The sequence below is a fragment of the Chaetodon trifascialis genome, chromosome 7, assembly GCF_039877785.1.
Source record: "Chaetodon trifascialis isolate fChaTrf1 chromosome 7, fChaTrf1.hap1, whole genome shotgun sequence".
Taxonomy (NCBI): Eukaryota; Metazoa; Chordata; class Actinopteri; order Chaetodontiformes; family Chaetodontidae; genus Chaetodon; species Chaetodon trifascialis.
The window spans coordinates 11,630,545-11,702,633 of NC_092062.1; the positions used below are offsets into that span (position 1 = coordinate 11,630,545).

At 41.4% G+C, this 72,089-nt stretch overlaps 1 protein-coding gene across 1 annotated transcript; it reads right to left on the reverse strand.

Annotated features, from left to right (window-relative positions):
- Positions 1–1,876: 1,876 nt before the first annotated feature.
- Positions 1,877–16,800, reverse strand: ctnnb1 (catenin (cadherin-associated protein), beta 1). Its single transcript, XM_070967201.1, has 17 exons — positions 16,640–16,800; positions 10,043–10,093; positions 8,966–9,190; positions 8,595–8,848; positions 8,241–8,479; positions 7,709–7,910; positions 7,469–7,613; positions 7,143–7,246; positions 6,774–6,908; positions 6,416–6,619; positions 5,655–5,813; positions 5,252–5,371; positions 4,583–4,733; positions 4,235–4,356; positions 4,043–4,103; positions 2,974–3,220; positions 1,877–2,668 (listed from the first exon to the last, which is right to left on the reverse strand). Exons 2-16 carry the CDS (start codon positions 10,053–10,055, stop codon positions 3,009–3,011), a joined length of 2,346 nt encoding a protein of 781 aa, XP_070823302.1. The 5' UTR covers positions 10,056–10,093; positions 16,640–16,800; the 3' UTR covers positions 1,877–2,668; positions 2,974–3,008.
- Positions 16,801–72,089: the final 55,289 nt, after the last annotated feature.

Consider the following 72,089-nt stretch of genomic DNA (forward strand, 5'->3'; position numbering starts at 1 on the left):
CAACACAAAATACCACCAAAATGCTGCAGGAAATGAAAACTGCATGGTCAGAAATATTGGCACCACTTCACAACAAGTATCTTTTGTACTGTTAAAAGAACATTTCTCATCGTTACAATCTTGTGTCAGCTCTGGGAGCATTCCTGACAAATATCAGTCCATTTCTACAGGACGAATAAGAACAAATTATTAAAAATACAACTCACCATTACCCTGAATGTAGCTGTTGAGAGCCCTGCGCTTGTTTCCCTTCAACGAGAAGGCTTCATGGGCTCATTTGCGAGCCTGTGGCCACATATTACACAGAGCGGGCTTAGTGCGTGAGAATCACCTGAAGCGATAAACCCGGATTTTAAGTAGGACTGCTGATATTGTCTCTTAAATGCAGCTTTCTTTTTCTTGGAAGTTGTCCGCTCTTCTTCTTCTGTCTCATCATTTGGCTTTTCTCCTTTCCGAAGAAGCTCTCCAAAGACTTTTTTTTTTTTTTTTTTTTTTTACATATTTTTGCTAGCTTGTGGGCTAACTTTTGACTACATGATCGAGACGAACGGTTAGACATAGCATACTATGGAAAGAGGCACAAGCGGATGCACCTATCCATCCATCCATCCATCCATTATCTATACCGCCTATCCCTTTCGGGGTTGCGGGGGGCTGGAGCCTATCCCAGCTACAATGGGCGAGACACCCTGAACCGGTCGCCAGCCGATTGCAGGGCCACATGCAAGGACAAACAAACATTCACACTCACACCTACGGACAATTTAGAGTCATCAATTATCCTAATGAGCATGTTTTTGGTCTGTGGGAGAAAGCCGGAGTACCCGGAGAGAACCCACGCATGCACGGGAAGAACATGCAAACTTCACATAGAAAGGCCCCGCCTGACCCGGGGATCGAACCGGCAACCTTCTCTCTGTGCGGCCCGGTACCAAATGGCCCACGGATGGTTGGGGACCGCTGTTATTTATTATACTACATATTATATAACTATATACTTAATTATGTTTTAAGAATTGCTGATATTCTACGTTCATATCCTTTTCTCTTAGTTTTATTCTCATCCTTAATCCTCTTTATTGTTTATATTTTGTGTTTATGTGTATGTTTAAGAATTTCCCAAATTGGGATCAATAAAGTGAAAATCTGAGTGGGAATTTATTAAAAGGTATTCAGTGTGTTTTTTGGTGCAGTGGAAGTCATTATATTGTCATGTATAATTCCAGTGAGAAGCATGCTGTCTTCACTTAGAGACTATTTTCACAGGGGAGCACAGAGGACTGATGGAGAGCTTCATCACCTGGAGCTCAATATGAGCAGAACAACGAGCTTGCGGTGAACTACAATGCTTCAAATATGGATGTTGCTGCATAGAAGCGACACACTGTAAAAGGTGGATGCTTTTCACACACGTTCAACTAGCAGCACAGAACATCTACACAATCAGCACAGCTTTGAGGTGGACCCCCAAGATTCACCAATTCAGTATCTGACCAATCATGAAATATGGTCAGTCTGCCTTCTGTTGTTAATGTGTTGAATAATGGACAGAAAAGTGTTTCTGCAGAACTTGATGTCACAGTGAAGTTCACCTTGTCATTATGTCATCATTTCATTTTGTCCTATTTGACATTTTTGTGAAATTTAGTCATAATTAGCGTATGAATTAATGGGTTTGGTCAAATGTGTTTGTGTGGTCACAGTGAGTTCATCCTTGAGTCAACGCTTCCTGAATTACCAAGTTGATGAGGACGGGACGGACAACCTGAAAACATATTGAATGGCATTCAAAGAAGAACCAGAAGTGTTGTCTCGCTGCGTAACTCGTCCTCCTGGACTGAAGGTGTTGGTGAAATGAGACGTGGAGGCGTCCAGGTGAAATGACAGTCCATTTTATTGTTTCAGAACACAGCAGGCTACAGCAACCAGCTCCTCCCACTACCCCACCCCTTTGCAACAGCAGACCAATAAGAGCCCTCCTCCACCTGTCCTTCCACAGCCACACCCATCCAGCTAGGTCAGCTACACCCCCTTTGGAACAGCAGAGACACATCAGTGTCCACCTTTAAAGCAAGAAAATAGCTTGATATTTGGACCATGATTTCCAATTCCTGTGTTTTTATACAAAAGCTACACAATGTTACACTTGATCATCAGAATACAATTCAACTGATTAACTTTAGTGTTTGGACACCATTTAAAATGTGATCAGATTCTTTACTTTGATGGAGCATTACCACTAAAAAAAAACCTCAACACTACCAGAGACTTAAAATACAAGGGACTGCAAAAACAAGAGATGAGTATCATAATCTGAATGAAAAAAGCAAGCTAGAATCAGTTTGTACCATTACAGACTTGAGGAAAACAGAATAAAAAAAGAAAACCAACCAAAAGAAGTAAAAATGAAAAACAAAATACATAAAAAGGGTTTTTTCAAAAATCAACTGTTGGGATCAAAATCCATGTGTCACGTCAGGATTTAGTCAGCCCTCCGTCAGGCCCAGAGAGCAGAACAGAACCGCACTTAAATCTAGTTTGTCCCAATGGAGTTCCCATAGACCGGAAACTCTGCTTGCTGTTGAGTCGTCTTCAGGCACTTTCTGAAACCCCGCCTCCTCCATATGGGCGAATCACGATGCAGGTTCATCCAGATCACATGATACAGCTGCAGAGGGAGGAGAGAGAGAGAATGAAAAAGAGAAGAAAGGAGGAATGAGGTGACGGGAAGGAGCCGGGGCACGGGCGTTTGTTAAGACCACACACACAGATCAAACCCCATCAAACACAAACCACATCACACAACTTTGCAATTAGGAGCAGTCTGAACATGCAGCAGCCACAGTGAGTAAACCCACTCCTCCCCCTCAGCCTCTTCATCCAGACAGAAAAACTCCCCACTGTGCTTCTACTTTTACAGCCCCCCTTTCATTTTGGCTAACAAAAGGCCACCAAGTGTGTTGACAGTCTTACCTAGTAGAAAGTGTAGTGTAATGTTGGTCTTGTATTTACAGGTCGGTATCAAACCAGGCCAGTTGGTTGGAGTCGCCGGGGGGCAGGCCCTCTATCAGTTCCTGGGCGTGTCCCAGGTCAGGCAGCCCCTCTACAGGGGGGTAGTCCTGGCCAGGGTGGTGGCCGCCCAGATCGTGGTCCATCATGGGCTCCATACCCATCGAGTCCCCTCCATAACCCCCCGAATGGAAGGAACGGTAGCTCGGGTCTGGGGGAGGGAGGAGTGGACGGAGGAGAGGCAGGGGAAGCAGAGCAGTTGTTAGAAGCATGTTAACAAACCAAGCGGTCACACAGTAGTACGATCATTCAAACGTGACACGACACAGCAACACAGCACACTGTCCATCCTCCAGCTTCAAACTACAGCTGCAGCTCTGAACCCCTGACTCAGTCCAGTCCGTTTAGTTTGGTTCCAGCAACAGAGATCCATCTGCAGTGCAGCAAGCAACCTTAAGTCTGTTTTCATTTTACATTTTACAAGAGCCAATTAAAGCTGTTAGTGCTGGAGGAATGGAGAGCAGTGTAAATGAAAATTAACAGCCAACCCTTGCCCCTATTGATCTGTACACAGTCTAAGGTCCTGGTACACCTGTAACACTTAGATGGCCAGCTGTGACAATAGCTGAAAGCAGCAGTGTTGTGTGTCGTCAGAGCCGGCTGTGTTCTCCTGACTGACAGAAGGGATAACATCAGTCTCCCTCCTCGTCTTGAAAGCACTATTGACCCTCAACTACTGTCTCAAGTTGCCTGTGTATCACAAACTTTTGACAGCCTATCCTGTCATTAGCATTAACAACAACAGACAGGTGGAGCTCAGTCATTGGACTGTGACAAAATTTGGCAGTGTATCAACTACAGGGAGGCAGAGGAGGCGCATGGAGACGACAGTGACTGAATGCCAAGTAAGTTTAAAAAAAAAAAAAAGGTTCAGCTAAAAATGTTTCAGCCTAACTGCTCTGGCACTTGTGACATCCTTGCTCCCCCCCTCGTGTTTCTCCTCCCAGCAGCCAGAGGTGAGGAGGTGACTTACCTTCCTGTCTGTAGCCCAGAGGCTCTCCCTGAGCTCCAATGTCCAAACCCAGGTCTCCAGTCTGCAAAGTAACACACAGACAGACAGCGATGAGCAGGGTGGCAGCACTTTCACTACGTCCACAATTCATTACACAAGCATCTGACTTTATACAAATACAATGATTAGCAATTTAATGTGAGTGCTTCATACCTCGTTCCAGGCCATTGGTTCTGTCCTGAACAGTGAGCTGGTGAGTTCTACAGAGAGGCGTTTCTTGTAGTCTTGGGGTTTGTCTTCTGACATACGGAACAAAACTGCTGCAGCGTAGGTGGCTGAGGGAAGACAGAGGGTTGACAGGTTCATCAACAAATTACTAACTACAAATAAAAGCAATGCTCAGCTAAGAGGCCAGGTACTGCCATGAGTAAGGTTACAACATGCATGTTGCTTCATTTGTCTACATCAATGAAGATCATGAATCAGAAGCACTCAGACAGGCTATTCTGACCACCTAAGTATCCACGTAGTGGTAAAATGAGTGTGACTTTGTGAACGTACCAACTCCTTCGTTGCGGCTGTGCAATAGCTCTGTGAGTGGCGCGGTGGCTCCCTCGGCCTCGATGGCCTCAGCAGCCTCTTTATCCTGGGCCAGCTCACACAGGACGCCTGCTGCTACGCGCTGGATGTTCTCAATGGGAGAGTACAGCAGCTGCACACACAAACACATACGGAAAGCTTAGAAACATTTTCTGGACCTTCACACTCGCACATGACCCGAAAGGATGTAACAAGCACAGATTCATGGAGTGCAAGTACACACACACACACACACACACACACACACACACACACACACACACACACACACACACACACACACACACACACACACACACACACACACACACACACACACACACACACACACACACACACACACACACTACAATAAATGTAACTTCTGAACATGCTGGGAAAACCAAGGCAGTTTTTTTTTTTTTTTTTTTTTCTCAAACTACTTCAATGTGACAAAATTGACAGACATTTTTAATATCCATGGTCCCTATTCAACCCTTAATGACACCTGAGACAATTCAATCACAACACTCACAGTCTAGACTTCCTGGAATCTTTAGCACACTTATTAAAGATCTATTTCAGTAACATGTTTTGGTGTGACTGCACCGTGACGACACAAACACGAGAAGACTGAAGAATATTTTGTACCTGTACAAAGAGTGGAATGGTGTTGAGTCCTCTGATGACTATTCTGTTGTGGACGTCTCTGGCCAGGATGTGAAGTGCTCCTGTGCAGCCCTCCACAATCTCCTCCATACGAACTCCCTCCTAATGACAAAAGAAAACATGATTAGATACATTTAAACTGCGCCGAGTGCTTTAGGGCTCTCTTATAAATGAGCAGGTCATTGTGGGAACTGTCTCTGATCTGAGGTTCTCATCTTTATGAAGTGACCAAGAGAAGTGCTGCACAACTGGTTAGTGCCAAATCTGAGATCAGTTTTAAGTCAGGTTTAAATTGTGCTGGGGAACTGGTGCATATCCCATTAATCCTGTCATGCTGTTGTTTATGTGTGTGTGTGTGTGTGTGCGTGTGTGTTTGTGCTCTCACCACAAACTGCTGCTGCGTGCCTCCCATGCTGGTGCGTCTCTGTGTGTCTTGGTGTGCTCTGACCAGCAGCTGAACCAGTCTGGGGATGGCCCCCTGCTCCCTCAGAGGAGCATGGTTTGCAGGGCACAGAGCCAGGTTACGGATCAGGCCGACTGTAGCCTGATGGACGAACAGATTTACATGTCAGTTATGCCAGTTTTCAACTTTAGGAAGCCATCAAGCAGAATTGCTGGTATACCTTTGGAAATGCATGGTTATATTGGCTTTTTTTTTTTTTTTTTTTTTTTTTTAGTTGAATAGCCCTTCATTCTAATAGACCCTGAGTGGATTATGTTTATAATTCGAGACAAGCTTTGTCTCCATCCTGACAAGAACACAGTTGAAAAAAAATGCTCATTTTCTGTGTCCATAAATACACTTCAGTATATTAGAGGCCTGGACTTATATTTTGCAGCATCTACACTGGACTGGACCCAAAACAAGTATAATATGCTCCGGGTTTAAGCAACTTCAGCAGTCAGGCATTCCAACCCACGACAAACATTCAGTCCTGACAGACCCAAAGCTGCCGATGGATGATTGGCCAACTACGCCTTCTCACTGAGGTAATACTGACCATTTAAAACCAGGTTTGGCCCATTATTTTCAAGTCAAGGTGCAGTCAAGGATAAACTGATTTTCACCACTAACATGACAGTATGAAGAGCTGCTTCTGTGGCTGTCTGCTGCTGGCAAGTCTGTGTGTGTCTGTGTGCCCGCACCTTAATAAGTGGCCAGTGTGATGGCGGATGCAGTAATTTGACAACCACAGGTAAGCCGTAGTGCAGTCGGACAGCATTCTGTGCCATCTCAGCATCCTGGTGTCGAGATGTGAGGTGACGCAGGGCACAAATGGCCGGCTCTGTGATGTCTTCTCTGTCACCAGCACGAAGCACTGTGCGGACCAACGCCTCAATACCTCCAACCTACAGAAAGACAGATGATGTAACAGATGCATCAGAGATTCCATTTTACCAAATGATACTGAAAAGTACGAGTGAGGAGGATAAACCCAAATGTTTACATACAGCATTTCAGCAACCTGTGTGCAGTGTACTTTCACTGTGTGCGTGCGCTCACCTGGCAGACCATCATCTTGTTCTTGTAGTTGTTGCAGGTCAGGTTAGACAGGATGCCGGCAGCGCAGGTCACCACATTGATGTCGTCACTGCCGAGCAGCTGGACCAGAGTTCCTAGCAGACCCTCCATTCCCTCCTGGAGAGAAACACAACAGTGAGGTCAGCATGAAAAGGAAGGCTCGTACACATTCTCAAGAGCAACGTGAATGCTTTGGTAAGAAGAATTTTTTAATGTGCTTCTCTCTTATCTTTCCACTGAGAAATGCTTTTTTTTATTGCTTTGCTATTTAGGCTCCTGAGTCTTATTCTCACATCTTTCACTGACAAATAAAAAGATTTCGATGTTGGTATAAAGGGCGGCCCTCATCACCTGTTTGGTGGCAGCATCTGATAAGTTCCTGAGAGTCCAGAGACAGTTCTGGACCAGTCTCTGGCTGGGGTCTGTCAGGTGGAGTCCCAGAGCCTGCATGCCTCCTGAAGAGAGGGACACAGAATTGTGTTGTTTACATACATATATAGTGTGAGACATCACAATACTTTTCAAATCACCACAGTTACTATTATTTGACTAATCTGTTAGCATGGTAAGGTTTCCATTATGAATGCATTCAAAATAAAGCTGAAAGCAACAACCTCAGCCATGAATACATGGTACAGATAGAATGACATTTAATGTTGGATGGAGATCAAACATACCAGCTTCTACGATGGCAGGCTTGTTACTGGAGCAGACTGACAGAACTTTGAGAACACGGCTCGTGGTCCACAGCAGCTTCTCATAGGTGTAAGTCCTCATGATGTTGACCAATGCCTGGGGGCCACCGCTGGCCAGGATTATCAACTACACAAGAACAGAACACAGAAGAAGGTTCAGGTTAGGTCAGCCTTACAGTAAGAAACACACCAATTTACTGCACACTCTCACACACCCCTCACCTTGCTTTCTTGGTTGCCATAGGCCAGTATCTGGAGACAGTCAGTGGTGATGGCCAGGAACTTGACATTGGTCTTATTGAGCAGAGCCACCATTTTCTGTAGTCCCCCAGCCAAACGGACAGCCATCTTGGCTCCTTCCTGGTGCAGGAGGAGGTTGTGGAGGGTGGTAATGGCATAGAACAGGACAGAGTCCACTGGTGAACTGTAGAGCAAACAAAGACTTATTAGATTTCTGTCCCACTGGGAAATAACCACAACTAGATCTGTATTAGATTAGGGTTCTCAATAGACCTTCCTCCCCATAATCCCTCTGACTTTGATGAGTTAACCGCCAGTTACAATTTTTTTCATGTTTTTCTGATCACAGTTGACAGGCCACTCTGCCAAAAAGCACTAAAACAAAATGATGCTCGTATTGAAAGGCTTTGAAACAAAAACTAGTTTTGGCCTGTAAGTTTTTGACCGTGGAAACATCCCACCACAAAAAAAAACCCCTTCCATATCAATTGTCCCTTTGTCTCCTTTCACATACCCAAGCATTTTAACTAGAGCTGGGATTCCTCCAGACTTGAAAATGGCCAGCAGACCCTCTCTGTGATGGGACAGGTTGTGGAGTGTTCCTGCGGTGCAGCGAGCCGTCTCCACATCGTTTGTGTTCTGCATGGTCCTGACGATAGCAGACACCATTTGAGGGGAGCGCATGATGGCGTGGCGAGAAGCCTCTTTCTTTGAAAGCTGGTGGACCATCACTGCTGCTTTGTTTACTACAACCTGGACAAGGCAGAAGACACAAATGTTAGAGAACGACAGGAAAACAAAACACACACAAAAAAGAAAAACAATTCAATCAAGTCAGTACTGAGGTTAAGGTTTCATGGGCAACTACCTGGTCCTCATCGTTGAGTAGTTTGGTGAGTTCTGGTATGGCTCTGGTTGCCAGCTCAGCGTCATCTTGATAGTTGATCAGATTGACCACAGCATGTTTGAGCATTTGTGAGGGCTCTGCCAGCCTCTGAACATTGGTGGGGTTTGCTGAATCATACTGTGTGGTGGGGATCTGCATGCCCTCCTCAAGAGTCTCTGGGAACATCGCTGCACGCACCCGCTGGGCGCGGGTCATGGCATACTGACCGTCTATGTCTAAGAGAGACAGAACAAGTCATTCAGTTGCAAGCAATTTTGTTATATTGGAATTCAAGCTGCTATATGGGCCATACATAAAAACATCCTCCTGAAAAGATCAACACACTGACTTACCTTGTACTTGTTCTTGGGAGAAGCTCTGGTTGAAGCCCTGCTCCCACTCATACATGACCTGGTTGTCGACATCGTCTTCCTCAGGGTTGCCCTTCCCACTGAGGGAGGGAGCAGTTGTGGTGGCCCCTGAATGGATGCCTGAATCCAGGTATGACTGTTGCTGCCAGTGACTGACTGCGGCCTTACGGTCTGGCTCCATGGCCATGTCTAACTCCATCAGATCAGCTGGAAAGAGACAAAGTTTCAGAAAATATGCATCAACCAAGGGAAAAAACATTGGTAATGCACAGAAAATTCTTGTTTACATTGTCATATGACAACATCACAATGCAGAGAAATGGGTATTGTCAGCTTTGTGATTTCTAAGGAAGAGTGTGGAGTTCATTTTAGGTGAGCTGACGAGGCCTGAAAAGAACATAATACACCAGATGTGATGACAATAACAACACCCACGCAATTATTGCCAAGAATGACAATCACAATTAATCCAGTTATAGGATCACAATTGTAGCATCAAATTTAATTGCAACTGTCCCATTTTATGTCAAAACTGCTGAGGTTTGTGTCTTTATACAGTTTAATTCTTTCCATACAGGAAAATGTCTAATGTTGTATGAGTTGCAGGGGGCAACAACTTCCTTCCTGTAGCTACTGAGATCAATGGATTTCTGACCTGCTTCTCGTGGTGTTTTCCCCCACGTTCTCATACTTCAATGATATGTGTGATTTAACAGTAAAAACAGAAAGTTTGATTTCACATGTGCTCCGAGTTCCAAATTGAAATCAATAACTAATTCACTTTGCTCTAATGAGAACATAAATCCACAACAGGAGCACTACTGCAAACTTGGACACACTGTGTACTACTGTGTGTGTGTGTGTGTGTGTGTGTGTGTGTGTGTGTGTGTGTGTGTGTGTGTGTGTGTGTGTGTGTGTGTGTGTGTGTGTGTGTGTGTGTTTGTGTGTGTGTGTGTGTGTGTGCGTGCGCGTGTGTGAGGAGAGACATGCAGGCAAATTAAATGGAAGCTGCAGAGAGAAAGGAGGTGAAAGAGTTTGAGCGTGTGTCTATTAACTCACCCTGGGAAGCCATGTTCCTTTCTCAAACCACGGCTGACACAGCTTCCTGATCTGAAAGAGAAAACCAAAAACCAAAAAAGAAGCAGTCAGTCAAAACTGCCTCAGTGGCATCTCACCTTCCATCTTCATCTATCCTCTACCCTGCTCACTGCCAGTCCTCTGTCTTTCCAGTCCAAACATCAGCCATTTTACATTTAACACAAAAAGATCACAGCAGAGGTAAAAGAAGGAAGAGACACCATTGGAAATGAATAGCAGCGTTGCTTCAAAACAAACGGCCCAGACAATTGCCTTTCCAGTGCCTTCTTTCCTTTCCTGCATCCTCCCTTTCTTGGATTTCCTCCTTCTCTGTTACAGCCAGACATGCAAACAGCAGCAGTTCACACACAAAGCCACCATTAAGTGTAGCAGCTCGCCCAGATTTAGGTGAGGAAGGACAGGGGAAGTGGAGCACTGGGTGGAGTGAAAGGGGGGAGGGGGGCATACACATTCCTGTGCTGGCTTTGAAGCTTAAACTACACTCTGCAGGAAAGTAAACACTGGCAATGGCAGGAGAGAGGTAGAGTGGGTGAGAGGGGATTAATTAAAAAAAAAAAACAACAACAAAAAACAGAGATATTCTCCATTCACTCTCAAAGATAAATGTTATGACAGTATGCACAGAAGCAGGAAATAGGAGAAATGCAGAAGAAAATCCTGGCTAAAATGAGACAGAAACAGGGGCTGTGTATCCATAGAATCAGAAATCCTTTTGTCAAACCATTTCAAAAGTATATCTGTGGTTATTCCTTGATGGATTCAACACAAAAAAAGAGACCAAATCCTGTTCAGTCATGGCGAACCAGTCTGGACACGTTTCAGTACCAAACAGGCACACTGGAGGAAAACACGGGTAAGGCAAACAAAGAGCCATGAACTGATTCATACCACAGTAGAGAAAGCGGGGCTGGCTAACAACAAGACTTTCCTACAGTGAACTAAGCAAGTTAAAACCAAAGCCCTGCTGACACAGTATGTCGGTCCCACATAATCTACAGTAAATATGAAAATATAAAAGACTACAGCCTCTTTAAAGCCTGCCAAAAGCTTTCATGTCCTGACCAACGTTTGACATGGATACTGTTGTGCCCATGTTTGTTTAGCACTAGTCGGAATGCAATTGAGCACTATACACTGAATTAATTACAACCAAGTGTACAGCCTGTGTGTATTTCTAGATTTCTATTCTAACATAACAGGAAGAAAAGGCTGCTTTAACATCCATATGATGTTCTTACCTGTTTGAGCAACTGCAGTACTAGAGGCCGAAAAGTTTCAAGACTGCAGGCTTTTGTTCACTCCAACCTTGTGTCAGCAAGATATGAACTAACATCGCAAATGAAAAATTATCTTTTCTCATAGGAAAAACTGCTTTTTGAAAGATTTTTTGCCCCCATGCATGGAAAGTAACTGTGTTAGATTCAAATTCAAGTAGCCATTGCTTGATCCAACAGTTTTGAGGCTAGTTACTGCTGTGAGGTCAGATGTAGTGACAGCAACAACTTAAATGTCAGAGTCTAAAAGAAATTCAAAGAGCAGGCCATAAGAAATGGCCTGTTTATTTGCTATTTCAGGTTTTTAGTCATCATTCACACGTTTTAGGTAATGGAATCTGAGTGGCATACCATAAAATGTGCTCTTCTCGTTTGAAGTGTGAGCTCATTTTTGTTTTACCTATAGAGGAAATACTAACTCACACTCCCCATTTCAGAGACATCAACCTTGGCTGCCAGCTGTCAACATGTTGTCTTCCTGTTATGCAATCATCTTGATTGCTTCTGTACAGACTCATTACTCTGATTGGTAAAAACAGTCCACTATACTTTCACATCTCAAACAATAGTGCCATTTCTTTTTAACCTCTTTGACCAAAGAATTTGTAAAAACTGATATTTAACATCACCATTGCAGTTGCTCACTTTGCTCTATGGTTAATAGTTTTTTCTGTGGGCCTTTTATTCTCCCCCCTGCAAAACAGTCTACACGTAACACTCTACTAATGATACCATCAAATCGGATAAAGCACAAAGAGAAGACTAAATGACCTAGAAGTGGACATACAGAAAGGCACAGCAGCAAGGCATATAGTGGTAAAAAGCAGTCTGGCGTGAGTGCTGGTGAATGTGTAGGAGTTTTGTAGAGTTAAATGGCTGCCAATATGCAAATACACTCAAGGATAGCTAAAAAACTGCTCTGGATTACTTCCCTCCTCTCACACCCACACCACCCCAGCTCAGCTGTGTCATTAAAACACAATTCTGAGTCAGGCTCCAAGACTGCCGTTTCTACCCACAAAGGCACCAACTCAAATTCACTGTTCACACACCATCCTGCCAAGCTTTGCAAGCCTGCCCTCACACAACCTAGCCCTGCCCTAATGGGAGCCATATGTCCCACACAGGGCTGCATACAAATCAAACATTCCATCAAAGAGCACAGTGGAACCATTTATCATTCACACTAGTGGAAAATGTGGGTCTTTACATCTGGCGTTCGAAACTGAGCCGATGATAGTTTTTTTTGATGGGCAAACAAGCAAAGTCTGGTCTCCAATTGAGAGACGCAAATGGCAGCCTTACCCTACAGTCTGACTCTGAATGTTAACACAAAAAAACTCATTCCAGTAAGAGTTCCTAAATATCAGGCTTGCAGCCTGGCCACAAAAAACCGAACGAGAGGTCTCTTTGAAGCCAGATGTGGAATACAATATGTAGAGTTGTGCCTGGTCCAGTTAAAAGCCATGTAACTGAGACCAGATGACTAATGAGTGACACACCAGTCACCAGAGTCAGATGGTTGTCTTGGCTGTCGTATGTGGGATAAATCAAGGTATCTGCACCCACAGGGAGTTGAGGAGAAGGAGGAAGTCACATTCTTCAATAGATCCATCAAACAGGTATTTTATACTCTTGGCACACAAATGTGAATGTAGATGGCGAGGCACTGTGCATGCGCACACAGGCACAAAAAGCCCTATGATGTGTAATCACAGCACTACTGTCCCAGGAAAGCACTCAAATGACAGGCTTACTGTTCCAGCACAGAATGGGATGGCCAGGAATAGTGTACTTCAGTCTCACTGCCCTGAATATAGTTAAGAAAAACACGATGTTCATATAGACATCCAGCCTTCATTAATGTGTCAATGACAAACATGAACCAACAAAGCATAAAGGTGACTTCTGTTGGGAGGAGGTTTGGTTTTAATGCTGCGTTGCAGGCCAGACAAGGCTGCGAATGTAGACTATCTGGCTGGCAGAGAATACAATTCCTGAGATACGCAGACAGAGATGGACGAAATACAGCTCAGACCTTGATGGTACACAAAGGAAGGAAATTCTAACAAACCAACAGCAATCTCAATCGTGATTAAGCGTCATGAAACCATGACTGACAACTATGATGAGATAACGTCATTCCACCTCCAACAAATAAATTCAAAATAGGTCATTACAGGTCCGCAGTGACACCCATGAGGTCTTAAATGCTCATGTTTAACCAATTATCTAAAAACATCAGCAACAACTAAGCGAGCATGAAAGAAATCTGTAAGCTATTTGGGAAATCAAGCATTTCAAAAACACCTCCAAGCAAAAGAAATTATTAATTACAAATGCAGGAACGCTAAAAAAATCCTCAGTTAAATCTCTGCACTGTGAATATCAGCTTGTTCCTTTTTAATTTGTAGAAACTTTAAAGAAACCAATCATAGGACGGTTGAAAAAAATCATATCCATGTATTCATAACTGGAATTCAAAAACAGCTAAACACATCTAAACTCTCCAATCCCATTTCCTCTCCATGAATGGAAAGAAACAGCCACTCTGTCAGCAAATCTGAACCAAACTGCCACGAATTGCATTCAGGTGAGCCTCAAGGTTTACTTTCAGTAAAGAAAACTGTATCATATTGACTTCAAAAAAAAAAAGTATATGAAAGACACTTCCTCTAAATTGCATTTCACTCTTTTGGCCTGCAGACATTTGTGGCCTAATTTTACAGTCTCTTCCTGGCATTCTGTGGCATTTCACTGACACAAAATTAATTTGTTAGAGGAAATATACAGTGCGTGGGTTAAAAATATATATATATATTTATAGAGAGCGGGCTTCAAAAGAGCTAAATCCATCTTAACTCCTGCACAGCCCATTTCCTCTCAAGTGGAAAAAAACACCTGAGTTCAATACATCCATATGAGTAAATGACCCAAACAAGCTGCATTATCGGCACAAGCAGAGAGACACGGGCTTTAGTGCTAGCCACCTAATGTGCAGGGTCAGCAGCACTCACTGCTGGCTGCCAACAACACAATGAGCTCAATGCCTGCAGCCGCTGCAGCGTTTGGTCTGTGTCTCAACTGCAAAATGATGGATGCCCACAGAGACACGGGAGCTCCAGGAAACATCCCTGCAACTTCCACATGATAATGACTTTTCCCTTTTTCTGCTCAATATTTATTATTCTATTCAAAATGAAAAATAAATAAATAAGATTGCAAAGGTTGAATGTAGCACAAAAAATCCTTTAAGATGTAGCCTGTATTTATCGTTAATATATGTAAAACTGAACCTTTATTTATACAAGGCTGCGAATTCTTTCTTTGTCACTTCACAGGTGATCTCATCAGAAATATATTTCAGGATAAATCGAAATGAACATCACTATTGTCATGTAAGGTCATACATTCAAAAATCTGGCTCAGACCTTAAAGTTGAATACAAATGACCATCGAAATGCGCACCCACACAGGATGTGGGTCATTAAAGCAGAAAATGTATAGTTTCAGGCGATGGCAATACCGCTGGAAAGGTCCGTGGCAACAATCGTCTTGCAAGTGGATAACCTCAAACCACTACCGGTCTCGGATGTAGGCTACACCCGCGCTTCCGTCTTCAAAATCTTAATGCAACGTTAGAAGAAAATGTTGCTGACGAAATGACAGGTTTTTCAGGGTTTTGTTCCGCCGTGCAACCTGATGGGGGATTTCACAGGAGGCAACGCAGAAAGACGAATACACTAAATATTTCCAACAACGTCAAATCACAATGCTGTGATTTCTGTGGCATGAAAACAGCAGAGACAGATGATATCAGATCAGTAATTGTTCAAAAACTCGACCCTGTCTTCGCGTCTTTGTCATCTAAAATAAACCAGGCAGTTTAGCTTCAGAGCATCCGTGTATTACAAGCACATCTGGAGCCGCTGGCTGACATGTCAACATCCTCCAGCCGCCGTTTAATCTCACCATCTCTCACCGACTCATTCTTTCTAATGAAACCCAAACATCAGCCATGACGTGGGAAACATATCTTAAAATCCCATCGCCCAGTCTTCCTGTGTCACCAAATCACATTGAATAACAGACGCCATCGCATCGTTTGCTTTCTGTATCGGCAGGAAGGCGAAAAACAGTCAGGTGTCCAACTTTTTCCCCCGTGGACAACCCGCCTGTCCCTTCCTCCAGCAACCAAACAAACGCAAACATGGCTGTGCAATGGGAGCATGTGAAAAGTACAAAGAAAAAGAAAACAACATACCAACTCAAACTTCGCTATGCAAACAATAGTGTGCTGCACCCCCTCTTCCCCACAGCTGCTGGCTGCCCCCGACTTTCTTGCTCACACCGCTGACTCAAATTTCACACAGTGGCTCCTCCTCGTCTTCCTCCCAGAGCTCAGCGGCTGGGAGGAATTTGTCGGTCTTTGTTTAAAAGGACGAGAGGAAAACACACTCTCACGGGCCTTTAACCTAAAATAAACATGAATATAAACCGTAAATGTGAGTTTAGAGGGTGGCTGCTCACACCGACACTAAACTTTCCATCTGTTTTCAGCTTTCTGAAGTTCCAGCTAAACTTTGGATGAAACGCTCGCGTCTACGTTACAGCACTTCGCCGCTTTTCGTGACTTGGCTAACGTTAATTAGCGTTTGCTAACTTAGTAAAGCTGTAAACATGGCCACGATACACCGAGCTCCACTCTCCTGTATCTCCCCCCATATTAACTGCACGTTAAGATAACCCAGCTGCAAACACAAGCGACCAAAAGGCGAAACTCAAGTCGGGCAAACATGAGTCAGAATAGTGGAATGTGGCCAGCTGCAAAGTGGGCTAATGGTAGTTAAGCTAACTAACCCGTGTTATCGTTAGCTGACGTTAATTATTCAAACAAGCGAGGGCACAACATCGGCGTTTACTTCCAATTCCTGTTTCGGGATTCCGTATAAATTGGCAAATAAAAAAGTATAAAAAGGCAAAAATCCATCTCTTACATCTGGCTATTTGTTAACTAGTGTATGTCTCACCCAACCCCAGCCCCGCGCTAAGATAAAAGTCAGAAAGTATCGTCTATGAAACATGTACGTTCCCATTAGGCGGTGGCTGACATATCCCAAATATCTGCCGGGAAAGCAGCTGGCTCGCTAGCTGCGGCAGCAGCAGCATCCCCGGCCGGCCCGCACACAACAACCGTCTCCATTCCTACTGGCATTCAGGGAGAGCCCGACAGGAAAAGAGGGAGAAACTGAGTAGAGCCGATAGTTTGAATGCTGAAGCCTACCCTTGTCAATACAGAAAGTCCGTCCACTCGGATCCTGGAGAGTAAAGACCACTCAGTAATGGAAAAAGTCGAGGAAAATGAGAGGACGAGCGTCAGCGGGGAGCCCTCGTTCACTCCCTCTGCAGTCAGTCAGCCGTAACTTCGCCGGAACAGTAGAGACTGAAAAATGTAAGATGGCGGCGCCTTTATATAGACCGGAGAACACCTCTAGTGGTCACATATCCTGCCGTGAGCTCGAGTAAAATAGAAACAAAAATCTGAAAAATCTTTGATTCATGTCACTATTATGCGTCTTCACATATATTTACCTGTCATAATAACAACACGCCTCGGTCGTGAGTTTTAGTTAGAATTATTAAAGTAAAGTTAGCCAAAATCAGTGTCCACAGCATGAGTATGAATACACAATTGAATGAAGTTCCGGCGCACTAGAAAAGGGAAATCCGATTCCTTTCCCGAAGTAAAGCCTCCAGGACTGTGAAAAAAGCGGATAATGTCCCTCACCTATGCAGAGTGACACAGGGAGCGTTTCAGCGCAAATAGTATCACTCTTATTACGAGCAGACCCCTGCCCCTATACAAGAAACAACCTCACAGAAAAATAAACACACAGATGGAAAGTCATCTACAAGGCACAAAATCTGCTTTTCATTTTAGCTACCATTCATTTATTTGCTACACTAAGAGCTAGGCGAAGCCAAGGGTCAAATTGTGATGAACAACAGAAGAGTAAACACTGTAACACACAAAAACTCAATGGCAAGACACTTTTTTTTATTTCATTGGCAGTCAATACATAGACTGAATATGCTGTCATTGTAGTCTACATGTATCTTTTTAGCCTCCTAAAAAAAACAAAAACAAAAAAAAAAACAAAAACAAAAACAAAAACAAAAAAAATAACCTGTGATTAAGCCCACAGGCAAAAAGAAAAAAAAAAAGCACAAGTCACTCAGCAGGTTAGGACACCTTGTATGTTCATAGTGATGAAGACAGCGATGCACATGTGAGTCAGTGGTGACTCCTGTAGAACTTCTGATTACTGAAATAGATTAAGTTATGTTTGTGAATTAAATCAAATCTCGCACCCTAATGAAATATTGCAAGGAAGTGATTCATTATTACTCTTTTCATAGTTTGGGTGGGAGGAAATCTGAGTGCAGGCAATTGTATTATAGACTTAATTGATCAAACAATGCATGCATCGCTAAAAGGATTATTTCTTCAAAATATTGTAACACTAGATTAATCATATTTCCCGACTCCATTAGAAAGCAGATTCAGTCATTAAAATTATTTGTGATCTATGGGCATAGCTGAAGTCCTTTAAGTGCATAGTGTGATCTCCCCTTTATTCTGAGATCACACGGTTTTGGCTATTAATTTTCAGATGACTTTCTATTTGGCTCAATAATAAGCAAGTTAGTGGATGGGCCACGTAGGACATTTAAATATGCATTACAAGTCCTCTGTGGTCCCTTAATCTCTGTGTTATAAAAGGTGGAGATCAGGTAATGTTCCACCTTCACACCGTCCCTTCATTCTACAGCTAACAATGTCATGAGCAAACAAAGGTAAAATCCTCTCTTGTCATCTGCCTACAGGCTATTTCATTCACCATTATTTACAGTATGTGGGTGGAACAGGTTACCGAAAGCCAAACTCTAACTCAAAACAGTCAGTGCAGCCGTCTTTGGTTAGCATATACGGGAATTATGTTAACACAGCCAGTATACACAATATGCGAGTCCACCCTGTGTCATTAGATTGCAACATGGAAAATTACCGTAACTGAGCATGATTGATTTTATTTTGAACGGCTTTCAAACCACAGTGAGAATTACTGCTGTCAGTCACTGCAATATATCGCCATGATTTGTGAAATCAAAGGGCGCGGTTCTTGTGATCACGTGATTTCACAGGGGCATGCTGATATAAGCAAACAGGTACGAAATCATGGCACAGTGAGGGACTTCAAGGACGCACTGAAACAAGGATTCAGCAGGGTGACGTAACATTCCCGGTTGCAGATATTTTCATTATATTCCAGTACGCATATCAGTGCAAAGGCAGGGTTGTGGCTAAGAAACAAACTGGTGAGCAGAAGTTTGCATTTCAAATAAAACTGAAGAGGTGTGAGTTGAATAAGACGTGTACTCTCCTCTCCATACTGACTATTGTCCTTGAGCAAGGCACTTAGTTTCCAACTTCTCCAATATATTTTCTCATCACCAAAAGGTAAAGACTGTGGTTGTTGGCTTTGATGTAACAGAAGAGAATCTAGGATGAAATACATTAAAACATATTATCGTGAAAAGTGAGTGTATCTGTGAACAGGGAGGATGGTGCACACAGTTTCTGACATAATCGCACTTGTATTAGATGGTAATCCTTAAAGCGCTTCACCTGTTCACAAGAACACCCTCTTGTAAAATACATGTACATGTGAGTTTCTTCAGAAAAGAAGGCTTACCTGCCTTTTGATTGGTAGAAAATAGCGTATCTAAACTAAACAGAGCATTTCCATGAACAACACTAACAGACCATTCTGAAAATGAAGCCATTTATATCTGTGCTTATTCTAATTAATGTCTCAAGTTCGTTGTCTCCCACCTTGAATTTATCGTGTATTTTTATTGCACATTTTCACCCGAAAGAACTATGTTAACCCATCATAAATCAAAATGCAGATGTCTTTTACTCCACTGTTTACAGACCTTTCAAAATGTAAATGTCTCTGTCATAGATTTATTATTAATGAAAACTCTGTTATTTCTGTTACACAATGACTGTACTTTTATCAAAAGCCCAATGAATAAATAATGAAAAAAGACACCAGAGGATTGACAGTGTTTCAAGAGATGGTGCAACACTGAAGTGGGAGTTGGGTTTTAGTTACAATAAAGTTTTAATCAGAACCAGATTGTCACCATATATCCATCTGTGGCCACTGAGGCTGGATTAAGAGCATAGGGTTAAAAATCAGATTTACAGTCTGTGAGAATCCTACTGAAGCGTAATCTCTGTCAAAGTCATTGTGCACCAAGCAAACCGTCTATGCATTCAGTGTATGTTTTGCCAAAGTTTGTGTTTGATAATGCATAAACAGATCACATGCATGTAGTTTCATATATAGTGCACATTTTATTGGTGCTTACAATGAATTGATCATATGCACAGGCCCATACCTGTGAAATGTTAAATTGAGCCATGCCTTTTAAATTTAGACCTGTCAATCATTGCTCCTGTCGGCCTGAACTTGATAATATTTCTTCGCTCAGCCCAATATCACAAACAGTTTTTAATAAGTTAGGGTTTCAGATGTGAATCTGTGTTTCTGTGTAATGGGAACAACGAAGTGGAGCCATAAATACAACAGAACATTTGAAAAGGTCACTTTTTTTTACCCGAACAGGAACACAATGAGGTGATTGCATTGCTCCTTCAACAGTTTTTCTGTTTGTGGAAGAGTAGTGAGACATCAAGTGAAACGAAAGAAGTGCAGAAACTACAACACTACTGTATATTCAAAAATATTTTATTTATAACAAAATAATGAAGCAGACTGGGGAAAAAGACTAGCCAGAGGCCTATTAATGTCTCCCCTCATTGCAATGCCTGACTTAGTGGAACATAATGCTGTGAATTTAATCATTTCTTCAGGGGTTAAACTGCACTCACCTAAGGACAGATGCGTATACTCACCATTTTAATCATTTCACTCAGGAGTCCATTTAAATATATTTAGAAGTATGTGATGTTTAACCCAATGTGGGTCAGATTCAATCCTCTCTATCCTGGTTTATCACAAGAGAACTCTCAGCTCTAGGACACGTGAGGTTAAACATGCAATTTTGTTTGATCCTGGAGAGATCCTGCCAAAGATTAATCCATAATGCCTGTGAAATGGTCCTTCATCCAACAGGCTGTGCTGAAATAACACAGACTGTTCTGTTCCCAAACACGCTGTGGCTCTCCAATGACCCAGTGTTGCACCACTTCAGGGAGTCCACACAGCACTTGTTCTTCCAGCTGGAGAGGCTGTTTCATTTTCCACCATGGCAACGCGAGGGGTTCGCTGGACGAGTATTTACACCTGCAATTTATTGATAAATGCAGATTGGTATGGACATCATGACAGCATATTTTAGAGAAAGCATCATGTGGCGGTATTGACACATTTGTTTGCGTATAAATAAATGTGGCTCAAATAAATCTTTTTTTAGTCAAAGCACATCATTGATGGTGTACATTTGTTTTAATTATAAATAGTCAGAAAAAAATGTCAAATGCTCATTTGCACTGCAGGAAATGTTGAGATTGATTTCTGCATGTATTGTCCATATTGATTGAGTATTGTGTATCTTTGCTGGAAATATTTGGCTGCTGTCCAACATCATACACCTCACAGCCTGAGGTAAATCCACTGTAAGTAATCACCTAATAGTCCAAATCTGTTCATAAGGTTCGAATGAAGCCTTCGTCTTTCATCATTTCTCAATGGAGCTGATATGACAATGTTCTCATACTGAAACTCAGAGTTTTAATGCTGAAAAAAATCCTGTATACCTTTGACTGAATAAACAGTCCAGCCCAGTGTTTTTAACACAGCAGATTAAAAAAACATAATACAGACCAGGACACATGAGCAAACCATAGAAGACTGCAAACGATGTTACTTACTTGCACCACACACACACACACACACACACACACACACACACACACACACACACACACACACACACACACACACCTTGGCAGAACCAACAATTATCCTGACTTGCGCGCTCATCCGGCTTAATGCACGATTCTGAATGAATGTGTACGTGCATTCAGCTCTCACTAAACAGAGGACGAGCCCGGGATAACAGAAGTAACACACATTAAAAACAGGTAGGTTTCGGCCTCCCTGGGGGATAATATTCACCAAGGAAGCACAGGTCACAGTCAAGCTCCGACTGTTTACATATGCACGTGTGCGTACGATCCAGTGTCTGTGTGCCGCGTTCTTTAATGTATGTGTGCACTCACAGGCGTCTATGTGGAAATGCGTTTCTTTTAAAACTTCCTGTCAGGATGTGTGTATGCTGTGCAGCAAAGGATAGAGCGGTGCGTGTGCTCTAATGTGGATATTCTTGTATACGCACATACAAATACAGTATATATGTATAAGCCTGTACTTTTACATGATGTTTATTATAGCTTTCATAGAATTAGCTGTTGATTTTTGCATTGTGTATTTGGTGTTGCGCAGCTACTGCTGAGGAACAGAGACTGCAGTAAGAATCCCAAGAGAGCGAAACGCCACACACACTCACACATACACTAGGCACAGGCCTGAGGGGTGTGGTTCCTTTCTCACTGTGAAAGAAAGGGGCAGGACACAGCTATAGACAGGGGCAGACAAAACAAACACCCCCACACACAGGGAGACACGCACACACAGCAACAGTGGCGCAGGTCAGGGAAGCGCCAAAAGACAGGTCCACATGGAAGGAATGTTTGTTTTGGACTGACAGTCTCGTGCTGAGGGTTGTGACTTATGGCCTTCTTGAAGTGGCTCTCACGCAGCGGGGCAAACCAAACGTATCATTTCTTCTCAAGGAACTGTAGATGTCTCAATCTGTGACCAGCGTCAAATTTACACTGCATTTATTTCTCATGGTAATATACCGACTGTGGTTATGCACAGGGTATTAGATTTCACTGATTTAGACATGGGAAATGAAAGAAATAAAGTAGACTGTGAACTGAATATTCCACAAAAATATGTCTGCATTAGCTTTAAGTGAAATATCAAGCTGCCCTACCTCTGTCTGCTATTTTGTTTAGTTTGCTGCACTGCACTGAGATTTTTTTTTACTTTTTTACACACGACATGCAAACATTGCATCATCTAAACATCACCTTATTCCCCTCAGAATATACAGTGGTGAAACTGTTTTTGACGGCAAACACGATAAGGTCATTAACCAGAAAGTTACTTCAATCAAAACTACAACTGGTGTTAGGTGTCACTGTTCAAAGCTGTAATCCTGTGTGTGAAGAGGAGGAAGAGGAGGGTACAGAAATCACATCCTACAAGAAGGTGAGAGGACACTGCAGGGACCAGATATTTGACTCCGGCTACAGTGGGATTATGAGGATTGGGCAGTATAAGCCGATATAAGAAACAATGTGAAGGAGGCACTTGACAATACTGGCAGAGTGTGCTATATAGTGGTGCTATAATGCAATATAGGAAGCCATGCTGAGGAGAGATAGTCTTTTGTCATCAACAAACTGCTGAAAGGAAGCTGAACAGAAAGGATGCTGTGGTGCTGAACTAATACAGGACCCTTATTTCCACAGCAGAGCCAAGTGGGATTTAGTGATGACCACAGTCGACATCAAAAGCACTCCTTGCTCATTTAAAACAACAGCCCAGATGACATTTCACCTGCCTTCCATGAATCCTGCATTATTACAACACTAGCCGAGGCTCAGTCCCCGCATCTATACTGCATTAGTGGTTGCCATGGTAAAAAGTCCTCCATCCCGCATCCATCCTGCGCAGACAGAGAGGCAACACTCATACCGATTTCTGCTAGAGGAAATTGATGCTCTGACAGTAAGAAACAGCTGAAATCCAATGACAGCTATTCACAGTTACACAGTACAGCTGTGTGATGTGCTGGCACTGAGATGTACTTATAAAATCATGCTGAGATTTCTTGCGCTGCATCCATCACACTTTCAGTGCAAAGCAACGACATGGCGACCAGCTCAGCAAGCCTACGGACAGAGAAGGCCACGGGTTGTGCTCACAGATATATCTGAGCAGCTTCAGCACTAATTTATTTTTAAGGTTATTTATATGGCATTTCTCTTTTTTAGTAAATACAAGACAGACAGAGGGGGAACAGAGGGAGGCCATACCCTGCATTGCAATCAACATGACACCGTGGGTATATGGCTGGTGCTCTAAGCTATACCACACTGCTCCCTGATACTTCATTACATCTCATGATGTCATGTTCAAATTAAACTCCACATGGAGAGATACTGGAGCTGAAGGGTTTAAAGCTTCTAAAAGTCATTTATCAGCTGGATTATCGTCAACAACTGCTCATTAGAGCCAGTCACATCTGGATTTATATGCCATTTGTGTCACATGCACAGCATGTCCTAATGACTGTCATTATTATTGTCATATCATTATGAACTAAGAAATAATTTTAACACGCCGCAAGAGAGTGTGAGTGTTAGTTTGATGGGAAATAGCAGGGGAAGAGCAGTTTCAAATGGCGCTCCACACTGATTTTCAGACATGACGTAGAAGATGTGGTTTACTTTTGGGAAGATAAACCAGAAAACATAAATTATGCAAAGCTAAAATGATGCCAGCCAGCACTGCACGTTAGAGCAAGGACAAAAAATGATCAAATGTGACAAATAAACAATAATCATTAACTGTCCTGTTTTTTTCTAAGTAATAATAATAATATAGTACAACATAAGTAATAATAATAATATAGTACAAAGTATAATAAGTACAAAATCAAGTGAAAACACATCTTTAAAAAGTTGAATGTGTTCATGAATAGAATAAGAACATGAACTGAGAATAAAAAAAAGTCCATTACAAAATATAACCACACACACTTTAGAATAAAAAAAGTCAAAGCAAAAATTAGTGAAAATACTGCACATACAAGTATAAATTGTAAAACTACACCGGAGCCAGACATCCTCCTTTGAGCAGAGGAGAGCTCTTCCTCAGAGCATTGATTATATTCAAATTCATTTAATAAATCAGCACTGAGCATATATTTCTACTTATTCAATAATTACAATTTGGTTAGCCCCAAGAATTTCAAGCAATAACACAGACATAAACAGCTGCATCACATTTATCTCAAATCATCTTTCCGCGGCGTAGAACAACATCCTGCACGGCTGGCTCCAGTTCACCTTCAGCTTAATCAATTTAGGAAGCCAATTTTCTTCCAAACATTCCAATACGGAGAAGGACAAGGCTGTTATAGCCATCTTATTAAGAGTGAATGCTCTATCATTAGCAAATCAATTGTGGCGTCTATTCACATCGGGTAAGGGCTGGACCGAGAATAAATTGACGCCCTCCCCCTTCCATACAAAGCCTGCTGCACCGACACCGAGCTATACGTGAAGTGAGAAAGCCTTTGCTTGAACAAACTCTACGGAATTGTCCTTTAGACTTCTCCTCTTGCTCCAAAGCAGCTTATAGACAACAATGTCATGTTTGCCCATAGAAGACCTCTAGCATGACTGATCCTCCGTAGGTCTGACTGACTGACTGACTGACTGACTGTGTGTGTGTGTGAGCTCATGATATGGAGAATGGACAGGAAAAAAATGGACGACAGAGAAGGAGTATTGTGGATGTTAAACCTCAGTTTAAAAGGCTGCAGCACACACACACACACACACGCATGCACGCACACTCACACTCACCATCACGACGATGCTTTTCTGTTTACATAGACGGCTGGACGGGAATAGCACCGCACAGCGCAGGCCTCAATCAAAGCTAACAGGACTGGATGCAGCTGATGATTCAATGGTGAGGAGAAGACACTCTTTTTAAACGTTAAAAGATCATTTGGCTTAACAGGCCGTCGTCTTAATGCTATCACAGACTTCATGCACCTTCACGCTAAGCTCTTAATCTACAACTCATTCAGTGCTATTGCAGGACAAACAAAAGCGGGTGCAGTTTATATTCCTGTTGATAACAGGAGAAAAAGAGAAGGCAAGAAAGCCACCAGACACCAGTGGAGAGGTGGATATTATTTATCTTCTGTCTTAATGTTTAAGCAGGGACCACAAATCTAAATTGATTCCAAAATCCAATGAGCCTCAACCCAAAATTAAATTTTTACTACGGAAAATCATCCCAAATTTAATTATGTTGTTAATGATAGAACAGAACAGCTATCTTTCCCGAACACCAACCACAAGATGTGTTTGGACAATGTAACGCGCACATTAATAGGCACTGAAGACTCCACCACACGTACTCACACACAACCTTGGGCAACTTGTGTCTATTGAAATCGTTTTTAAAAGAAAAAGCAGAAAGAGGAGAAATATGTGGGAAATCACAGGAACAGAACACGCCGTTTGAATTGAGGTGACTTCAAGGCCTTGAAGGTAAATCACAGCGTCATCTAATTCACAGTACTTAGGAAACTATAGAAATCTTATCATTTTAGTGGGCAAGGTTAAGTGAAGACATACAGAGGTATGTATTACCTGTAGAGATAAGAAAAATGCAGCATGATAATAAATCTGAAAGATGTGAGTATTTATTATCAGCAGAGATAAGGAGCACGTAGCAGGATAATGAATCCGAAAAGGTGTGTGTATTTATAAAAACTGTGATTAGAAACATGAAAGAAAAAATGTGATCACTGTGAATCGTCTGATCAAAAGATGAAGAATATACTGCATGCATTTTCCATCGGAAGTGCCGTCAATACATCTGCAGCACCGCACTGACATGACCCAGCACAAACACACAACAGATACAGACTTCAAGTCACATCACAACACAAAACCTGTGCTTTCAAGCTCGTACTGGTGCTGAATCACAAGTTGTCTGTTTTAGGTGATTGTACAGTGGTTGATTTTCTAGGAAATGATGTGCAATTATGTGAAGAGGAACAAATTGGACTTGAGGAAAGAACAAAAAGAGCAAGAGTTCAATATTTTCCTATCAAACACATTACTGCATGTTTTTCTTTAAACTCATCATACGCTCTGCAGCTGAGACGACGCTCCTTCGCTTTATAACATTTGAATAAAAGCCAGGATGACTCAGACTGAAAAACAGAATGAAGCAACATTCACAACATTCGTGTGACTTTGCCCACAAACTGGATCCATCAAATGAGGTGTGTCTAAGATGTTAGGCCACCTGAAAGCCAGAGGGGGAGCTATGCTAGTCTATTTATTAGAGATAATTTATTTACAGTTTTTATTCTCTCCAACAATTGTAAAATTGATTGAAAATTAATTACGTCAATCTACCCAACATGTCGGTGTATTATTAGTATTTGTGTTACTACTGTAACACTAATACTAATACCAATATAATGCTAATAATAATAATAATTATAGTAGTAAAAATAATAATAAGTCATTGAAGAGCTCGTATTTGCTTCATACTGAATGTGGTTCGTGGAAGCGTCACTGTGAGCTCTGACACATGCTTTGTCATATTTGAATCAGTCTTTTACTTTCTGAAGTTAAAACAGTACATTAATGTTGATCGTTGAACATTTTGATGTACAGACTAAATAAAGCTGATAATAATACTCATAAGCCACCTTATGTGTGTTTGCAACTTTTGACGTATTTACAACAGTTTCGCTGAAATTTGGTAAAATATTGATCATGTTCTGTAAATGATCCAATTTTTGTTGCTGTTGTTTATTTGTTGTAATAGCGAAGACTTTTCCCCAAAACATTCAGTTTGGCTTTACTTGGTATTAAACTATGCTGATATTAATAAACTGTTTTTATTTAATTTCTAAGAAATAACTATGTGTCTGTGAGGTTACTGAATGACTGCCTTGGGTTTCTTATAAGATGACTAATATCTCTATGTTTTTAAATATGTCCCTGTTATACCAAAGATAAAATGCTAAAATGTAAAATGACACATTTAGGAAAACTGTACATCACTGGAAATTTGTCCAATTTAATGGGATGTGAAAATAACAGAAAAAAAAATTGCAAAGACAGACTTGATTGTGACCTTTTTCATAATTTAACAATAACAATTTTATTTCAAAATATATGCAGTGCTCTGCAGATGCTGCATGGTATTCAGAAAACCTGAATTTAGTATTCAGTATTTGGTGATGCATCTCTTCTAAAAACTATGTTAAAATAATAGCAGGTTACAATAAATTCTGCCACCTGAGCACATGCAGCAATACAAAAGAATCTTTAAATATATAAAATGTTTGTAAATGTGCGAGATGTGCAAACTTTCATTCTTTTATCAAAAAGATTACACAGCAATTTTGGACAAACTCCACCCCACTATTGTGAAAAAGCCTAAGAAAACAAATCAGCATCGTATGAAAATTTGAAGCGACAGAGGCGACACAAGCTTGTAAACAACGGTTATGGTTGCCACTCGGGCTGTCTGTCTCACTGACCGCTCTGTTAATCCACTTAGGACACAATAGACAACAGACCCACGCTGCACGTTCCTACCAGTTTATCATTAAAAACATTTTATTTCACGTGTTTCCCTGCTATTACAGAATCACGACTTTTGAGGGAAAATGTCTGAAAGTGTACGATCCCGATGGACAGACTTTAAAGAAAAGAGCATCCCCGGGTCATCGGGACTTGGCTGTGGTCTGTGTAATTTTTCACGGTGTCTTCTCCCTCGCTCTTTCTCTCTCCCTTGCATTACCTTAACAAAAGCCTCTCACACACACATACATCCACTCCACCACTGTGACAGACAGGGAGACAAAATGGCTGAATAGTGATGGAGGAGCAGCGTGGTCCTTTATGTGTCGACTAATCAGCCAGCACTAACATGTGTCAACACTACACTCACACTTGCCTCAGAATGGGGACATTGTCCCACAGACAGAGGGAAAAACTAACACTCTTTCCATATCCTGACAACAATAGTGGAACAAATAAATAAAGCTTCACTCATTGTTGGAATATCTGTGGAGAAATATCACAATTACTCTTAAAAGCAAATATGTTTTAGAATAAAAACCCATCAACTGATTGAAATTCTACTTCAGTTACTTGAAATCCTCCCGTATTTTCACCGGCGCTGCTGGTGGAGGTTTTCTAACAACGGCTCCACTGTGACAGCGGAGGGCTGGCCGACGGCTACCTTTTGAAGCCTGCTGCAGCAGCACTGATATCCTCCATCACACCTATACGGACGGTGTCATTGGTAGTCTACAAAACCTGCCTGTCTCAAGTTCTGCTGCATTCTCATTAATATAATTGACACCTGACATCGTCCTCAAATGCATAAATAATATTCTGTGGAGCCACCGCAGACCACTGCGAATATGAATAAAAAACCTGTGTCTTATTGACATAGATAGATAGATAGATAGATAGATAGATAGATAGATAGATAGATAGATAGATAGATAGATAGATAGATAGATAGATAGATAGATAGATAGATATGTTTTTCTAAAGTAGGGTGAATAAATGTTTTAATTATCTTAACAATAAAATGATTCTCTTTATTCTCAATCAAATTCCCTAATTATCACATCAAAAGCCTGATTCAGCGTTTCAGCTAAATGGAAAACAAGGGAAGAGTGCAGGAAGAGGAACACATAGCAGTGATAGTGATAGAGATAATTGAAAATTGCACCGACCAGGAACACTGTGTTCGCTTGAAGTGTTATTTCATTTTTTTACCGTTAAAAAATGAAAAATGCAAAGATAATTTGACATGTACCATCTCAGCCACGCCGCCTTTCAGTGGGGCTTTTGTGAGCCTGTAAATTTTTGTGATTGCGTGAGTCAAGCCTTTCCTCTCAGCCGTCGTGCGTGAACATGCTGCAAGAAGGACAGAGAGCGAGAGGGAGGAAAAGAGGTGGGGAGATAATGAACCTGTGTCTGCTACTGCTATAGGCAATCAGGAACTAACCTTGTGAATAATCAAGGCTTGGCAGACTCGAGAGGGGGGTGAGAGAGGAAGAGAAAGAGAGAGAGAGTGACTATAGCACCAGTCTCTAATCCTATCAGTCCGGTCCATGGTGTGTGTGTGTGTGTGTGTGTGTGTGTGTGAGTGTGTGTGAGGTTTGCTTCTTTAGGACAGCTCCCACTGCGAGCAGTGAAAAGCAACCTGAAATCAAAGCCTAAATGCATCTGTGTTTGTGTTTATCACACAATGGCAAACCTTCTCTCACTCGGGCCTTCCATACATCTGAATCATTCTCTGCGGCTGTGTGTTTCTCTGCCTCGCCATGCATTTCCAGGGTTTTATTTTGCGCCTGTATGTGTTACATATCGATGCTTTCCCCTTGAAATGGCTTTCTTTTCAGGCAGTGCGTCGCTGTCAACTGCACAAAAAATGACTGTAGGCTTGTGCTGGGTAAAAACGCACGTATAACCCCTCACGCTGTCGAGCTGGGTTTAGAGCAGGATGAGAGGGAAAGCGCTTATTGTGTTTACATCTAACAGCTGTGACATTGCTGTATGTTTGTTGAGGGGGTCGAGCAGTTGAGGCTAGCTTTAAAATGAAAATAACGGAGCACAAGTGATGACACCAACAATTAGAAGTTGCCTTTTACAAGCTCATATGATCAAAAATTATCAAGGCCAATCAAACTAATTAATATTATACTGTAAGCTTCACTTAAATGTCACGCGTTGCAGCAGGACCACTCTACTGTAATCTCCTCCTGTTGTTTTGTCGACATCAAGTGTGTGTGTGTTCATGTCTGTGTGTGTGCTCCCTACATAACAACTGCCAGGCTGCTTACACTTCTCCTTTTTGACAAGGACGGGATTGGAACAAATTACCCCTGCTCTGTGAGTGTGTGCATGTATGTGTGTGTGTGTGTGTGTGTGTGTGTGTGTGTGTGTGTGTGTGTATGTGTGTATAGCAACACAAACAACAGCTGATGCTGTGGACAGGTGGACAGAAGGTCGCCCTCCCCCACTAATGTGCACACAAACATTTGAACACACACCAGGTATGTGTTAACATGTTTGTGTGGACGCATATGGATGCATACGCACACACATACACATACTAAGCATACATAACTGTTCAGTGCAGAAAAAGTAAATGCAATTAATGCATTGTTCGATGTGCACATGCACACAAACACACGTACATACGCCCTCCTAAGTCGCGTATAAACACTCAGACTTACACATGTTGACAGAAAAAAAAACAACTCCAAACGCCAAACTAGAACCGTGTGACAAAAATCAGTATCACAACAATGGCACATAGAGACAAAAGTGACAAAGCAGTGTCTTCTGTCTTACGAAGCCGTCCGCTAAAAGCATATTTCTCGCCCTCCATTTTACAGCTGGCTGGCCGACAGGCAGACAAAGAGACACTACCGCAGTGTGAAAATATACTGACGTAGCTGGCTTCTCTGTGGCTGAGATTTTGTGTGTGTGTGTGTGTGTGTGTGTGTGTGTGTGTGTGTGTGTGTGTGTTTTCATGAAGTAAACAGGCATGCTATGTTTTGGAGTGTGCATCTGCAAGCGTCATGTGATTTTGGAGTATGCAGCAAGTTTGTCCACATGAGTGTTCACTGCAGTGGTTGTATATGTGTATATGTCTTCTTCATGTGTTTTGTTGATGTGCTCCTGCGTGTTCGTGTGTGTTGCAGGAGTGGGGATGGGCACATTGTAGCTGTAGCAATCTGAATTCTCAGCATCTCAGTGTTCTCTTCTCTCCTTCACCCTTCCTTACTCGGTACCTCTCCTCTCCTCTCCTCTCCTCTCCTCTCCTCTCCTCTCCTCTCCTCTCCTCTCAGCCAGTTGTAAATAAAATTTTAGAGCTACAATTTGATGGTCTAATTACGGCCTTTTTTCTTTCCTACTGTCTGGTTACTGTCTGGATAGACAGATAGAGGCATCGACACACATTCACTCACATTTAAAATACATCTCCATCCTGTTAGTAATAATGATACTACTAATAAAACTATCCCATTACATATAAGACATAAGCTCGCTGGATTCAGCTGTTTATGTGAGACATCATTCATAGATTAGCTTGCTTTTTCTTCACGATTGATAATGTTAATGAGCTGTGTCACAATGGAGTGCTAATGGTGATACATGTTTTCCAACCAGAAGCAATGTGTTTGACACACCACAATACAAATGACTTTACCACAATGCACCATTTAATGCATTGCAAAAATGAAAGTCAAGAGGTGTACACTTAACACAAGTAACAGTGCAGTTTCAAATTTGTGTGGTGCAGATGCTCACCTGTTTGAGGCAGTTGCTAGCAGGTTAAACAGCTGTCTGTGTGAAGGAGGCCTGCAGAGGGCCAAGCTCTCATTTCTATTTTACACAAAAACCCAAACAAAGAATGGGCCATCAGCTAAACCTTACAATCCCATCAACTAAGGATTAAAAAAGAAACCTAAATGCAGAGAAAAATAGTAAAAATAGTCACCCATCTTTGGCGTGGGGTGAAATTTAAAAGTAAAACAAAGTAGACAGAGAGAGAAGAGGTGATGGGGAAAGAGGACAAAATCTAAAAAAGAGAGTGCAGAGGCATGCTAGCACTTCACTGATCAACTTCCAACTTTGAAAACAGGAGCAACAGATGCAATGGTGGTGTATTGTGGAGGGTATTAGGGTGAGGGACACCCCGAAATCTCCCCCACTGCGTGTACGCGTTTGTTTGTGTGTGAGAGTGTGACAGCAGGGAGCAGCTCAGTGCAGGACGCTGCACACAGCAAGGGGCCATTAGACATGGTGGGGTGACCCACATAAAAGACGCACGCACGCATGCACACACACACACACACACACACACACACACACACGCACACACACACACACACACACACACACACACACACACACACACACACACACACACACACACACACACACACACACACACACACACACACACACACAACCATGAAACTTTCCTTTTTTGCAGCCAATGTGCCATGATAACCATAAAGCTGGGATTCTTTAGCATTGGGTTTTGTCACATGGTTCTCTGGTTCTCACAGTGTAGGATTTGGTGAGCAAATGCTGCTCCAATAAGCCTCAATATATTCAGCACAAATCCAGCAAACTCTTCTTAGTGATGAAACACATTCTTCCTGCTCAATTTTCTGAGTGAAAAGTTTTCACAGTGTATGTGTTCTGCTGTGCTTCTGCGTATTAAGCCTCACACACTGCATGCGCTTTCGCCATGAAGGGTTAATTTCTGTAATTCTGTCAGCATTGACTGACTTGTGGTGATAGGATGGGGAGGAACAGCCTGTGGTGGGCTGGGAATATGGACCACGTTCCAACACATGCAACTGGCAACAACACAACAGCCTTCAGCCTTAAAAACACTAATTAAGGCCTCTCTGACACAGAAAACGTCGATAGAAAATGAGTCCATAAAATTAACAAGGTAAGTTTTGTGTTGCAAGATACACTGCATCACACTGGATTACATTACATTACTCACCCTTGTGCATATACTTTTCACTGTGCATGTTTAGTAAGTGCTTTGATTCTCTACAATGATTGATGGAGGCACTTTTTTCTGGAGCTGAGGGATAATCATATTCAATAACTTTTAAAATGAAGATTCCTTTTCTCCTGTAATCGTCCAGTTTTCCTCTAAATAATCACGGCTGTCACTCCAAACTGACTTCAAATGTCAAATGACAGTTCAACGTGTTCAGTAAAAAAGAGAGTGGAGAAAGCTGAACACTGTGGAAATCAGTACAGCCATTCTTCAAAACCCATGCTGGGTTACAGTGCCCTGAAAACAACACCCCAGTGAGAAGAAATCTGGAGCTGTTGAAACATGAATATCATCAAATTCAATCGATAAACAGTATTTTGCTCTTATTCAGAATCAATCTAAATTAGAGATGTTCTCAGTTGTAGTGCTTCACTCAAAGCTGGGACCAAAATGGGGACGGCTAATGATTAAATGATGTTATATGTCATTTAAATTTGTTGTTTTTAATCGGGAAGTTGACAAACTGGTATCTATCACTGTTGCACTTTAATATCACACCTGACTGCGCTAGCTAAGGAGAAGCCTGTTATAAATGGGTCTACGTCCATATGTCCCTCCTAGAGTATTAATCTCCCATGTTTATCCACAAATGATCAAACAAATCAGAATCTGTGTGCGTTGCGTAAGCGGCCATGAAGCTGATCGTTTTTGTTTGCGGGTGTTTGCCTTATTGTGTTTCATAAGCTAATAGAAGACAAAGTTATCATGTTTATGCTCATTGCGTCTAAATCGTCATTGAACATTTTCCTTGGTGCAAACTCATAGGAAACTCTGTCTGCCCTCCATAATCTATTTATTTGTTCATCTGTGTTAGTTTGCTGTCCTTACAGTGATCCATTAATGCAATATCTCTCCCTATATAAACAGTATGTGGCACACTTTCAGTGTGATGAAGCCAATCATTAATTTGACTAAGTTGAGGCAGCATCATGTTCTCCAGTAACTCCAACACAATGTTGTGTTCTGTAATAAATCTTGAGCCATGGCTTTTTTCTCTCAGATAATTACAATTTGGCTGCACAGCTCCACTTCCTCACAGAGCTTCACAGCAGACAGATTGGTGAGTTGGTGAGTTGGCCTGCAGTTCTGAAACTCTCCTTCTTTCATTATCCTTATCTCTCCATATCTCTCTCTCCTGCCCCCACAACACACACACACACACACACACACACACACACACACACACACACACACACACACACACACACACACACACACACACACACACACACACACACACACACACACACACACACACACATTGCCAGAGGGATTTGCAGCAGCTAGGCAGAGTGTGTGTGTGTGAGTGTGAGTGCGCACAGCGGGGAGTTGCCAATTACAGCAGTGATTAAAACCCAGCACTGTGGAAAGAGAGAGTTAGGGAGGTGGAAAGAGAGGGGGAGAGAAAGAGAGAGGGATGAAGAAAGAAAAAGAAAGGGGGTACAGGCAGGCAGACAGGCAGACAGGCAGACAGACAGACAGACAGACAGACAGACAGACAGACAGACAGACAGACAGACAGACAGACAGAGCTACAGGGACACAAACGTGTTCCTACACATGCAGCTTTTTCATAAATGCTGCAGAATTGGAGTTGTGATATTTGTGGACAGCCTGAGCCAGAAATTCAGGAAATAGGCTTTGGCAATTTTCTGTGTGAAGCCCGAGCAGAAACTCCGTAAAGACGAGTGCATTTGTGTCAAAATAGCCAGCATCATTAGAGTAAGTAAGATAACAGATAATCACAACCAAAATGCATTTCCTCAGGAGGCCACGTCGACCAAAGCAGCCACCAGCCAGTCCTGCTACATCTGCTGATGGAGTTCTGCTCCAGCATTATACAGTTTGCATGTGAAGCTTAGCAGAGACACACAGAAAGAAAGACATGACATGGGATTAATGTGAATTCACAGAGTGCACACTGAAACTCTCCTTTCCTCCCTTGCTGCGACAGTGTTAGAGTCAGAGACCAGGCATGTGTAAGACACACTGCAGCCTCTTATCTTCTGCATTTCCCACTTCTGACCTCCTCACCAGCCTTAACCCCATAATATGACAAATATGTCGCAAAGAGAAAGGCAGAAATCCCTCACAATGAATCAGGCAACAGAGTGAGAGAAAGACCAGAGAAAGGGGCAGAATAGAAAACAAGCGAATGGCACCAATGCTTCTGTGCCTTTGTCAGGAGATGAGATATTTCTCTGTTTGAGAAATAAGGAGCAGAGGCAGCCGCATCTCTCGGCTGATGAGCTGTATGCCTTCACCACACATACAAGCTAGTGCCTGAGGTTGGGAGGAGGAGAAAAGAGGAGAGGAGCGTTCTGTGAGAGCATATGAGGAGAGGGTGGCTGAGGAGAGAAGAAATGAGGAGGAAAACGTATGAAAAGAATATGTGGAAGAAAAGAACAAATGTGAGGAAGGGCATGAGAAAAGGCAGAAGCAGTACAATGCACACATGCATGCTGCAGTAATGCTTAGATGATCACATTCTATTTGTCTATTAGCATTACAGCTATCACAGCTGCTTTGTACTCTTTGTAAGCTTTGTCTCTGAACTGGTGTTAATATTAGTATTGTTTGCATTCACCAGTATCACTGGTGTGGATGACACAAACATGGTGCCTCGTTCATTATCAGTGTAAAGGTAAAGGTTTTTCTCCATGACATCATAGACTACAGGATATGGTCTCTTTCCTCCAGCTGTAAGAGGCCTGCTTCATGCTCACTCATTGCAAATTCATGTATCACTGAACTGAGTGCTGTAAGGCTGTGCGGTGGTGTCACACTTGATGCTGGCGGCTGAAACACTTAAATTGAACAAATCAATCAGCGGTTATGTCTGTGCAGGGCTGGACAGATAAAACCAGCACGTTTCCTCGATCCATGAGGCGAAGTCATGTGCTGCATTCATGTCATGTCAGATTTACCATAAATATAAGCTCCCTACTGAGAAGAACCATTTATGTCAGCCTCCTGGTGTACTTACAAACCACATGAGGTATTTCTGTTGGCTTAGAAATCTCTTTGCATTGAAAGTGTTTTGACTGTCTGCTGATTAAAACTAATTACCTTCACAGTAAATGTAAGTGTTTATGGTAGATTTTAAAGACAAAATTCGAAATAGAACAACTTAAACACGTTGTGTGTGATGTTTTCAGAGGCTAAATGTTACAAATCCTGCTTGGAAACACACATTTCAGAATGTGGTAAAACACATCGTCACATTTGTTTTTGAAATTCAAGCTAGGTGGCTAGCTAACTCATCTGTTAAGAGACAAGTGGGTCCTGACATATTCAAACGCTGCAGTTGCCCTTCTTCTCATCACTGCTGCTAAATGTGTGTGAGGTTACAGGTCAGTGCATTGTTGCTGTTGAGTAAAAGCCTTCATCATGTTCAGACAAACTACCTTCATTTGAACAATGTGTGTGTATTCATAAGCTTTGGAGGACGGACACATTGCAAATGGACCTTGTGAGTCAGGAAAATCTGAATAGTCAAACTGAAAGGAGCAAGCTTTTTCTGACTAACAGCTAAGTGAGGATTAATTCAGTGCCTTGCTTGTGGACCCTTCAACAGATCCCTGTTGGTTGTCTGGAAACTCGCTCTTTGTCAGTGTTTACCTGTCAAACATGGCGGTATTGCCCAACAGAGGGACGGGAAATGGTTCGTAAACACATTTTAAATACAAATTTGATATTTTGTACCTCAAAGCTGAATTAAAATTCCTTGATTTATTTTATTCATCATATCGAAAGCCAGGCAGCCTCTTTCTAATGAAGCCAGCGGACAGTTTGATGTATGTGTGCTTGTGTGTGTCTGGTGTGTGTGTGAGTGGCAGGTGAGTGAGCTATCTGCAGTGCTCACACACTCACCCCCTGCTGTGTTTAATCAATACCATTCTGAATTCCAGCCTTCACACATTTGCACGCACGCACGCACGCGCGCACACACACACACACACACACACACGCATGCCTTGCAATATCTTTCCATAAAACACCAAGGGAATACTAAGTATGAGCAACTTCACACTCATCCTTAGTGTATAAACAGTGTGCACACACACTCACACACACATGCACATAAAAGGTGAACGTGTGTATTTATTTGCGTGTGTTTTTTTTTCTTTTTGTGTGTGTGTGTGTGTGTGTGTGTGTGTGTGTGTGTGTGTGTCCTTAGCGTGTGGGGCTAATTAATTCTAGTCCATCTTGTTTACTGGGAGAGTGGGATATCAAGATGGAGCAAGAGATGTGTGTGTGATGTGTGTGTGTGTGTGTGTGTGTGTGTGTGTGTGTGTGTGTGTGTGTGTGTGTGTGTGTGTAGGGAGGGTCTCAAGAGGATTCAGAGCAGCAACTGGATCGATTCAAGTTCACCCAGGATGGGGGGCAATAGACAAAAAAGGAGTGAGAATGATGTGTTTCCTTCATAATGTTAATCATCAAATGCTGAACATTTGGTTTCAGTTCTTTATTATTTCTTTCATTTATCATTAACATTCATTAACATTCATTCATCGAGCAGAAGTTTAAAGATGACAGTCCGGCAAAGTTGTCTTGCGTTGCTCAAAAGCACTTGGCTGGTAGTTGTTGAGGAAGGATGACCCTCCCATACATGCCATCCGATCCTGGGACTGAAATCATCTCAACTCCAACCGAGAACATTTTGAACCTGAAGGGTGAAGAAACTTTTAAATTCCAAAACGTGACTGAACATTAATTACGTTGTTAAAGGTTAATATTTTAGAAATTAAGGGAAAGAAAGACACAGGATGCTATCTTTTGGTTTATTTAAACTGAAGGCTCATGGGACTCAGGAGGTCAACAAGAAGGTCACTGAACGCTTTCAGTTGCTTTCTGTGTCATTCAGACAGTACGTCTGCATTTTCCTACAGCGCCCGAATGCAAGAATCACGAGAAACTGAGGGCTGTGCTGTGCTACAAAGGTCATGAACTGGTTTTTGATGGGAAACACCACAAACCAAAAGGGAAGTCAAGCCTCACCACTATTTCTGCTTCCTCTTTCTATTCTGTCTATCTTGTGAGTATAATGGTTAATTCTTATCCAGAGCGTGGGTGAGGGTTTTTTTCCTTCTTAAACTTTTTATACTGCTTAATTTTGTTTAGTTTTTAATTGACATTTTTATACTGCAGAATCCACATTTTTCAGCATGTTTGTAGGAGTGTATTTACAGGCTCAACAGCCTGTGATGATATGACAAAATGTTTTTTTAGCATAGAGAATGACCAATAAAAATGAACTCTGAAGTTGAATAGAGGTGACTGTATAACAAGTGAATGCTGTTTATCATATCAACAATCAATTAAAAGTATGAGAATATAATGCATTCTAAATTTAAAAGTGCAGGTAGATCATATTCTTTGAAAGCAAGCCACCTTTTTATGACACCTATTGTGTAATTGGGAGGTAATAATGAATGTATGTAAGTGTGTGTGTGTGTGTGTGTGTGTGTGTGTGTGTGTGTGTGTGTTTATGAATATATGTTTATGTACTGAATGTCATTACAGTTATATTAAAAAAGGTTTTATGTTAGAATGATTTCATTGTCTCAAGCTTTATTGATTGGCCTTAAAACAGCTATTGCTGCACAAGCTAATATTTGCTTCAGATAGAGTTGCAATAAATACATGACTTTTTCTGATATGATTAGGAAGCAGCAGGTTGCAGTCAATTAGTTTATAATTATAATAAAAATCCTGGGGCATCACAGGGCAGAGGTGTGTAGCTTCGTGAGGATAAATCTGACTCACAGGCTATTTCCGAAGCCTCCTCATCCCATCCCTGCTGTCTGTCTTCACTATGTAAAAATAACTGGAGTTAAGAAAATGGGCTGTTTCGAGACGGAGGATAATTAAGAAGAATACGGAACCAGTGTTTTCACCAGTCACACTTTTCCTCTCTGCTCCCCTCTCCTCTCTTTCAAGGCATTTTCTGTCCCTCCTGACACCTTGCTCCCCCCTTTACACACCCCCTCGCTGCAGCTCACCTCACTCACACACACACACACACACACACACACACACACACACACACACACACACACACACACACACCACCACCACCACCACACACCACCAACCAGCTCCCCTGCTGTGAGAGCAAACACTCATCGCACATGATCACCATGACGATATGGAAATATGAATTATGCATAAAGGCAGCCTCGCCTCGGCTGTGGGTACAAAGCCATGTGGGTGATATTCTCCTTTCAAATGATATGGGAAATATCCCCTTAGTATTAATAATATAATAATCTATTCTATCATATTATTCTCTGCTGTATCTGTCTCATAGATTTGTGATTTGTTAGGTGTTCTACACATTTAATACCCCCATACACACTGAATACGGAGCCATTAACACATTTAATTCAGAAAACATTTGTGCATTGTGTGCTCAATATTAAAATTAGCATAAATGATGAAACATTGTATTCATATTCCGAGCCTAATCACAGCAACACAGAGCTAATTCCAGTATTACCCTTTAATAAACTGTTGCAGCAGTGGGGGTGAATGCAATTATATTTTGCTGACTTAGCTTTTCTTAATGTTCATTGTGTCACTCCAAGGTCACAGTGCAATTAAACATCCTCACAAAGAGAGCGCATAATAGGCATGCAAGGATGTAATACAATGTCAATATGTTGTCTATTGTTTGTTACATTGAGTCAAATTGTATTTTAGGAAGGCATTTCATCAGCTAGATATTCAAGGGATCCTGACAGTGTGACAGTGTGTAACAGCACTCTGCGTCTAAACCCTGGCAAGAGCCATCTATCTAACAGACTGGCTATTATTAGATATTTGCCTAAGACAAATTTGACATTGAGATTATTGAAGTAGCAACAGATCCAGTGTTGACAGGCAGACAAAAAAAGTGTCTGGCTATATTTGCCAAGAAAAAAGCAGTTCCTGGAAGTGAAAATAAAACAGAAAAGGCTCTGAAACATGGTGAATCTGTACTGTACGACAGGCTCAGTTACACAGGGTTGACTGGAGGATGACATTATGGCTCCATGCAGTTTCTATATAGTAGGTATTAGGCGAGCCAATGGGCAGAACAGCATGTGGGACATAATGGTAGAAATAAATGGCTCACAGTGACTGGGACAAAATGATTAAAAAAAAAGCTGCTCTCTTTTATTTGGCAGCGTCCAGCCATCTTATAATGATATAATATAAATCACATTAAATTTAGGCTGATGTAAACATTTTTTTATCACAGGCGCCCTGAAGGCTAAAAATGACCATAATACTTTTACAATTACAATGAATCCCCCTCATCACACATTATCAAACTGTCTTCAAAAATATCCTGCAAATGTTAAAACATATTTCGCAGCTTCAAAATGTTGTTGATATCTCATCGTCAAGTGCTGGTGACATTTGTTTCAGGCTGGATGAGCGTTGCTTTTAGGCTTGATAAGCTTTTTACATCTTAAATCAGGACGACATCAGGAAGAAAATGGGTTTCCTGAGCTCCAGAGCACAGCAAATTTAACTACTGTAAGCTGTACAGTTTATCGTATCTTGACATTTATACAGACTGGATCACTGCTCCACCTATGTTGTTTGAGAAACTTAAAGAAGGACGCACAGATATATATGGTGCAGGCGCATTGGTTTATAACGTTATGTGTTCCTACTGTCAAATTCCTATTCAATGAAAGCTGATATAAAAATTAAAACACAGAAACATTTATTATTATTTTCAGTGTGAACAATTCAGAGTTGATGAATAAACTTTAAAAATGATTCTGTAACTGTGCAAACAATTGTAGACAATCCTAATCCAATTAAGCTAAACAGATGCTGTTTAAACACGGCATTTAGTAGTATTCAAGATGTCATTCATTAATACATTGTTTTAGTTAATAAACCACAGCATCTTGTGTATTTTCCATGTCAAAATGTCTTTCACATCCTTGTTATATTATATTAATATCAGTTATCTTTGCCATCAATCATAATACATTCTTACAGTAAATATTTAAATTGTCAAATAATGCAAACATGTTATTGTAATGGCCTAGTTTTTATGCAATACATTTGAATTTATTTGGCATTTCCACTATGTTTTTCTGCATGTGTTTGAGTATAAATGTGTGGCATTACCACATATTTGATGTTCTTCGGCCTTAATGCTATACGTTAACGGCATAAACCCGTCTAATTACCTACTCAGTGTGGCAGAGTCTAGCTACACACTAAACAGAGATGACAGATGTGTGTGCATGTGTGGATGTGCTGGTGTGTGTGTCACTTGGGTAGGTGCAATGGCACTGGCGCTCCCATAACTGTCTGCTGACATCTCCTCAGTATGTAAGAACCATCTCTCGCACTGCATTATTTAAAGATAGAGAGGGAGACGCAGACAGGAGGGGAGGGAGACAGGGACAAGAAGAGAGGGGAAAAGAGATCCAGGTATCCTTCTACGACGAAGCTCTACGATGTGTCTGAGTTATAAACCGCCACAAAACTAATTACAGCACCTCTTCTCTCCCCTCTACCGTTTCTACTCTTCCATCCACCACATCCCCAACTCCTCTCTCCCGTCCCTCCCTGCCTCCCCCTCTCCTGCTAGAGCTAACAACTTGCCAGTAGAAATATGATTAGCACAGTGGAGAGCTAAGAGGCACAGACTGCTGGAAAAGTGACACGTACTGGCAATGTTCCCCAACTGCACAGCGCTGCGAAAGAAAGAAACGGGGGAGGGAGGAAAGGTGAGACAGAGGGACAGGGCGTGACTAAATTAATAACAGGGCAGCACAGAGCCTCAGTGGTTAGCTAATTTAGCAAGTTTTGTTAAGGAGTTTGCCCCCTTGTGCTCGCCTGAGGTTTCTCCCACAGCTCAAACACTAACAGGGGGATCGGAGACTCTAAATTGCCCCTGAGTGTGATTGTTTGCCTATCCAATAATCACCAAATGATACCACTGCTGACCTGCTTTGGGAGTTTCCCTGTCCTTTGCTCAATGCATGCTGGGAAAGGCTCTAGTCCCTGCCCCCCTCCACTGTGAACAGGCTAAACCAAACTCTGAAATATACATACATTGTGGAGATAATACAGATGACAAAAATACTATGAAAGTTTGTAGTTAATAATAAAACGTTTCTAATGTTTCCTCTACAGTAAATACTGAAGAGTAACATTAAATACTGCAATCGTATTTCATCATCCTTATGGCTTTTTCATGGCTCCACCTAAAATACTGTGAATCTAGTTCTGGGCGTCACTCATTGGTTAGCATTCGTGCAACGCGCACTCCCACAATTCTCCTCACATAACCCCTGTCCATATTTAAATTTGAACGGGGAACACATTGTGAGCACAGCTGTGATTTCCATCTCAGTTTAACAAAGCAACAAACTGCAGTGAAAAATAAAAGGAACAACGCAAACAGCCATCAAATACGCTAAGGGAAAGATTAACAAAGTTGGAAATCGACTCTTCGTCCAAGAGGAAAAAGCACCAAACTGTTATTGATAGAAAAAAGGCTTGAAATCTAATCAACAGTTCAGTGACCACCGAAAACGATGGTAAATTAAAGGCTAATTGGAGGACTGATCATGATTAATCTTTGACAAAGAAAAATTCTATGGGTTGTGAAAAAAACAAATAATGCAATTTATATTATCAGCTGAAGATGAAATCACAAGTCACAACTTCAAATAACGCCAACGTAGCTTGAGAGAAGTTAGTTCCTAGTTGCATCTTTAGAAGGCGATTGAGTGTTTCTTTATGAAAGAAAGAGTGGCAGGGAGTGATGGAGAGAAACTTTGAGAGATTGGGGGAATGCAGGAAAAGAGGAGATGGGAGGGAGGGCGAGCAGAGTGGTTTTAGGCTGATGTGAAAGCCAGCAGGTCACAGAGGTTCCCTTTGAATTTAGAACAAACCACAAACAGTGAATGTCTCCTCCAAAAGGCTGAATGACTGATTATAATGGCTGCCTGTTTCGATCTCGTCCCGTCAGCCTCTCAGCGCTGCTTTCTTAAGAGTGCTGTGACTAGTGGGCTAACGTGTGGGCAGGCCTACTATTTACAATCACAATTTAGGCATTTAGCTGACGCCATTATCCAAAGCGGCCAACAATAAGAGCAGCAGTAGAAAAGGCTATAGTGTCTGTGAATCCTGTGATCCTCAGCAGCCTGGTAAAGAGCGGGAGCGGTGGACAACGCCGCAATGTGCAGAACTCCACAACAGGTGCAGAGCCAAACAAGTGAAAGGAATACAGAGAAGGCAACAGCACAATACAAAAGTATGTATCAACATGGCTCATGAATAGAAGAACCAAAGTGATAAATACCCCAGCCAGGCCGGAGCAGCCGAACAGCTCAGACTGACGTTAGGGGCTGTCCTGTGTTTGTGTTTGCATACTGTAACCAGACTGTTGCAACTTCCATTCATATTTTCAAGTCAGTGAATCCTTCCTGACAAATTATTTGAATTTTTTACAGACACAGCGAACCCCAGTCCATAATTATGGTGTGTTTTATACCCTTTTTTCTCTATAGTAGTGGTTGTATATTCAATAATAGTAAAACATACTAGTCAGATTTCAGATGTTTATTTTATTCAAGAAATAAAGTGACATGAGAGGTAGCTGAGGACAGGCCAAAGGACACCCACCTTATTCTCGCAAGCTAGCAGTTAGAAATGAATGACACTTATGTTGTAGGTTATGTCAAGGTCAAGCTGCATTAACACTGAGCACTCACCGGAGTCTACATCATCATTTTAGTCTGAACTCCACCTTTAGACATCAAGAACACAGCCGGGAGGTTGACAATCCGTAAGATCCTTTCTCCTGTTGCTCTCGCTAATATTATTCTCTGCAGTCCCACAGATCTGAGCAGTAACTGTATCACTCATGAAACTTTCTGCCAGTCGCCGATATACTGTAATATTCCCACTTAATTGCTATTGCACAGCATATTGATACACATAGGATACAAGAAACACACTGCGATAACCCCAATAAAACTCCACGGAGTCTCTCTCTCTCTCTCTCTCTCTCTCTCTCTCTCTCTCTCTCACACACACACACACACACACACACACACACACACACACACACACACACACACACACACTTATCCCTTGTGTATTTGTTATTATTCCATATGAAGAACATGTTATTTCAAACAACAAATTCACAGAGACATAATTGTACAAATCCTGCAAAGCCACAGAAAAGTGAGTAAATGTCAGTGCACCAGAATAACACTTACATTATAACTGCAACGAATTTTCTAGGCAAAATTATTCCATATATATACACGAGTTGACCTCAGTAAATGGATTTTCTGTTTTCTGTGTAACGGTCAGTGTTTGGTCAAACTGTTTGCTGGCAGAAAAACATCTTGTTATAGATAATGTTGTTAACTAAACTTGAATCTGACAGTGATTGGCCACAGGAAGTTTGTGTCTCCTCCCTTTTTTCATGGTATAGCAGAGAAACTTGTTGTTTTGTTTCCATTTAGTGACACTTGAAGTATGAAAGGTGAATGTAAGCAAAGAGAGGACCACTCTGACTCAAATTAAAGTGTTGATGTAACAGTTATCTGATGTCAAAAATCTAATTTTACCTTCCTTCACAACACGTGTGAATTAATTCAGGAGTACAGAGGGTATAAAGTGAGGTGAAGATTTCTTGAGCATTATAATTACTTTTGGACTTATTTTGAAACCTCATGTCTAACAAACCATCAAGCCAAACGAGCAATGCTCTCAAAATTAAAATGTCAGCCCACACTAATGCACCTCACATTGCAGAAAAAGATATATATTCATGTTTTCAAACCGAGCTTCATCAAGATAATTATATCATCTATACCTCAAAAATAGTTTTGTCATTTAAAATGCACTAACAGCTAGTTTCACTGTCGTTTTTATTTTTAGTGCAGTCTTATTGATAACATGAAATAATAATGCAATAAAAAAAATGACATCTTGAAATTAGAAACTCATTTCTGATGTATTTCTTTAGCCTGAAGCTAACATCTTACACTTAGGGTAAACATTCACCACGAACTGGTCTCGAGCAGCAACATTTCAGCATAGAAAACACCAGAACAGAACAGAGCACAGCGAAACTAAACATGGATTGTACTCACTCAGATAGACGCAGGAAAAGCCCCCAAACACATCACTAAAATGCAGAAGTCTGTCTACTATCCTGTCAGGGTGCAAGCTAGTTGCCTTGGCCCTGGCTGGGCGTTATTTGTGAGCCAAATCCTTAAAGAACAAGAAGCTTTCTCTGTGCCTAAACCTGCCGACAGACAGGGGGCTTTGAAGGCCCCCAACCGAGCTCGGCACAGAGCTTTGAAGCCAACTGAAAACTCTGCTTTATGGGACTAAATGAAAGCGGGGAAGAGAGGAAAGTTATAAAAAGCAGAGAAACACCAAGCACTGTTGCTGTTCGTTCTCTGCTGCTTCACGGTTGGGAGTTTGTGTGTAGTTTGATGATTAATTGCAGGCTGTGTCATTTTCACAAATATATGTGAGGTCTTTTGGTAGCATGTCAGTGAGTGCTGTGACACTGCAGGTTGTTGGGCTGTGTTGTAGTATGTTTGCTTTAAATCTCAGATACGATTGTCATTACTTTCCAGTCGTTAATATTTGACTCAATCCATTTTTAAAGTCTGTTTAAAAAATATCAAAACACACTGAAGCGCATTTACAAATCAATGCCGCTCTACTGTCCAGATATTTAAGATTTTTCAGATTTTATGCAACATATCATCAGGAAGAAAAACATGGCTATTATTTTTCTTTAAATTGCTTTTATGATGATCCAAACTGGAAAACGTGTGACCCATAAATTGTATCTGTTCTGACTCACTGATGATCATGATCATTGTATAATTTCATGGTTATCTAAATGGCTGATATTAATGTGCATCAAAATCTGTACACAGGCTGAACAGTGGTACTACTGTTGTGCATAACATTAGTGTCATTAGTTTATTTCTATTATTTACAATATATTTCTATAAAATGTTATTTCGATGTGGAGACATCAGCTGTACTGAAACTCTTCCTGCTGCCCCAGGTTTAACCTGCAGGTTCATGCTATTGAATAAAGAAAATGTTGGACTCAGAGGGCCTTATTTCATTCTCTGTAAGGCCTCTGTCATTTGCTACAGAAAACATGTAAAAAGAATTATAAAAGTGTTCATTCAGAATGAAAACTTCATTTATTTTTTACCAGATATATCTCTAGTGTGGCGGCGTACATTACTCTTTACCGTTTTGTCTTATTTCCATCATTCTATAATTACTGTTTTTAGAAATAATACACATCTTAATCGGCCAAAGACTATGGCAGTAATAGGATGTCTGTTTTTCCAATTATACAATATAGCACAAATTTTATGGATTGGTTTTCTTTCTTTTTTCTTTTTTTTCTGCAGTTTTTGCATCAACTGTTTGCTCTCTGATCTTTCTTAGAATTTCAAAGAGGTATTTTGCAGCATTTTTACACAATTTTTTTTCAATATCAAACTTGAAACTGAAATTTATGGTTTAAAAGCGACTTCCTTGTTGAATAGTTTTGTGGTAACACAGGTGTGCATGTGCGGCAGACTGCGTAAACAGTGACTCTGTTAGGTGAAAAGCTCTGTTCTGTTTCTCTGTTCTGTCACCTTGATGTCTGAACTTCAGCTCTGAAAAACAACTCTGGTGCCAAGAACCGTCCATGAAACATCACTGCCACGGCGCTTTTTATGTTACTCCAGCCTAATTAATTATCAGAAAAACAGACAGCATCAGTCTCAGCTGAAGCCTGTGTATTTTCAGGATGTTGCAGCTGATGTTTTGGACACACATGTGCAATCGGATCAGTAACTCTGGACTCTCAGAAAACCATTAATCACTGTCTCCATCTCTCTTTCTCTCTCTCTCTCCTTTCAATAAGTCCTTTAGAGGCACACAAACCATCTCCAGCAGACAAAACAGTGGACAAGCGTCTGTGATGTCCTGACTCATTCTGCTCTTCTCCTCTCCAAAGCCTTGGGGCCGACGCAATGGGACCCAAAACCAACACGCACATAATGGGGCCTTGTTGGAGCCGCCTTAATGTTTCTAATGTTATGTAAATGAGGAGGGAAGAGGGCAGGAAAGGAGAAGAGAGGAGCAGAGCGGAGGTGGAGGCAGAGGGAGTGTTTGTGTGTCCGAGGAGGCTGCTAAGCTCCCATTACCAGGGGATTAGGCAAATGCTGCCGTTGTATCGATGCTGGTTCGACAGCGAACCGCCAACCCTAATCCCCTCCTCTCTTCTCCTTCCGACAACGCCTCGTCAACGCCTCCTCTACGCCTCCTCTCCTCCTCTCTATATAGTCCCCCCCCCCGGAGTCGTTTGTTAAAAATCTTCACAGAACTTTCTGGAATCAACTTTTAAACCCTCTCTTCTTGTTTTGCAGTCATGCATATACACTCGATCTCACATAAACTCAAAAAACACAGATACTACTAGAATTACTTGGTCCACAGCCAGTGTAAATTTGTCTGTTCATTGATTTCTCTGACATGTGAAGTGTGTGTGTGTGTGTGTGTGTGTGTGTGTGTGCGCTTGTGAGTGTGTGAGAAGTGATCAATATTGAAAGCCAGAGAGTGCCTTTCTGGTTTGTCTGTGATGTGTTTGCCTGGAGCCTCAGAGTACAGCTATGACCTACTGGCTTCTGAACGCATCAACTCCTCAGTTCAGTGCTCCTCAGACTCCGGGCAGGGGACGAGTGCTGGTCTCTGGATGCAGCTCACTGGTCCCTGGGCACACTGGTGGCTCCTTTAAAGGGATTCTTGAGACATCTTTCTGCTTTATCTTCCTGTGGTGAGATAGTCGATGAGGATGGGAGAAATAGAGGGAGCGAGCACATTATGTTCTATTTGTAGGCAAGCAGTCTCCTTTAAACTCTGTGTTTTACGTGTTGTCTCTCACATCATTTGTGTTTTTCTCCAGGTTATAATCACATTTAATAATGCAGAAATGTCATGTAAATAACAGACTGAAAGGTAATTTTCCACAAGTTTATTGACATAAATTCACAGGAAAGTGCTTCAAATTACTGTTAAATCATCTGTTAGCATGTTTGGTCCTTAAGGTTTTCAGATATGTTTTAAGAAACATCCATCCATCCATTATCTATACCGCCTATCCCTTTCGGGGTTGCGGGGGGCTGGAGCCTATCCCAGCTACAATGGGCGAGAGGCGGGGTACACCCTGAGCCGGTCGCCAGCCGATTGCAGGGCCACATACAAGGACAAACAAACATTCACACTCACACTCACACCTACGGACAATTTAGAGTCATCAATCAACCTAATGAGCATGTTTTTGGTCTGTGGGAGGAAGCCGGAGTACCCGGAGAGAACCCACGCATGCACGGGAAGAACATGCAAACTTCACACAGAAAGGCCCCGTCTGACCTGGGGATCGAACCGGCAACCTTCTTGCTGTGAGGCACGCGCACTACCTGCTGCGCCACCGTGCAGCCCGTTTTAAGAAACATTTAAGAGTTAAATCCACATGTCTAACATGATGCCACAGACACACATGTAAAGCACAAAAACAACAAATAAAGAACAGATTAATCTCTGCTTGTGTTATCACAGCTAAAGCTGAAGAATGCCATCAAGAAGTGAGGAAGCTATTCTGAGACAAACTAGCTGTGTGATGTTTGTGCATGTGTGTACGCGCACGCACGTGTGTGTGTGTATGTGTGTGTGCATGTGCATGGTGACACATTTGTACGAAGAACTTGGAATACTCAATTATCACATTAGCACATCCAGAGAGAAGCCAAAAGGCTACACACACACGCCTGTGCACAAACACACATATGCACACACACACACACACACACACACACACACACACACACACACACACACACACACACACACACACACACACACACCACCCCCACATATCTCTGGAACTGCAGGCCCCCTGCTGAGTAGCTCAAACACACCAACTGAGGGCGGGTGCTGGTGGTGGTGGTGTTGTGGGGTGGAGGAAGAGGGGAGGGCTGCTGGGTTGTGGAGAAGCGTGAGGATGGTGAGTGACATTGAGACCAAGGTTAAACACAAACCACCCGTTCTGTTCTGCTATAGGCCACGTTCAGACCGGCAGCAGCAGTGCGTCACAGATCGCAGCCTCCTCATTCATTTCTGCAAGACCGCTGCTTTAGTGCAGCAGGGGTGATGCTGCTCAGGGCTCCGACAAAATACAGTAGTTGATCTCAGTTCAACCTTTGCAACATCTTCCAGCTATGCATTGCCACACCAATTAAAATGCGATGATGTGAGAAATTCCATGTAGATTCCCCTGTAGAGTGCAGCTTGTAGCATAGCACTAATTCCACTGTTTACCCTGCAAACAGGCAACTATCCAGAGCCAGAAGCTTCAGATTGTAGTAAGCACAAATGCAGACGGCTCAGGCTGGCAGTACACTCAAAACAACATCAAATTTGGCACACGGGCAAAATGGCAGGGCTGTGGCTGTCGGTGTGCAAAGGCCAGTCGGCCGAACCCGGTGACACTTTTGCATGGTCTTGTTAAACACCCACCGATAGTTTATTTGCATTTGTTAACAATGTCTCATGGTAGGACTGCATAGTTAGACTGTTATTTATACAGCTGATTTATTCTTCTGTGATGTTAAGCTTGTGTGACGCATGTAGTGGCTCTGCAGGTTTGTAGAATGCTGCCATAGCTGATGTCCATGTCCATTGTTGCGATCTATTTCAAAGTAAATGGGCACATAATGAATGTACTGCCTCCATCTATTGCAGAGGAGGTGGGACAAAGAAAACTATGAATAACTATGAACTATGAATAAGTGTATTCGCTGTAAGAAACCTACTGACAAATATCATTTGACCATACACCCATTCAAGGAGAACTGCTGACATGATTGACAAATACAGTTCAACCAACCATATGTTTGAACCGCTGCACTGAGATGATCAAAATCTGCTTTTTCAGCTCTTAAAGAAATCATTGAAATGGACACTTCTTTTTACATACATGATACAATTAAACAGCTGTCCCCTCTACCTAGAGGTCATTACTTATTAGAAGACTCAGTCTGGAAAATGTTTTTATTTAGAAACGGTTTGGTTTCCTGTCATTTTCCCACAGGAGAGTAGGACTGAGAGACAAGCCACAATCCAGAAATATCTCCGGCAGTATGGCTATGTTGTGTGAGCACTGCACCCCACTTCTTTTGAAAAATTGCTTGGTATCTTGTAACAGACGGGTTTTGCATTCTCCACAAACTTAATATAGAGAAAAGCAGAAAAAACAAACAGGTGGCTACTGCTGTTAATTCCTTTGCATACCAGTTGTTCCCGATGAAACACTGAAGAAAAGGGAAGGGAAACAGCTGACACTGGCTGTTATTCTGGGGAGATAACAACACCTGGAACATGCAGCACTAGGTGTATCACTAACAGACAGTTCACAGTATGTATTAATTTGTGCATCTCATCCATTACACTTTCCCCCATAATTAGCATTTTGTGATCAAAAATGTATCTTAATTGAAAATCCCATACAGATTTCAGACTATACAGCAAGTAGCAGAGGTTTAAATTCATGCCTTACAAAATATCGACAGCTTCTCCTCACTGCTTTGACAGCCGTAAGAAGCCAAAGAAGCATATAGTCTTGGTTTAGTGATGGTGAATTACTGCTCAGCGTCAGCTTGGCTCGCTGTCAGCTGATATGTTGTAAGAGGTGTGTCTATTTAAAGTCTAGTGGTTAGCCATTCAGAGAGACCCGTTACTAACTTGAAAAAAAAAAAGTGTGTGACTTTAGTGTGTCTAAGCTGAGGTGTTGGTATGGCACTTTGACTTCACTGGTATGTTGTATGGAAAGAGGGGGAGCAGAGAACCGTAACTGTGATGGGTGAAAACAGACATAAACCTTATGAGCACACAGAGAGGCATGTTGAGAGGGTAAGGAGAGCTCTGCAGTGTGAGATATGTGTGAGTAATAAGAACATCATGATATCTCCGGGCCTTATCAGACATGTTATGTGACCATTATAAATTAGGAATGTAACACTGTCATTTTCTCATTGCTTCACTGATTGTAATCATGGTTTTATTTTCTATGTGCGTATTTTCACAAAGTATATCACTGTTGATATCAGACTGTGGGTAAATTCATCCTCTGCATTCCTTTTTTTTGGGGGGGGGGGGCATAATAACCATTTTGCTGGTGCCTAGGAGCTAAGGTTGCATAACTCCCAGGATATTCAAGGTGGAAGCTTTCCATGAGAATTAACATGAATATATGGGCATTAAAGTGAAATGATAGGAATAAAATGGAAATATAGGGGTTATTTGCTTTAGGCTATGACCTCTGGATAGCTGAAATATGATGAAAATATAAAATACAGTAATCAAGTTATGATCGAAAGCATGTAGTCCTTTGGCTCAGACAGTGCAGGGGTGTTGGCAGTGTGGGCAGTGCATGTGATGGGAAAATGCACTGCATACAGAGGGTTATAATATTACTGAATTCGTATTTAATGGGATTCTGAAAAATTATTTGAACATGTGGTGCAACAAGAATGTGCTGCAGAACAATGCATGGTTACAATTCAATTAAGACCTAATGTTGTTTTATGTGTATTAAACCCCAAATAAGTTCACTCGTAAAAGGTGTAATTTTGCAAACTGTGCAAAGTTTCTGAAATTCCAGAGCTTAACCATCCTTTGAAAATTTCTGGAAAACCAAAAAATTTACTGACCCTTTGCAACCATGCTGGGAGTCACCTCTGGTGATGAGGCTAATGGCAATGTTATTTCCGATTTTGTTGCTGTCTGATGTGGGATTTGGGCTAAAACAACTCGATCAACAGAAAATTTGATAAACTATCATATTAATCTGTTGAAGGTCCTAAATAACAAGCAGTTTTAAGATGCCAGTTTGGGCTTGTCATGACAAGAGTTGAACAGCTCTAGATGACTTAGACACGTGAATGAGAGATTTTTTTTGTTGAACTCGTGATTGGAACGATGGAATATGAAATTATTGTTGCAGTAGTAACCTCCTGGTACCTGAAAGAACATGCTTCAATTAACACCACTCGTGCTGTGTTTTTTGTTTTTGTTTTTTAAATCCAGGGCTATTTCTGGCAATGTCTGGCAAAACACACTAACACCAGACTGTTACCCTGTTACAGATCAAAATCAATCATGATGACAGTCAGTTAAAGTTTACACAATTCTAAACTTTTAACTCACAGGATAGTTATGAAATGTCAGAAAATACACAGGCTTATTCTTCTCATCAAAAATGGGAGAAATTAAGTAGAGAAATTGAAACAGGGGTAAGAAAGTAATGGTGGAGCAGTGGCACTGACTTCAGATATTTTCCTCAGTTACCTGGAAATACACTGACTTATTCCAGACACATATCTTTGTATTGTTTGTGTCCATGGAAGTCGGCTAGTGATTGACAACAAAACCTGCACTGATCTCAGCATTTTCATGATTCAGCACATGTTCCAAGTAGATGGGTACAGATTTCCTTGAAAAATGATACGACATAAACAAGTTCTACCTCAACACTTTCCTCGCTTTTATGCTTTTGGTCTTCAACCTACTCTTTTTTCCCTCTTCCCCTACACTATAAAAACTGTCCACCTGAACAAATAATTTAATCTCTAAAGACATGTTCACTGCACAAGAGGGAATGCTCGCTGTTGTGTGCAGTGTACAATTTTCTGTAGAGACGTCTATTCAGTAACTCGGTGGAGTAGACTTTTCTCATGGGAGACATTAGACTTTTCAAACACAGATTATTGGCTACACCTGTACACCTTCCCCCCCTCTGTTAACAAGCTAACACAACAAGTTTCTTTTGAGATAGCAATAAAAGTCAGCTGTTATTCAACTAGCCTTTGTGTCACCTGTCTCCATGAATTCATGTTTACAAAGAATTAATTAGCATCAGCCGACCAAATCATGTTTTGTATTAGTACATTGAATAAATGTTGTTAATTTATGTACCTGGCAAGTTGCAAAAATGTTGATTCTGAACGTATTTTTAATGAAGACAAATTTAAATTGTTTTATGCCAAAATATGCAATCTTTCAATGCACAATGCACTCATAGTGACTACAGCATTGTTCACTGTTTTTATGGTTATGTTCAGGCGCTGGCACCACTTGGTTAGGGAAAGATCAGTTTGGTTTTAACACAGAAAAATGTCAGCATTGACTTGTGATGTAAGGTTTTTTTTTTTCATCAACTCTTCAGCGAATTCTCTATGCTTCCCTATCCAAAGTGTTTTTGTTGTCTGAACCTTACCACAGACAGCAGTCTGGACGTGAACCCTGATCTGGCGTCACAGTCTAGCAGTTTGTATGGCCACCATCCACCAGGACCACCTCCCTGCGGCTCGAGCCTGGTACATAATATGGAGTGTTTCAGTCACTCAGAGAAATGTTGACTGTGATCATATTCCAGGTAGTGATTACATTGCATCACAGCATAATTCTGAACTCAAATTAGTTGCAAATAAACGTAATTTCTAGGAGACAGCAATGAGAATTAGCAGTGAAAAGTCTGTGTGTTGATGAAAAGACAATTACCAACCTCCTGTTTTCCTGGCGTGGGAGTGTTCATGCAGTACTCCAAAATGGTTACCCCATGTCCCCACTAAGTTATTTTTTTCTTTTGTTGTGTAACACACTCAGTGGGTCATCAACAAGTGAAAACAGGTGTTTTAGTTAACTCAAACTATTAACTATTATAGTTATTGTATGATAACAGCTAGCATACTTTTACCTATAGCTAGCTAACAAGCTTGTCACAGTTTCTAAAATGAGTGCCATAACTTTCTTTCTTAGAAAAGGAAGCTAGCTGAAGATTTCTATCCGGGATAAAGTATGGCCAAAGTAAAGACTCAAAAGGTATTTTTTCAGGAATGGACCAAACCAGAGCTAAAATGCAAGTGAATACTAGTCTTACATTCAGTGCTGTTCCTTAAGTACTTTATGCTTTTACTATACAGTTATTTCCAATTCTCATCTGTGCAAGTCAAATGAAGCACTTTGGCAAATCAGTCCAAGTCCATACTCTATACAGACTTCCACAGAATACAAGCAGGCACTTCAGAAAATATGTATATATTTTAGTGCTGTCAAAAATATTGTGTTATTAACGCGTTAACACAAATCAATTTTAACGGCGTCATTGTTTTTATCGTGAGATTAACGCTCTTTGTGACCTAGTGAACTTGTAGTTTTTTAATAAGCTGTGGCCAATGCTAGTGACGTAAGAAAAACTACAGGATCCTTTTGTAAACCGGAAATAAAACAATGGGCACGCCCCACGCATTTGTTTGGTCTCGTCTGCTTGCTAGCTGCAAAAGAGTAGGCTACCGGTTTGTGTGGATGTCAATCGTGAAACGGCGAAATGGATACGAACAAGATTCTCAGTGGAAAGTGTAGTTTCAAAAAGTTGCCAGATGGGTTGACTGACAAGACCAAAGTCATCTGTGTGTATTGTCGGTGTGAACTGAATTATCACCGCAGCACATCCAGTCTGAAATACCACTTGATGGCCAAACACACGGCGAATGCGAATTCTCCTCCTTGTCAAAACCAGGCGACAATGGATGGCTTTCGATGGCTTTTTAGAGTCATATGGATGCTATCATGTTCAAAGGAAACTTAAGAAAGGAAAGTTTAAACCATGGTTTAACTGCACTATAGGCTGAGTCCTAGTTTACAATGAGATTTGATTAATTCAAATGTGGATGACTGCTCAAAGTGAGAATGTTAGTGTGAAATATAACACTACACGTTGTTGTTTTCAATTAAAAAACATTTGCACAAAGCAAGCCTATCCACTTTTCCATGTTGTTAACAGTATTAAAATGTTAATTCAAGGGACATTTAGAATGTATGAGAATGAAAATGTGTGATTCATTTGGGATTAATCGCAAGTTAACTATGACATTCATGAGATTAATCGCGATTAAATATTTTAATTGATTGACAGCACTAATATATTTAGTAGAATTAGAGGATGTCCTTGTTTGAGGTGTTAGTTTCTCATTAAGATTTGAGTTACCATTTTTTTGTTATGCTATTTTCTTATCAATGCTGTTTGTTCTGTTTTGTGATTCATGTGTAACTTGGCTGCTGTAATGCTCCAGTTTCCCATTGCGATTAATAGTACTCTTTTCCTTTTTATCTTATTGGGTGCTGTTTGTTTAACATGTTAAAGACTTAATTGGTGATACATCAAGACTGTTGCTGGAGTATTTTTGTTCCCAGTGGTTAAAAAAATGTATCAGTGCTGCCATAAATACAGATATTTCCTCTCTCCTTGTGCCTCCTCTGCCAAGAGCAGGCTACACACTTCTGTTGCCTAATCTATAAACTTTATTGCCACTTGTAAACTTTAGTATTTTATTTTTTTATATTGATCAATTTTAATAGACTTTCAGTTTCTTATTTATGAGTGTAATGCTTTTCTTGTCCAATTGTCTAATTGGCTGATAAATCACAGCTGCAGAAAGGGGTTGATTTAATCGGATGGTGACTCACAGGGGCTGAATGGTGCCTTTAAGGCAGTGTTTCTCAATTCCGGTCCTCAGGCCCCCCTGCCCTGCATGTTTTAGATGTTTCCCTCCTCCACCACACCTGATTCAAATGATCGGCTCGTCATCAAGCTCTGCAGTGGCCTGATAACGAGCCATTCATTTGAATCAGGTGTGTTGAAGCAGGAAACATCTAAAACATGCAGGGCAGGGGGGCCCGAGGACCGGAATTGAGAAACACTGCTTTAAGGTGTGATGCCTCTATGCGCGTGTCTAACTTTGTTTATGTGTTTAAACTTCTGTGTTGGAGGATTTTATGCTCTATAGTATGTTAGAGACCGCAAAGAAATGAGAATCACAGAGAGGAAGAGAGTCAACGGCAGCATAACGTAGTCAGACTGAAAAATCGAATGAGTGACAACACAGCAGGACTAGAGGAGAGAAGTTGTTCTATTACACAGTAGGCGCACAGATGTTTTGACATGTCACACTAAGAAAAGCACAGGTGTGAATAACAAAAGGAATGATGCTGAATTCCATTTAGCTGCTTGTGCATTTCATGCGTATCGAAAATCAGACATGGTCATGCATTACATATACTGCATGTGCATGTTCACACACACATGCTTGGTTTTCATGACTTTTGGGGACATTACATAGACTCACATTCATTTCCTGGAGACTTACCGTAATCCTTACCATAACCATAACCACTACTTGCCTAACTGTAACCCTAACCCTTAAATTAAACCTTAGCCCAAGTCTTCTCCCTAAAATGTAATGATTTACATTATGGGGAGCTGCATTTTGTCCCCACAAGTAAGGCAAGTCCCCCCCCCCCCCCCCACACACACACACATCGTATACACCGGAGTTAAAGCCAGTAATTCCCTTCTCTCAATTACATAAACTGTAAAAAGAAATGCGCTGTGGTCTGAGGGCAGAAGAAATATGAACAAGCAACTGTGAAATTAAGCATCAGTAGAAAAAAATGGAGCTCCTCTAAACAGGGTAATTGCAGGTAACTCAACAAAGAATGAGTGAGCCATATGTTGACAACATAACGTCTGAATGATGAATAATTTCTCACCCACACTGAGATGGATTATAGCTTTCTGGTAAAAACAACAACAACAACAACAACAACAACAACAACAACAACAACAACAACAACAACAACAGTGTTAGCTGGTTGAATACAATGCTGAACGGAACTTCAGCAGCTCTAATGGCACATCACAGTTAAATTTATGGAACAACTGACCCTCAAAATGATAAAATGATACAATTTACAAAAATCTGTGTGATTTATGTGCAACTAATCTTTACCCAAATTTTCATCAGGATATCGAAGATTGTTTCGCCTGGTTCATGTGTCACAACAATCTCCTGGCCTCGGCATCTGGTGGCTGTAGCCCCAAAGATCTTTTCTTCAGCCCAAATCATTATCCACTTTGAGTGGTTTGTCAGGTTGTCAATAAAGAAGACGGCAGTGCAATCATTTTGTATTGTCAGTGAAAAGAATGGAGGCAACAACAATCAGAGAGGATTCACAGGAAAATATGTGGGAATACTCATGTCTTATGGCTGACAGGTCTCTGTCAGTTCTTCAGTGGATGAGGTTACTCTACTCAGTTGACAATCAGTCAATCATGGATATAAGAAGATTTTTTACAATAAAAGGGAAACAGTGGCACAAACTCCCTCTCATTCTGAGCAGGAAAACAAGATGTGTAAATGTCTGTATGAGTTCCAAGATACATAAACATGATATTAACAGAGCATCAGTTATATGATGTACTGTACTGTGCCATTAGCAACGATAGCATAGTTGTGCCTCCCCTTGGCAAGCAACACACAACTAGTCTGTTGTTAGATTAGATCACCAAAAACTTTTATATTTATCACTTTGGTAGTCCAACTTCTAGACATAGATTAACATAAGCCTACAAACCAGTACTGGGATGCCATTTTTTAATATACAAAGGAACTATTTTACATACTACATCTGGTGAATTTACAAGAGGGACAAATAATTAAGAATTCGTCATAGACAGAGTTTCACAAAATTTATAAAGCTTCCCCTAACTCAACAACTCATAACTGCATTTTTAAGGGATTCTGGAGACTTTCTCCCCAGGCAACAAAGGATCAAATTATAGTTAGTGTTTTTGTAAAATGTTAGCAATTCTACTTTGAAATGTTTCTTTCAGAAAAAGTGGAAATGGTAAAAAGAGCTGAAGCTGTCTGTGCAAATATGAGCTGCTTGGCAGGTAAAGCACACTTTAGACACAGAGGAGGAACAGTAATGTATTACTTTTCTCCTAACTCAACAGCTTACAAAACTTAGCAATCTGTTTTTTAAGGAATGCTGATTCTTTCTCCCAAGGAATACTGTAAATTGGGGTTACTGTATAGATTGTGCCCCAAACACATCGAATTATCTGCACCAGACCATTGAGTTCACCCAGCACTCTCTGTCAGAGCATTGAGCGTTTTGTTTGCTAACATTTCAGCTTTTTCACTACCGAGCTACAACTCACAAGCTCACTTTAACTGTTTTTCCAGTGGAGGTGATGGAGAGAGAGAAGAGAGACGGCAGCAGATGATGGAGAGGTGAATAGTGCTTGCACTACACTGCATGAGCTGTATCTAAAAATTGTGTGTGTGTGTGTGTGTGTGTGTGTGTGTGTGTGTGTGTGTGTATGAGAGAGAGTGAGAGAAGAATTAATATTCCAATAAACTACATTTGACTGTTTTTCACAACAATACATTCAATGCATTCTTTTTCTACTCAACACAAATACTAATTACCAGCAGCTGCTTATATTTTTAACATCCTAATTCTTAATTAATATGGAAAAAGAAACAACAGTTTATGAGGGACACATTTCAATTCAATCAATGATTAAGATGTACTTTGAATGTTCATAATGTGCCAGAGTGCAGAGAGGATTTGATACGATACGATACGGTACGGTACAGTATGATACGACGCAATATGATCAATATTGATTAAAAAAAAAGTATAAAAATAGAATTTGCTTGTTAAAAAAATCTTCTTCAGGAGGATCCCCTTGTCCCCCCTGCAAAGAATGTCCTTTAATCACAGAAACAGCCCTGTCTGTTGCATAAGTAGTCCTGTGTTATCATGCTGAGTGCATTTCTACATCTTAGATATCAAGTACCAGAAGGGTTAACACACTAAACCATCCTACACCTTCATCTCTACAAAAATGATTCACTTGAGGGTTTTTCTTTATGTTTTGGAACTAAACCACAACCTTCTGTAAACCCTCTCTGTTGTTGCCTCCATTCTTTTCACTGAAGATACAAAATTATTGCACTGCCGTCTTCTTTACTGCCAACCTGACAAACCACTCAAAGTGGAGAATTGTCTGGGACGAAAGAAAAGATCTTTGTAATCCAAAATCAAAACTGGCTGCCAGAAATTTGGAGCCTCTTTAATTTTGGTCTGCATTCTGGGACTCAAATATAAAAGGTTATTCAGATATTTCTCCCTCTTAAAGAATTTATCTCCACCCTCTTATGATTTTTGAATTCATTTAATTTATTGACTGTATTGTAATACATATAGTGATTTTGTAACATCAGTGGAGTGACCATATTGAGAAAATAGAGTATTTGATGATGATGGAATGTTTTTTCACTGTTAGTAAGCTTTATATAAACATTCATGTTTCAGGTATTCCTCTCAAAAATGAATAATTTGGTCCCTATTTTGCAGTATTTACTCAAGAGAGGCTGTTTTGTGTATAGTTGAAGAAATAAGTAAAACTTTCTCAACAAGTCTATTCCCAAAACATATTGTATTGCAGTATTATGGTAGTATTGTACTGTAATTAATTAATTCTTTTCTCTTATGAAAGCTCTTTGAATTGAGTAGTGTTATTTGGCATCAGTCAGACCAATGGTTGGCAAAAATCATATTCCCAATAGTCAGAAAATGGCCCTTGACGCTTTTTGAACCAATCTAGCAACATATTGGTCAAGTTAGGAACAGTGCCTGCACAATTAGTGTTATATGTGTGGCCACTGCAAAGGTTTTGTATCTCTTATTAGCTTATGTGTTTCTCAACAACCTAATTTTTCATTCTGCCCTCACTCAGTCTATCCTGGCTCATGTCCATCTTACATTCAGTCTCCTCACTTAACAGCTGATGCAATTATCCCTCTACAGATTCCTCTGGCCAACTGAGACTATCGCAGGGACACCTGAGTGTGTTTGAGAGTGTCAGGTGTGGCTGTGCCAGCCTAGCTGAGCCGGTTTGATAGATTCTGACTTAATCCGAAGGGGCGAGAGTGTGTGTGTGTGTGTGTGTGTGTGTGTGTGTGTGTGTGTGTGTGTGTGTGGTCAAGCGCATGTAAAGAGGTAACCTTTAGTCTTGGCATGGCATGGCCTGGGAAACAGCGGAGTGGGGTCAGGTGTGCTACTTCCCGCGTAGCTAGCTAACCTGGCTGGGAATGTGTGTGCATATGTGCGTGGGTCAGCTGTGGTATCTGACCTGAGAATTTGGGGATTAGCTTGGATTTATCTGGAACACTTACTGTTTACAGCATGGGGTTGACAGATGATGACAAAATGGCAGGTCAGACCATCTCAGATGATGATAACCATATTCTGCATGTCTCTTAAAGTGTGTGGCTGCTCGAGGCTCACCAGATGAATCATGTTTCAAGTGAAGACCGAATACATGACTGCTGCCTGACGCTGTATGTGGGCCCACCAGAGTTTGTTCCACAACGCAGTGATTGAACAAAGGTGTAGCCTGCAGTTATTCTGTGTACGTGCATGTGTGTGTCTGACAGACTGCAGTGCCTGTAAGATAACAGTCTTTTTGTTCCTCCCTCTGTTAAGCTGCCCAGTTTGCAACCTGCAGCTCTGTTGCTTTATCTCTTTATCTCCCCCTTTATATCTCTTTCTCTCTCTCTGACAAACTCACACACATACACATACATGCTCAATCATTTTAGAAATCGCACTCATGTTGTCCTCTTTCCAAAACAAACTGTATTTCTGAGCTGAAAAGCATTACAAAAAAGGAGAACCAGAAAAACTGTATCGGCTTTAGTCAACATAATATGAGTAGAGAATCATGACCTGGTAAGAAATAGTATCATATTTTAGCACCCCAATGTGTGTGTGTGTGTGTGTGTGTGTGTGTGTGTGTGTGTGTGTGTGTGTGTGTGTGTGTGTGTGTGTGTGTATTTGTCAGTGTGTGTGTTGATGTGTGTCTGTACCAAATCCTCAATAATCTGACTTTACTCTCTCTCTGTACTGTTGGCAGCACATCTGGACTGACACAGAAACCTGAGGGACAATCCACCCTGAAACTCTGAGTCAAATATGCTGGTATTTCATTATCAGTGGCAACAAGGCATGCAGTTAATGCAGTTACACATTTGTACATGCACACACAACAACACTGACCACACACATACATTGACAAACCTTTTTCAGGCAAAAGGCCTGTAGAGCTGCGAAATACACTGCCAGAAATACTTGCCATTTGTAAATTGTGCAAAACTTCTAGTTCCTGGACAGCATGATCATATTGAATATCATTAGATGGTATAATGTCCAGCATGAACTGGATTCAGAATTTTATAGATTTCCCAGCCACCCCGCCACCTTGTGATAAGTGACAACAAGCTGAGCTGCAGCACAAAGGGATGTAAAACAGAAACAAATCGGGTCACAACACAGCATGCAGTATGGTGATGTAGTCATCCACAACACAGTACACAGGCACTACTTTTTTGAATGCAGTGTGCTGCTTAGCACTACAGCCTTGTCTCATTAGCTGTTGGATGGAGCATGCATGGCTGAATTACAACACCAGTGTTCAGTGAACGTACACAGTATGCTGTGCTTATATGAATTGCTGGATATCATGATCTCATTTTCACCTACATATTTAGTGCTCACTCAGTACTCACTTGCTTCTACTAATAGAAAGAGAAAAGAAGAATGTGGAAAAAAAAATGAAAATAACATTGAAAATAATGTTATTAAAATTCAGTATTAACTACCATTTCTTTAACCATTTTAATATTGAAGATAAACGTGGATAGACTTCGTTAACTCTTTGAAATAAAACCTAAAACAAGAGCCTAAGAGCCGGGACTGTACTGTATGGTCTTCGACAATGTGCTTTTCTAGCTTTATTTTATTAGGAAAAAAAAATACCAAGTCTTTGTCACCTTCATACCAAATATAAAAACCTGAAAGTGTTCAACAGTGAACCTGATCCGTTTGAGATCTTTCAAGGCTTTGTGTCAAGAAAACCATCAGATAGGCCGCTGAACTCACCAAGAGGACAATATGATGTCTGTGTTTCTCCTGTCTGAAAATCTCTCCCACAGACACAGGTGCAAACTGAGAGCTAGTGTTTGGGTGTGTGTGTTTGTGTGTGTGTGTGTGTGTGTGAGTGTGTGTGGGGAGTAGGGGGGCTGCTGTGGGAGAGATGGCACAGGTGGCACGGAGCCCTGGCAGTGCCGAGGGCATCGGATCGGCATGTGGCGCACAGCCAACCACACACAACATATGCCAAAGGGAGGAGAGAGAGAGAGGCAGAGGGAGAGAGGGAGAGAGAGAGAGAGAGAGAGAGAGAGAGAGAGAGAGAGAGAGAGGAATAGGAGTTTTTCTAACTACCACATGGGTCCACAGGTCTCCTGTCTTGCACCATATGCTGTCAGCATGTCTGTCTACCTGGCTGTCTGTCTCCCTGTCTGTCTGCCAACAGAACAAAGTGCTGTCAATGGTCAACCTGTCAGTGCCAAGATGATGTGAGTGTGATGCGACTGGGGCATCCTCTGCCTTTGCCCTGAACATCCAGCGCACACACAAATGTGTACACGCAAACACACACACACACACACACACACACACACACACACACACACACACACACACACACACACACACACAGACCAACACCCTAGCGTACACACAAATGCCCACATGAGCACAGTGCCAGCTTGTGTCATTATCATATTCATCAATTATGTAAACAGTTATGTGAACAGAGTAGTAGCACACACACACAAGTACACACACACACACACACACACACACACATACATTCACACACATTCTCCAAAACACATGCATTTTAATGAACTGCCGTGGGGCTAGACATGACCTCCGCATTGCCTCTACACACACAAATACACACATGCACACACACATATACACACAGGTGTTTGACAGTGCATAGCTGAGGGCAGAAAGTGTGTGTTTGGATACAGACGAAGGTTTGCATTGTGAGCACGAGTGTGAGTAGTGCATCTGTAAGTGTTTTTTGTGGAATATTTATGACAGAAAATATCAGATTTTTTGCAAAAGTTAAATGTTCTTTCATAATAGAACACTTGATGCATCTGTTAAATACTGTATAGGCGATGAAATCTATAATGCAGTCTCAGGAAAACGTAAGTACTTAAGAACATTATGTACATTATGTGCTTCAAGTATTGTATGTGATGAACATCTGTACAAAACCAGGAGAGGAAAAATCAGCTGAAAGCCTACAAACTTGACAGGGATGCACCTTGGGTAAAAAAAACAACAGCGGAGATGAACTATGGAGGAGTTGGTTTTGTTTGGCATGTGTCTGGTAGAGGTAGAAAAGTGCAATGGCAGGGAAACCTTGCTGTCAGTTTTGAACTGGACATGTGTAAATGCTCGAGTACAGCTAGTGACATCTGATCTTGGATCTGTCAGCTGTAGGTCCTGACAAAGGTTCAAGCTTTGACCAATACAATATCAACATTAATATAATTATGATATATTGTACTGTATGTGGAAATCATTTGAGCTCCACAGAAAACTCCACTGTAATGACAGTTCACTTGATCTCCCAAAATTAAAACAACTTTTATTAAATTAACCAACCATGAGCACCTTAAAGTACAAATACTGTTTCATGACCCTGGAATTAAGACAAACCACTAATTATACACTGTATAATGGAACAACATCCAGCAGCACACTGTGAGCTATTTGTTAGTCTTAAAGTATACTTTTCTGGATTAGCCTCTGCAGAAGGCCACTGCCAGGAGGATATGAAACAAATTGCTGAGCATGCATATTTCATTTGTTTGTCAGGTCTGGTTTGGAGTGGGTGGAGTAGCTAGCAAGAGTGGATTTGTCAGTTTCATTAACACACACACACACACACACACACACACACACACACACACACACACACACACACACACACACACACACACACACACACACACTTATGCACAGACACACTTATGCACAGACACACTAAAATACACCTGTCTGACAGCTCTGTTGTGAAGGGTGTGCAGGTGAATGCACAGGAGAGAGAGAGAGAGAGAGAGAGAGAGAGAGAGAGAGAGAGAGAGAGAATGCTGGACGGAGAGACACAAAACCAAAAGACAAAGACAGTGAGACTTCTCAGAAAGAGCTGAGATGGATTCATGCAGGTGAACGAAGATGAATAATAAAAATAATGAATACATTTAGGACAACAGTTCATTCATTCAGACAACATTTGTCACAAGATGGCAGCCATATCCACCTAAGAGAAAGAACAACAAAAAAAAATCACACTGTACTGCGAACACACCTTCTATAAACCCTTTAAAGATGAATGTCTTATCAGAGTATCGACTCTAGAAATGCAAAGATAAATGATGCATCTCAATTGCGAGAAAAACAAAATCTGCCTTCTTTTTGAATACACGTCACTGACTGAAAAAAATGTAGTCAGTTCATGAATGGCTTTAAAAAACAACACAGTCAGATATACGTGGTGTTTTTGTCGAAGTAAAACTAACCAGAGTATGAACGCTGGTATTTTAATTCATCTCACAACTACATCTATCACTTTTCATGCACACCACCCATCAACATCTTAAGGGAGCCTTGCTGCCAATGTACCGCAGTGGTCAGTTGTAGTACTGCAGCTACAAATTCAATTTCAATTCAATATTCCTTTATTAGTCCCGCAAGGGGAAATTCCAGTTTACAGCAGCACCAATAAAGCAGAGTAAAAACAATAAGTATATACAAAAGAGTAGAATAAAAAATAAACATCATTTTAAGAAATTATAAAGAGTATTTGCAGACTGTCACATACAGGTTGGATTGCACAGATTATTGCACAGATTACTTGGAGCAGTTTCTGTTGTAAAGTCTGACAGCTGCAGGAAGGAATGACCTGCGACACCGCTCCTTCACACACTTTGGATGTAGCATCCTATCACTGTTGGAGCTCCTCAGTGCAGTGAGTGTGTGTTGGAGGGGGAGGGAGTCATTGACTGTCATGGAGGACAGCTTGGCTGTCATCCTCCTCTCTCCCACCTCCTCCACCAGTTCCAGAGGACAGAGCCGGCCTTCCTGATGAGTTTGTCCAGCCTCTTCCTGTCAGCTGCTGTGATGCTGCTCCCCCAGCAGACTACACCGTAGAAAATGGCAGAGGCCACAACAGAGTCATAGAAGGTCTTCAGGAGTGCCCCCCGCACCCCAAAAGACCTCAGCCTCCTGAGCAGATAGAGTCTGCTCTGTCTTTTTTTGTCAAGTGCAGTGGTGTTATGAGTCCAGTCCAGTTTGTTGTTCAGATGAACACCCAGGTACTTATAAGATGTCACCATCTCAATGTCCCTTCCCTGGATGTTCACTGGTGATGGGGGAGAGTGTGGGTGCCAACGGAAGTCCACAACCAGTTCCATCCCCCCACAGCCCAAAAGGCATACTAACCACTGACCACCAGTATAAAACAGACATCTATGGACATGTTTACAGGACACTTCCAGCTGCAAATAAGGTCCATTATTGCTCTTTTCATTGGCAACTTTTCAGAGGAAAAGCTCTGTTGATGTGTGACATCATCCTAATGTCAAACCTATGGTCTGAGCAGAGTCGAGTGGGTGGGTCTGGTTGGATAACACGTCTTAAGACAAAGTAAGTTGAAAGCATAGGGCGACCTTTAACGGGTTACATCAATCCAACTCATCCTAGATGATAATGTAATTATCAATTTTGTTTGCCCATCAAAAGAGAAGGGTTTCTTTTAGTGCTCTGGTATTTTGTAATTCAAGTTTTTTATTTAGAACCACATGGTACATAGCTCATATAAAACAGCTTACATTCAAGGAAAGGTCAGACTACAAAGTAACAAACTGGTCAGGTGTTTCCGGGTTAAGTGAAAAAGAGAAGAAAACAGAGGTGCAGACAAATCAGACATAGCCATCATATTAACAAAACTGACCAGAATATGTGTACAGAGGCGCCTCTAGCCTACTCGTTAGAGGTCAGGTAGTCCATAAAGTAATCGCAGCTTCCTAGAACCACAGGTCCCTTGCCCTTTATTCTTGTCAACATAGTCTCAGATGACGCAGTTTCACTCATCAAAGCTTTCCACTCATTAAATGTTGGGAGAGTGGTTGCTTTCCAATGTCTCAGAATAATTCTGGCAGCTGAGGTTGTCCCAACCATCAAAACTGAATGAGCGCTTTTGGTCAGTTTTGGAATTTCTGTTTTATCTCCCAAAAGGCATAAACGTGGGGATAATGGCAAGGATATCCCTACCCATGTCTCTAAGAATTTCAGTACACTTTGCCAAGAAGTGCTCTGGTATTTTAACATGGATGAGGATGCTTACAGTAAAAATCACCACCACCACTAAATATATGGAACTTAGTGTTAACATGTTCTCAACTTGTGCAGGGAAAACCCATTGGAAAACAAAGCCATCTGTGGCCTTTTGTTTTGTTCTCTGTGTGTCTACCTCTCTGGGTTATATCTTGTTTTTAGCAGTTAATAAATAAAACAAATAAATAAATAATAGAATTGGGGCGCTGACATATTTTTCCATGCCCAGAGTTCAAGAGGCCATGCTTGAGAGGGTCCAGCACACATCCTCTTCTGTCCATCTATCTGCCGAATTCTGTGGGGTTCAGTAAACCATGCCAGCCAAATGAGTGGCAGACTCAAAAGGGGTGCCAACTTCATAGCAACAATTTCCACAGGCAGTGAGTCAAGGCTATGACACCCAGACAACATTTGGAGCCAAAGCAGACAGGCAATTTAGCCAACGATTATGACCAACAGTATTTTTCCATGTTACTTTGCTCCCTTACAGCCCACTGTGTTGTAGACATTGATTTTGTCTGAGTTGCCAATCCCAACCTTGCTGAGGGCAATACTGTCTAGCTATATTCCCTTGAATAGTTGTGATGGTGTCAAAGAAAAAAATCAAAACAAAAACAAAAACAAACAAGCAAAAATAAAGTAATAAATTAAAACAGAAGAACAGGATTAGATTTTTGGCAGTCCCTCAGGCAAACATGTAGAAAAGGAACTCCTTTCAGATTTGGAACCGTCGCGTTGTGCTTTCAGCTGGCAGAATCGTCTAATATCCATTTTAGTTTTGGCATTTAGAATCGCTGAGGCTCCTGAACTATTGTACTGCTCAGGCCACTAAGTAATGGTGTGGAAACTGAAGCTAGAAATGTAACAAGTGCAAAGCATGTCTAAAAAGTGACAGACCGATGAATAGACAAAGAGATGGATGTGCTCTGTGAGCAGTAGCATGCAGGGAACACAGCTTTCAGTGGCCTCTGCTGTTTGCTGACTAATGAATGAATAATTGAGTGCAGTCGGCCCTGCGTCTCCCTGATTAGAGCAAGACTGGGCCCCTGAAAAGACAGAAAGACAGGAGTCAGGTCTTTCTTTCTCTCTCTCTGTTTTATCTCCCGATCTCTGCTCTGCTCTCCACTCTCCACCACACAGATACTCATCACATCAGATAATAAATTATATGCACACACACTTACACAAATAGATGCAATCTCTTACACAGTGGCACTGATTGCTGAAACAATATGCTGTCCAATCAGACAATACATGCTGCATAATTGGCCCACGGGACAGTGACAATGACATTAGCGGCACAGAGCGCGGTGCGAAGGAACTGAACAGAAGAGCAGGACTCATGGGTTTTGTTTCAGAAATTAGGTTTGAGCAGCAAAAATCTGTCTTGTTGGATCAGCAAACTACGCCCACAGAGGTTGAAGTATCCCTGAAGAAGACCTGATGAAATGTTTTTCAAAGTGTAGAACTGAACCTGTAGTTGGTACGTGGAGAAATTAGCTGCCAGCTGTATTCTCCCACCGAAATCTATCAGGTCTTTGGTGTGCAGGACGAGCTCAATACAGGATGTGCATTTAGCTTATTTAGAGAGATGGATTTTTGCAAACCAAACACATGCATGCTTATTACATTTTAGTTTAATGGTCATTTTAATTAGGCAGTTTTGCCTCAGGTTGGAAAAGTATATGTATGTGAGGTGAAAGTGGCACATCACATGTCATCAGGTCAGTTCATAGGTCAGTGGAAAAAAGTTGCTAAGCCTTGCCTAGGCCTCAAAAGAACACCTTCTCATTCAAGCAATAATAAATATTCAGTCTGATTGGACTTTCAAAATAAAGTTTGCTGAGAAACATTTCAGGTCACACTTTACGGTTTACGCACCGAAACTACTTGGTTAGGTTGAGGAAAAGATCATGGTTTTGGTTAAAATAAATGTGTTACGTTAGCTTATGTATGGGATGCAAGTTAAGTATGTTATGTAAGTTAGCTTATGTTTGACTTTGAGGTCCATTCATCCTTTGCTCCTGTCATTATCGCCCCCTGCTGGTACTGTTCCTTCATACGTGTGTACATTTCATGCCTAGGCGAGGCAAAACATGACAATGACATGCTATCCTGTAGTGGATCGACAGGTCTATTACACTCAGCATGTGACAGAGTCGAGACGCCCTTCTTTCTGCCTGCCGTTATTTTCCAGGTTGCTGTTCTCTGGCAGTGCTTCCACTGTGGACAGGAGTTAAAAACATCTGCTCTATCCACAACAGTCCTGTGTGAAAATGTGTTGAAATGAAATTGTTACGTACGGGAGACTTGAGTGTGAACCACAACCTTACACAGATATCAGAAGTAAGCAATGTTCCATTTTCCATGTGTGAAAAGTGCTGCAGTGCCTTTCACATGCTCCCAATTCTTCAGTATTTGTCTCTTGTGGTCTATGAAAATGGAGAAAAGTGGGAGTAACACACACACACACACACACACACACACACACACACACACACACACACACACACACACACACACACACACACACACACAACTGCACTGTGGCTGCAGGCACTGCAGTATCAGGCTTTTGTGTGAGTTCGTGTGCGTGCATGCATGCGTCCGTGTGTGTGTGTGTGTGTGTGTGTGTGTGTGTGTGTGTGTGTGTGTTAGCGGGACCAGTGCCAGTCCTGGCATGGCTGGATGCCTGTTTGTGAGCCTCCTGAGAGGGGACCAGGGGCACAACAAATTGGCACACTACACTCCTTAGTCCCACCTGCGTGTGTTTGTGTGTTTTTGTGTGTGTCTGTGTGGACAGAACAGGCTAATATGTGTGTGTGTGCACATGTGCATAGAGAAGGCTACTTTTGTGTTTTTCTGGAACCCTCTGGCTCAGAGTAGCATCAGCTGCAGATGCCCTCTCTCCTTCCTCCTTTTCCTCCTTCTCCTCTTCTCCTCACTTCCTTTCTCTGTCTTTCAATCTTCAACTGACTTTTGTCTGACTTTCGGCCCTTTCACACATGTATATTCAATAAAATGAACAGAATAAATTGCACATTTTAGCCAAGCAGCTTCTATTGTTTATAAGCGACATCTGAAAGCATAATGCTGGCAATAGTCTATGTTTATCTTATTGTCAACAAATGCCAAGACACAACACTGTGTTAGTCTCAGTAATTTCTGACTCTCACAGCCTGTCTGTGGCTCTATCCAAAGCCCATTTGTTCCAACTGAAGATGTTAATAAAAAAAAAACAAGTCACACTTTCACTATTAAACATCTGGGCACTGCAGTTTTCAGCAAATGCTACTCAACCAGGAGTAAATGGTGCATTTGTTAGAATTTGCAGCAGCAGGATGCCGTACGTGGAGTTTGACTCAAAATGAACTACAGCGCTCATATTCACCGAAATCAAGGAGCATTGGAACATTATGATGAAGACACATTCATATGTTTTTAATAGTTTTGGCTATGTCAGGACCTCATCACATTTCTTCAAAAAACAAAACAAAAAAACAACATGTATTGTTTGCATTTATTATTTTTGAAGTGAAGGAAATAACATGCAGAAATGTCCCTGTGACCTTGACCGACAGATCTGTAGGGAATGTGAACAAACTTGAGCTCTGATAACAGCATTTCCAATGACCAGTAATCTTGAAGTTGCTTGTTTTGAGCTGTTGAAAACTGCTACAGTCTATGCACACCTCCTCTGTTAACCCTGTTGACATGTGCTGAGAGACAAGATATATTTCCCGACTTGTAAACAAAAAAAAAATCAAGTGACAACTAACAAGGAAATATCTGCAGTGGTATAGAGTCTCTTTCGTGACCTTGTCTTGGGGCCATGTCCACCAAAGGGTTTTTTTCCCAGCTGAAAACATCAGCCGCATATATCTGCAGAAGTAACAGTTAATTTATGTATTGCAACGACTTAATCTCACAGAGAGTTTTTTCCTATCAACAAATATTGACAGTAAAAATGTTGGAGCGAGATAGAGTTCCTGCTCTGCGTCAAGAAAGAACTTTTTGATCAATACGCCTTATTGTATAGTATAGTGTCCTGACATTGTTTTAATTTTGGTGCCACCTCTACATTCACATCACTGGCAGACTGCCATTAAAATTAACAGCACAGGCTCCATTTTTACACCTCACTTTCCTCCTGACATTTATAAAAGGGCAGTCCAGTTCCTTCATTACCACAAGGTGAAAGGTAAAGATGTTTTTTTCTGTCACCTAGAAGTTCACCTTTGGACTATTAATTTCAACTGCTATGGATATTCACTTCATCTCTCTCAATTCATCTAAAGAGAGAAACCCCACAAACAGGCTATATGAGTATCTGCACACAAGTACACAATCTGACTCTGTTAAACACATGGCAACATATTATCTATTCAGTATCTGCAACAGTTGTAGCCTGAGTAATGTCACCAACACAAAGAGGCTTAATGTGTTCTACACAGAGATCAGCAAGCGTATTGAAAGTCAGTGGCTGCTGCTTGAATTGAATGATGTGCTATTGTACACACACACACACACACACACACACACACACACACACACACACACACACACACACTGCTATGTATTATTTCAGCATCATTGCAATTCAGAATGTCACTGACATGAATACATCTCCAGACATTGTTATTTCCAATGACTTTTTAAATTATTTTCTTTAACGACACTTGGTTATCTTGTCATTATTAGTATTTGTATTCTTTATACTTTAGCAGCAGGAGAGAAGAGGGGGTGGGCAAGAGGGATTTGATCCTCGGGGCAGAAAGAGAACACATGTGGTTGCAGAAGCAGGGGTCATAACCACTCGTCTTTCCTTTAGCACCCATGTCAGTAACTTTTACAATCACTTACTGATCCTATACCAGCACATAGGTAACATCTCAGCGGAAAATAAATGGGAAAAAAGCACTTCAGATCTCTTTCACCCATGAACCTTTGGCCTGTAAAATGATGGTTGTAAGTTTAGTCTGGTCTGACCTGAGGCCTGTACAGATTTTGGATCATATTTGGATACATTTCCATGGAGGAAAAGTCATTCTTGTCTGTTTTTCTTAGCGTGGAGTCACGAGGGGAATTGTTTTGCCGTGTGCACCTTGACCGAAGTCAAACAGAACACCTTTAATTCAGAGACAATAAAAATCAAGCAGAGGTAAAGCTTGTCAGCAGACCAGTGTTTGCACACGGTCTTACTATAACACCTGCAGCTTGTAGGAAAAGCATTTTCTCAAATCAAACACCATCACGATATGTAAAAGTTGTCTTTAACGATGGCCTCGTTTGGCTTCTTTGAACTCCTCACAAAATTAGTGAGTGGTCTGAAAACATGTATGTCACTGAGGCAGAAAGTAGAGAAGCAGAAAAGCAGAATGAAGGGCAGAGGAGCAGAGCGTGGAGGAGAGAGAACTTAGCAGGCAGAGAGACAGAAAAACAGACTGATTTTCAGACAGGCAGGCAGGCAGACAGATAATCTGTGGATTCAAAGGAAGGGAATGTCATTGATCTCCCAGAGGACAATACATTACTGGGCCCTCTGCAATGTTACCACCAGCCCTATACACACACACACACACACACACACACACACACACACACACACACACACACACACACACACACACACACACACACACAGGCACACAGGGGTCAGACCTTTTGGGTGTGGTGGTGAATAGAGTCTAATTCCTATTCAGTCAGTTGGAAGCTGTCTAAGCCTATAGAGAGTCATTGTCAGGGAGCATTACCCACCATGCCACACACCACATCAGCCTACACAAGCACCATGCGTCCCTTTGGCTTTCTTTCATGACTATTTTAAAACATAAGCTGCAGTCGTCATCATCCACTCCATTTCCAGAATTACATTTTATCATGGGAGCAAAGTTGAGGTAATCACAGAGCAAAGTTCACCTGTAGGTCAGTCAA

Excerpts from the sequence above, each read along its gene's own strand:
- ctnnb1 (XM_070967201.1), bottom strand. Across the intron at positions 7,247-7,468 it reads GCCTGCCATCGTAGAAGCTG|GAGGCATGCAGGCTCTGGGA; the intron begins GTATGTTTGATC and ends CCCTCTCTTCAG. Across the intron at positions 3,221-4,042 it reads TCTGGGCTACAGACAGGAAG|ACCCGAGCTACCGTTCCTTC; the intron begins GTAAGTCACCTC and ends TCCCTCCCCCAG.